At 34.9% G+C, this 72,089-nt stretch overlaps 3 protein-coding genes across 8 annotated transcripts; 2 read left to right on the plus strand and 1 right to left on the minus strand.

Annotated features, from left to right (window-relative positions):
- Nucleotides 1-21,690: 21,690 nt before the first annotated feature.
- LOC112294963 (temperature-induced lipocalin-1) lies at nucleotides 21,691-23,511 on the minus strand. 5 transcript variants are annotated; one of them, XM_024545989.3, is made up of 3 exons: nucleotides 23,186-23,511; nucleotides 22,206-22,682; nucleotides 21,691-21,987 (listed from the first exon to the last, which is right to left on the minus strand). In XM_024545989.3, exons 2-3 carry the CDS (start codon nucleotides 22,578-22,580, stop codon nucleotides 21,793-21,795), a joined length of 570 nt encoding a protein of 189 aa, XP_024401757.1. In that variant the 5' UTR covers nucleotides 22,581-22,682; nucleotides 23,186-23,511; the 3' UTR covers nucleotides 21,691-21,792. The 5 variants fall into 5 exon arrangements, with proteins under 5 accessions (XP_024401757.1, XP_024401761.1, XP_024401756.1 ...); XM_024545993.3 differs by having other exon boundaries at nucleotides 23,370-23,502; XM_024545988.3 differs by lacking the exon at nucleotides 23,186-23,511 and adding an exon at nucleotides 23,022-23,082.
- Nucleotides 23,512-27,103: 3,592 nt separating this feature from the next.
- Nucleotides 27,104-30,300, plus strand: LOC112295606 (senescence/dehydration-associated protein At3g51250). Of its 2 annotated transcripts, none has more exons than XM_024547404.3 (6): nucleotides 27,104-27,860; nucleotides 28,353-28,607; nucleotides 29,032-29,270; nucleotides 29,382-29,560; nucleotides 29,829-29,913; nucleotides 30,065-30,300. In XM_024547404.3, exons 1-6 carry the CDS (start codon nucleotides 27,408-27,410, stop codon nucleotides 30,234-30,236), a joined length of 1,383 nt encoding a protein of 460 aa, XP_024403172.1. In that variant the 5' UTR covers nucleotides 27,104-27,407; the 3' UTR covers nucleotides 30,237-30,300. The 2 variants fall into 2 exon arrangements, with proteins under 2 accessions (XP_024403172.1, XP_024403173.1); XM_024547405.3 differs by having other exon boundaries at nucleotides 29,394-29,560.
- A 5,227-nt stretch (nucleotides 30,301-35,527) lies between these two features.
- Nucleotides 35,528-37,723, plus strand: LOC112295546 (protein PHOSPHATE-INDUCED 1 homolog). The gene is made up of 2 exons (XM_024547303.3): nucleotides 35,528-35,603; nucleotides 35,917-37,723. Exon 2 carries the CDS (start codon nucleotides 36,084-36,086, stop codon nucleotides 37,350-37,352), a length of 1,269 nt encoding a protein of 422 aa, XP_024403071.1. The 5' UTR covers nucleotides 35,528-35,603; nucleotides 35,917-36,083; the 3' UTR covers nucleotides 37,353-37,723.
- Nucleotides 37,724-72,089: the final 34,366 nt, after the last annotated feature.

Below are 72,089 nucleotides of genomic sequence, written 5' to 3' on the forward strand. Positions count from 1 at the left end.
ATCACAAAAAAATTCATTTTCAAATTCATTATGAATCTTGAGAAATCACCAAAATCCTAACAATAGCTTTAAATCCTAGCTTACATACATCCACATACTATTTTCTTCATATCTCACAACATAAGTATTCAAATACTATGAAACTTTGATCTATAGCTTTTAAACCTAATAAAATACACTTATAGAAATTTTGAGCCAAAAATTCGTCCAGAATTCAAAATATGGCTCCAACCATTACTATCAAAAAAATGACTCACTTATTGTCCTTGAATTACTTGTGCTATCTTCAATACCCTATAACTTCTTCATTTAGATTTAGAATTTGTCAAATAATATATGTAAAGTGTAGCCAAGAAAGTTTTTTCTCTAATTCCAGTTTCCGATCTTTCATGTCTCTCCTTATGCATATGTTATGCTTCAAAGAGTGATAGTAGGTACAAAATTGACACCTTAACTTTGAGCACCAATAACTCCTTCATAAAAACTCCAAATCACATAAACTCTTCACCCATATTATACCCAAAATCTTGAACTTGATTACACTAGCCTCTAAAGCTCAAATGCCCTTGAAAGTGAAACCCTAATCCCTAATAAGGCCTCGGGCAGCCTCCTTGAAGCCCATTGGGCATGGTCTTCGACCAATAGAAAAGAAGTTTCTCATTCTTTGCCTTCATCCAACCATGCCTTGCTTTCATCCTTCCCATTAAACCTCCTATTAGTTAATATTTTCTTCTTTAGGCTCTAATCTCCTCTCAAGGCTTTATACTAAATATTTAGGTCTTACAATTTTTTAAAATGTTATAATCAAAAAAAGATAAAACTCAAAATAAAGTATCTTAAATCCACTCTCTTTAAATTAATCTATTAACCATTTTAACATACATTTAGATTTATTAACATATAATATATTTTAATTAATTTTTACATACTATAAGCTTTTACAATAAGATAACATGGAAGTGGATATGTATTTTTAACAGTCTATTTATTGACGACTCGATAGTCAATGCAAAGGTAAAGTCCAACGTCTTTCTTAAGTGCAAAGAATACAAGTGCTCTCCATAATGATGTGCTTTTTCGAATAAAGCCTTTTTCTAAGAGTTCATCTAATATCTTTTATAGCTCTTTAAGTTCTTTTGGTGCTTGGTAATAAATTAGTCAACTTGCTAGTTTGGCTCTACGCAATAGTTCTATTTACAAAGAGGCACCTTAATCAAGAGGTATGCCATTAGGTAGGTCAATTGAAAAGATATTCTTATATTTTTGTATAAATTGATCTGCCTGTTCTACTCTTTTGGCTATCTTTTCTACCAGTGATGCAAGATTTGAAACCACTATATATACCAATTGTTCATGTTGTATTTGCTCCTTCATGATGGTTGTCTCTACAAGTCTTTGGTTGTAGGTTGTCTTTTTTCTTCACTTGATGCAAAGATACAAAGAATTACCTTACGTCCTACATCTTCAAAAGAGATTGTCTTTATTATCTAATCAAGTTATATATTTTCCATCTCAAGCCATAGCATATCAAGGATAACATCATACCTTGGCTTTGCCACCTTGAATCTATCTCTTAAGACATAGGCATCTGTTAATCTCAAGGATTCTTCTTCAAAAGTTTCACTCAATACATTCTTTCCATCATTTGCGAGGTATTTATTTCATTCTTTCATTAATTTAGTTTCAATTCTAAGTCCGTTGGTAATTTCAAATGAGATATAATTTTTAATAGAGCCACGATCTATAAGCACTTGACATGGTTGTCCCTTTAGTAGTTCTATTAGATGCATCAATCAACTCTTTTCATGGTTGTCTGAGGCTATGCCATTTGTCTCTGAGAGATAGTAGCTATCTCCAGTATTAGTCCTCGACACCTTTATTAGAGAGCTCCATTATTTTGCTCTGACTCATTATTGACTTGATGAATTTTGAGATTCTGAACCCGCTTAGTCTTGCTAGTGCTTGAATTTTTACAATTTGAACAACCTCTAATTTGATGGCATGGCTCTCATTAATAGAAACACAATCCCTTTTGTATGGACTTCATAGTATCAATGATCCTTGTAGGGTATTAATCTCCATTGGTATGATTTGTTGTACCATAGTATTAGATAGAAGTATAAAATTCTGTGCTATAAGTTATGCTACATAATTTCTGAAGTCTATAGCATCGACCTCCTTTACAATCCGAATTATCTCTTCAAATATTTGTTGATTTCTCAGCTCCACTTCTTGCTAGATCCTAAGTTTCAAACCTCATAGGAATTGATCCATCATCTATGCCTACAAAACATAACCAGTTTGAAGTTGTAAGAATTTGAATTAGAAAACATAATCTAGCTTGTGTAAGACTTGTCAATTGATTGTGTGCTATCTTTTTTGCATTAATTTTCTTACATTGATCTTTTTTTTAAAGAGAATAGATTATCCCTCTTTGTAGAAATTTTTATTAGAGGATGCAGATTATCCTCCTCTAATTTAACTTTTTTGAATTTATTTGAGTTGCCTATGGAACGAAAGATTATGGACACTACACCTACTAGAAGTGAAAATAGATTTCTAACTATTTCAGGTCTTCATTAGCTTGTCATTACTCTAAGAGTAGAAATCTCACATATTTCTAACGTAAATCATGGAGGTACTATGCTTACACCTATAGAAAAAGTTCAGAGTTTGCAAGAAAAAGATGTGTAATTGTAGAGAGATAGTAGATCGACCTCACAACCAAATTTAGAAAGTTTTGCTTCTACAAGTATGATGGGGATATGGATTAATATGCCTAAGAAGTTTGATGGAACAAGATCAAAATTTCAAGGATTTTTGTAACAAGTCAACCTCTATTTAAGGTTGCACCTTTTCCAATATCCTAATGGATTTACTCAAGTTGGATTCATAGGTGCACTTCTATCAGACAATGCTCTCTTTTGGTTTGCACCTTTATTGAAAAAAGATTTACAACTCCTTTATGATTTAAATTCATTCCTAGAAGTGTTTATGGCCATATTTGGAAAAAGTGATCAAGAATAAGTACCAAAGACCAAACTCTTATCTTTACAACAAGAATCACGATCAGCCACCACATATGCTGCTGAATTCCAAAACCTTGCTTGTGATGTAGACTAGAATAACAAAGCACTCATCAATCAATTTTGATATGGATTAAATGATAGTATCAAAGATTTGTTATTAACAATGCCAAAAGCAAAATCATTGGAATAATTTATTGCTCAAGCCATTGCATGTAATAATCGATTATTTGAAAGGAGTCAAGAAGAAAGACTTGGCTAGAGAAAAACAAGTCAAGTAATGGCGGTAGCTTCCAAGTTTTTTGAAACATATTCATTAAGGCCAAAAGTAATGCAAATTGATACGATATATTTTAAAACTCTCACAAAGCAAGAAAAGACTTGACAACACCAAAAGGATTTGTATTTATACTATGAAGAAATTAAGCTCAATGCTCAATATTATCCAAAGAAGCAACCTAATTACCAAATAAAGAGCATAATTACCAAAGAAGATAATATATCGGATAATTAGTTGCTCTAGCTAGAATAGGAACCATGCGATTGATATCATGTGTAATACCTAATAAAGGTCCTATTCTCTCCTGAGGCCCCTCACTTTGTTTTAAAATAGATATATATTTAGGACCTAAAAATCACAAAGTCTTTGCCTTAATAGATTTAGAAGCCTTAGCTTGTTTTATAGACAAAGATGTTGTCAAAAATCAAAAAATATCTTTAATCAAGGAAACTAAATCTGTACATGTAGAAATCATAGATGGTTGTTCATTATCTTTTGGAAATGTTATCCATGAGACTGTTCTTTTAGATGTAACAATTAAAGATCATAACAATATAATAGTATTTAATATAATAAGATCTCCTTCCAATTTGGTTATTTTAGGCTTATCATGGCTAAAAAAATATAATCCATAAATAGATTAGATTTTTCATAATCTTAATCTTTTTAGTAGAGTAATTCAAGATTGAATTAACAAAGTAGAAGTATAAAAGTCTAGTACTTCCAAGTCTTTATGAGCAGATGCAAGAGCTTTCATGCATGCTACAAAAGAAAGATCATCTTTTGTTATATATGCTATATCCATTTCTAATGGTGAAAAAATGTTAAGTAGTATTCCTAGTCAATATGTAGAATTTTAAGACGTTTTTTAAAAGAAGAATATAGATATTCTTCCAAAGTATTGACCTTACTATTGTTCAATTGATTTGCAAAAAGGAGCTCAACCACCATTCGGACCAATCTATAGCTTATCATAGAATGAATTGGTTACATTAAAGGAGTATATTGATGAAAACTTGGCAAAGAATTTTATACATCATTCTAAATCTCTAGCCGAAGCTCTTATCTTACTTGAGAAGAAGAAAGATGGATCTCTACGGATGTGTATGGATTATCGAGGACTCAATAAGATCACCATTAAGAATAGATATCCTTTACCTTTCATTTTAGGACTGCTTGATCAACTCAATTAAGCAAAGATCTATACCAAAATAGATCTACAAAAAATATACAACTTAGTTTATATCAAAGAAGGAGATGAATGGAAGACTACTTTTTAAACTAGGTATGGACATTTTAAATATAATGTCATGCCTTTTGTATTCATGAATGTATTGACCACTTTTCAATATCTTAAGAATAATATTTTTTATGAATTTTTAGATGATTATATTGTTTGTTATTTAAACAACATTCTAATCTACTCTAAAAACACAGAAGAATAAGAATTTCATGATCATCATGTGTTACAGAAATTTAGAGATGCAAGATTATATACCTAGTTGAAAAAGTGTGTATTTCATACTACTCAAGTAAACTTTTTAGGGTACATCATTTCCAACGAAGGTCTTATGATAGATCCCAAGAAGGTCCAAACTATCATAGATTGAAAGATTCCAAGAACAGTATGAGATGTACAATATTTTTTAGGCTTTGTTAACTACTACCAAATCTTCATCAAGAACTTTTTTCAAGTTGTAGCTCTACTTACACGTTTGACTTATAAAGACAAACTTGAGTGGAATAAAGAAGTAAAAGCATCATTTGATACTCTAAAGAAGGAATTTACTTTTACACCAATCTTGGATTGCATTAACTTCACTAAAGTATTTTTTGTAGAAATAGACGGATCAAATTTTCCAATAGATGCCGTGTTGTCACAAATGGGAATAAATGACAAATTCTACCTAATAACTTTCTATTCTAAAAAAAATTCAGCAGCCAAGATTAATTATGAGATCCATGACAAAGAGCTCTTTGCAATTGTGGATTCATTTCAAGAATGGCATCATTATCTAAAAAGAGCTTCAAGTCCAATCATCGTATATACAAAATATAAGAATCTTGAGTACTTCTTGCTAGGACGTGTTTTGAATTGTCATCAAGTCCATTGGAGCATGTCTCTATCTAGATTCAATTTCAAGATCACTTATTGATTCAAAAAATAACAAGGTCTATTGGACACTCTTTTTAAATGTTCTTATCTTGTACCAAAAGAAGGAGATGCATCTTTTGATCAACAAAGAATGATCCTCTTAGAGCTCAAGCATTTTTATCTTTGAGCAATAAAATCAACATTGACTGTTGATGCAACTTTTGTCAAGCAAATTTAATCAAGTATATCCTATGATCTTCTTGTTCATGATATCAAGAATACTTCTTCTAATTCCTATGACACTTCAAAGTTTGAGTTCAAAAATAACCTACTTTATTTTAAAGATTGCCTATATATTCCAAAAGGTAATACATGATTACGTGTCCTTCAAGCTTATCATGATTTTTTAGCAGCTAGACATTTTGGATACAATAAGACTTTAGAATTAATATTAAGAGAATTTTGATAGCCTCAAATGTAGAAGGCAATCAAAGACTTTATATAATCATGCAATATTTTTTTGCCATCGACTTTATGGACTGCTTCAATAGTTACTTATTCCAGAACAACCAAGGACTTTTGTTTCTATAGATTTTATTACGGATCTTCAAATCTCAAGTTCATATGATTCCATATTTATATTTATAGATTATGTCACCAAAATGGCATATTTTATATCATGTACAAAATCTATTTTAGGTAAAGAAACAGATCAACTTTTTGTAGAGAATATCTATTACTATCATGGATTGTCAAAGGATATTATATTGGATAAGAGGACTCAATTTGTATCAAGATTTTAGAAAAACTTTTTCAAGATTCTAAGGGTGGATATAAAGCTTTCTTCAACTTTTTATATTCAAATTGATGGGCAAATGAAATGGGTGAATCAAATTTTAGAACAATATTTGAGGTATACTATCAACTATCATCAAGATGATCGGAAAATTCTTTTACCATTGGCAAAGTTTGTATTCAATAATTTAGTACATTCTTCTACACAATAAACACCTTTCTTTATTAATTATGGTTATCATCCACGAATTGATACTTTTGACTTTTCAAAAGTAAATAATCCTAGGATAGAAGATTTAGCAAATCATTTGTCAAAGCTAGAAGCAATAATAAAGATACAATTAAAAGAAGCTCGAGGTAGGCAAAAAATCAAGGTAGATGCCTATTGCAAGGAATAACCACAATTCAATATAGATGATAAGGTATGGTTACTTCATTGTAATATTAAGACTACTCGTCCTTATAATAAGTTGGATTATCATAGGTTGAGATCTTTTTCTATTTGTGAACATATCAATCTTGTTGCTTATCAATTATATCTATTGAAGTCTATGAAGATCTATCTTATATTTCACATATTCCTTCTTAAGCCTTATGAAATAGTGAATATTTTGGAAAGAAGATAAATACCACCTCTTCCTATAGAAGTAGTTAATAATCTAGAGTTTGAGGTGGAAGAAGTCTTAGATTCAAGTCAATGCCAAAATAAGACAAAATATCTTGTTCATTGGCACAAATATGATAATAGTGAACGTATATGGGAGCCATCAAAAAATCTTACAAATGCAACAAAGAAAGTTGAAACTTTTCATCAAAAAAATCTATCAAAATCAAGATAAAGAATAGCAAATCTTTGCTATAAAAGAAACAAGATCAAAAGAAGATAACATTCTATCTTCTATCTTTTTTTATAACATGTGTGTATTTATCATACTAAGGAGATGGAGAATCAATAACCAACAAATTCAACTCAAGAGCTTTCAATTGCGGACTTACTAAATGAGACATTACAATTGTCACAACCTTTAAGATAACAAAATCAAGATGAAGATCATCAAGAACGATATGTCTTTCTTTGAATAGATGGCGAGATATAATGTATTTGGTATCATGACCTTGGAAGAAACTCCCGTTGTTTGGTGATTTTATTATAGATAGAAACAATTCCAAACGATGTTTCAAATATTTTATTTGAAGGAAGTAATGATGTCATATCACGTGATTTTCTATTTGGGAATACACTGGGTATCTAGCTGTAGAGAGTTTAGCTTAAATTTTTATATGTATCTTATCTTAGCTTTCAAAACTCCTTTATTTTACATAAAATTCAAAATATAGTAAAATCCCTTCAAAAACATATTTTTTTCGGGAAGGATTTTTTCTTTTTAAATTTTAGAAATTCATAATTCTTGATCTAATCATTAAATTTGTCTCAAATTTATAAAATAATTCATCCTTAAGTTTTACCACAAAAAAATCCAACTACAAATTCACTTCCAATCTTTGGACATTTAAGAAATCCTAGCACATGCTCTAAATCCTAATTTACAAGCACCTAAGCACTATTTTCTTAATATCTCAAGAAACCAATACTCAATTCCCATTAAACTTATGTATAAAGTTTAGCAACATAAATATACACATTTTTTGAAATTTTGATCTAAAACCTTGTCAAATTTTTCAAGATATAGCTTAAGACACAACCACTAGTAAATCGATTCACTTACTACCCTTAGATTGCATGTGCTGACTTCAAAATCCAATATCTCCTTTACATCAACTTGGAATCCAGTAAATAGTATACAAAAAGTATAGCCATAAAAGTGCTCTCTCCAGTCACAGTCGCCAATCCTCAATTGCACTTTATATGCGTGCGTTATGTCAAAAAGAATGACAATAGCTCTTAAATCAATACCTTAATTTTGAGTACATATATCTCCTTCATATAAATTCCAAAGCATACAAGATTTGTACCAAAACCATAGCCAAAAAACTTGAGCTCTCTAATTCTAGTATTCAAAGTTTGAATGGCCCTGAAAAACTAACCCTAATCTCTAATATGGCCTCGAGCAGCCTCCTCGAAGTCCATTGGTCATGATTTTTGACCAATAAAAATGGAGATTTTTATCATCCATCTCCATTCATCTATATGGATGCCTTATACTCTTTTTTTATTACCAAAATTCCTCTCCAACTCTTTTCTTTATTAGATTTATTCAATTTATGTTCTAAAGATCAAATTAAAGAACCAAAATAAGACTTCAAGGATCACCAATTTTTAATAAAGGTGATTCTAAATATTTAAAATTACTACCAATAAAATCAATTTCAAAAGCCACTATCAAAAGAAAATAAAGTTATACAAATTCTAACAGTAATTTTTTTAAACATCTTTTTAAAGTAATAATTTAATCACATTCTACAACCAACTAAAATCCAGTGACATGGCTCTCACCATGTTGTTAAGTAAATTATATATTAAATATATAATCAAATTATTTTCACTTGGTAGCCAAACCATAACATGACAACGAATGCCTCAACAATGACCAAATAACATGGTGGTCTTCTTGTCCTAGTATAAGACACTATTGATGGCTGAGAAGGCCTATCATCTATCTTCAAAGAGAGCAAAGACCTAAGTATGTGGCAAATATAATTTGTCGCATCTTATACTTTTTCAACATATGAAGACCGCTCTTCATGGAACTCGTCCTTTGAAGAGGGAATAAAGTCATGGACATATATATTTACCTCAATAATTACTTATATGATTAGGTAGAAGTAATTAAATATAGATTAATTTCACAAAGTCTTTTAGTAAAGCTTCCTAGAAGCGTCATAGACGTGGTTTTGACTTTAGATGTGTTTGTAGGTTGGAAACTTGGCCAACAAGTTAACCACATATTGGTAGCTTAAGAAACAAGTTAATTCTACATAGTAACTTGTGAAATAAATTAACCTTGTGGCACATATATAAATAACTTACCTTATAAGTTAAGACATGTGGCTAGCAAAGTCAACATGTTTTGGAGGTCCTATAGCACATCGCCACATAGTTCCTAATTAAGAGTATATATGGAAGTAAGAGTGAAGCTTTCTTCACTCTAGTCAATGCTATTCTAGTCGTTAGTCTTGTTTCAAGAATTTCTACTCTTTTTATTTTTAGCAATAGCTATTCTAGTTAATATTATATTATCTTTTAAATGACTTTTTAATTTTTTTCAATGATACAAGAATGTATCAAGGATTTTCTTTTTTTAAGTTTCACATCCTTGACATTGCATCTTTCAAATAACTAGTTGCATATATAAATCTTTGAATGGCATTTATCACTGATAGTTGGAGGTATTATTGCATGTTGAAGAATCATTCATATATATATATATATATATATATATATATATATATATATCTTCTTGTCTTATAGTCCTAGAGTATGTAGTAGACTTATTCAATTTCAACTCAACAGATGTTGATTCTCTTATCTTCAAGGCTTCTATTAACACTTGCAAACTAACTATCTAGTCTAAGAGATATTGTATTTGAGCCTCTATTTGGATTTGCTCTATTATGTCTCCCATATTGTAATTTTTCTTTTGATCTCTACTATTGTAATGCCTTTTTTCTTCTCAATTGATTTTTTAAGAGTAGCTGTCACGGCCATAATCATGTAAGCTAATAATTACATATAGAAATAGGTAGAAGTAAGTAAAAGTAGATAAAAGTAAGTTAATTGTATAATATTTAATATAGAAGCTTCCTAGAAACTTCCTAGACGCTGCTTTGACTTCATAGGTGTCTTTAATTGACTTTTTGGATTAGAAACGTGGTCAACAAGTTGGCCATGTGCCACACATGTTGTTAGCTTGAAGATCAAGCTAACTATGTGGCCCACACGTAAAAAAACTTGCCTTGTAAGTCAAGGCATGTGTCCTACAAAGTCAACACATATTGGAGGTCCTATAGAACGTCGCCACGTAGCCCCTAGTTAGATAGTATATATAGAGACAAGAGTGAAGGCTTCTTCACTCTTGTCAACTCCTTTCTTGCTTCTAGTCTAGTTTTAAGGGTCTCTAGTTTTCTTGTATTTTGGCAATAGCCATTCAAGTTTCTTTCTTAATATACATATTTCTATTTTGTCCTATTTCTTCTTGAGAAAAGTCTCACTTACTCTTTAGCTTTCATCGAGTTCTTGTCCTTGACAGATTGACAAGAGTGCACTTACAATATCAGAGCTTTGTTTTTTCTTGAGTAAGAGTGGATTATCCCTTTCTCTTGACAAGACATAAGCGTATTAGAAGTTTGCGGATTACCCACTTCTAAACTGATATTGTTCTTAGTATCTTCTTTGTTATCAAGTCTTTCTTTTCTTTTGTCTTGAGCAATATCAAACAAATTTTTCTTCTTAGTGTCATTATGGCAGAGCTTGTTGAAATGAAGAGTGCAATGGCACAAATGCAAGAGCAAATGAGGGAGTTAATGCTTGCGATGCATCAACTCAATTCACCAACACAGGAAAGAACAAGAATAGCAAAAAGTCGAGATATAGAGATGATCGGAGCTGCTTCAACATCTACAACAAATCACGTTCCTTCTCCAATTGTACAACACCCTATAAGCACTAGAGAACCAAGAATTGCCTTACCTGAGAAATTTGATGGTACGAGATCAAAGTTTCGAGGGTTCATCAATCAAGTACAATTGGCAATTGAACTTCAACCGCAAAGCTATCCAACTCCAAGATCACAAGTCAAGTTTATTGGCACTCTACTTTCTGGTTCTGCATTATCGTGGTTTTCGTCTTTTCTTGAACAACAAAATCCAATATTGGACAATTTGGAAGCTTTTTTGGCGGAGTTTCGATCTATGTATGGTGAACACGATGCAACTCGTGTTGCAACAAATAAGATCCGAATTCTGCGACAAGCAAATCGCTCAGTAATAGTATATGCTTCACAATTTCGACAACTTGCAATTGACATCAAGTGGGATGATGCTGCACTCATCAGTCAATTTCTTTATGGATTGCAATACGAAGTAAAGAAATTGATGCTCAACTTACCTGATCCTCAAACTTTGAGTCAAGCAATCGATTTTGCGGTAAAATGTGATAATCGACTTTTTGAATTTCGATCTGAGAATCATTCACGGGAACCTCAACGTTATTACTCAATGGCAACATCAACATCTTTGCCAAACGTACATTCGGAAGTAGAAGACATGCGAATTCACGCGGTACGTTTTAAACCTCTAACTGAGCAAGAAAAGATTCGTCGTCGTCAAGAAGGATTATGTTTATATTGCGGAGAACCTAAGCACACTGCTCAACATTGTCCAAAGAAACGACGCAACTATAAAATGAAGGGTACGACGGTCAAAGAAGACAACATGTCAGAAAACGGATTCGTCCAGCTACAATAGGGACCGTGCAGCTGGAACCTTGTACAACTCCTAATGAAGGTCCTATCCTCTCCTCAGAACCCTCTCCTTGTTTTATAATAGACTTATATTTAGGACCTAAGAATTACAAAGCCTCTGCTTTATTAGATTCGGGAGCCTCAGCATGTTTTTTAGATGAACAATTTGTTAAAAGTCGTAAAATACCCTTTATACAGAAACCTAAACCAGTACATGTAGAAGTCATAGATGGTCGTCCCTTGTCTTCTGGAGATGTCACTCATGAAACTCATCCTATAAAAGTAACAATAGACGGTCATGATAGCTACATAGCTTTTAACATAATTAAATCCCCGTCCAATCTAGTTATTTTAGGTTTATCCTAGCTAGAAAAATATAACCCTCAAATAGATTGGAATTCGCGTAAACTTGACTTTTCCAAAAGCGTTATTAATAGTTCTACGAACCAAGTAAAAAATTATAAGTCTAGTACAGTAAAACCCGTACTGATAGGTGCAAAAGCATTTATACACGCAGCAAAAGAAGGATCAACTTTTGCTATTTATGCTACACCTATTTCTGAAAACGTAAAGACTTCAAGTGGCATTCCAAGTCAATATCAGGAGTATCAAGACGTTTTTGAGAAAAAGAATGCAGATATTCTTCTTGAGCATCGTCCATATGATTGTTCAATCGACCTCAAGGAAGGAACTCAGCCACCATTTGGACCAATTTACAGTTTATCGCAAGATGAGATGGCTGAACTCAAGACATATATTGACAAGAATTTAGCGAAGAATTTCATACGCCATTCAAAATCTCGAGCAGGAGCTCCAATTCTATTCGTAAAGAAAAAAGATGGATCTTTACGAATGTGTGTTGATTATCGAGGACTCAACAAGATCACAATCAAGAACAGGTATCCATTACCTTTGATATCAGGACTCCTTGACCAGTTGAATCAAGCTAAGATCTATACAAAAATAGATCTAAGAGGAGCATATAATCTAGTACGAATCAAAGAAGAAGATGAATGGAAGACTGCGTTTCGAACCAGGTATGGACATTTCGAATATAATGTCATGCCCTTTGGACTCACGAATGCACCAGCTGCTTTTCAACATCTCATGAATGATGTATTTCATGAATTCTTAGACAATTTTGTCATCTGCTATCTAGACGATATCCTGATCTATTCCAAGAACGTCGAAGAACATGAAATACATGTTCGTCAGGTATTACAAAAAATTTAGAGACGCAGGATTGTACGCCAAGATGAAAAAGTGTGTATTTCACACTACTCAAGTTGACTTTTTAGGATACATCATTTCAAATGATGGTCTCATGATGGATTCTAAGAAAGTCCAAACAATCGTGGATTGGAAGATTCCAAGGACGGTAAGAGATGTCCAATGTTTCTTGGGATTTGCCAATTACTATCGGATCTTCATCAAAGATTTCTCACGAGTTGCAGCTCCACTTACACGCTTGACTAGTAAAGATAAATTTCAATGGAATCAAGAAGCGGAAGCAGCATTTGAAGCCTTGAAGACATCGTTTGTCTCTGCACCAGTCTTATATCGTGTTGACTTTTCCAAGGTATTTTTTATGGAAACAGATGCATCAGATTTTGCCTTGGGTGCAGTTTTATCACAAATGGGAACAAATGACAAACTCCATCCGATAGCTTTTCATTCAAGAAAATTCTCAGCAGCCGAGATCAATAATGAGATCCACGATAAAGAACTTCTTGCGATCGTAGATTCCTTTCAAGAATGGCGTCATTATCTAGAAGGCGCTTCTAGTCCAGTCACTGTGTATACAGATCACAAGAACCTCGATTATTTCATGTCAGCACGCGTGTTGAATCGTCGTCAAGCTCGTTGGAGTATGTCTTTGTCAAGATTCGAGTTCATTATCACTTATCGGCCAGGAAAACAACAAGGTTTATCCGATGCCCTATCTAGACGTTCTTATTTTGCACCAAAAGAAGGAGATGCAGCTTTTGAGCAACAAAGAACGGTCCTCTTGAAACCGGAGCAATTTCATCTCCGAGCAATGAAATCAACATTGACTGTTGATTCAACTTTTCTCAAGCAAATCCAGTCCAGTATGTCCTCAGACCCTCTTGTTTATGATATCGAGAATAATTCTTCCAAGTCTCATGATCCTTCTAAGTTTGAGTTCAAGAATAATCTATTATATTTTGAAGGACGCCTATATGTTCTAGAAGGAGAAGTACGTTTACGTGTTCTTCAAGCACGTTATGACTTTCCAGCAGCAGGGCACTTTGGATATAATAAGACTTTGAAACTCATATCAAGAGATTTTTAGTGGCTACAAATGTGGAAGTCAGTCAAAGACTTTGTACAATCATGTGATATTTGTTCAAGATCAAAAATTCCTGGTCATCGACCTTACGGACTTCTTCAGCCATTACCTATACCAGAACAACCATGGTCTTCTGTTTCTATGGATTTCATCACAGATCTTTCAAGCTCAAGATCTTATGATTCTATATTTGTGATAGTAGATCGTTTCACCAAGATGGCACATTTTGTGCCATGTACAAAATCTATCACAGGTAAAGAAACAGCTAAGCTTTTCATTGATAATATCTATCGCTATCATGGATTACCTAAAGATATCATATCGGATAGGGGAACTCAATTTGTGTCAAGATTTTGGAGGACCCTTTTCAAGATTTTAAAAGTGGACATAAAGCTATCTTCGGCTTTCCATCCTCAAACTGATGGACAAACAGAGCGCGTAAACCAAGTCTTGGAGCAATATTTAAGGTGTACTATCAACTACCAACAAGATGATTGGACAACCCTTCTGCCATTGGCACAGTTTGCTTATAATAATACGGTACATTCCTCTACGCAACAAACACCTTTCTTTGCCAATTATGGCTATCATCCACGACTTGATACTTTTGATTTTTCAAAAGTTGATAATCCTGCAGCAGAAGATATGGCAAATCGGTTGTCAGAGTTACATGCAATAATGAAGACACAATTGAAGGAAGCTCAAGAACGACAAAAGATAAACGCAGATCTATATCGTAAGGAGCAACCACAAATCAACGTGGGTGATAAGGTATGGCTACTTCGTCGCAATATCAAGACTACTCGACCTTGTGACAAGTTGGACTATCGTAGGCTTGGCCCCTTTTCTGTTTCTGAACAGATCAACCCAGTTGCATATCGGTTACATCTACCGGAGTCAATGAAGATCCATCCTGTATTCCACGTGTCTCTTCTTGAACCATATAAGACAGTGGATATACAAGGAAGAAGACAAATGCCACCACCTCCTATAGAAGTAGATAATAATGAAGAATTTGAGGTGGAAGAGATATTAGACTCAAGGCGGCGCCGAAATAAGCTGGAATATCTTGTTCATTGGCGCGGATATGATATTAGTGAACGCACATGGGAGCCATCCAGGAATCTAGCAAATGCATCAGCTAAAGTCAAAGTTTTTCATCAACGACATCCATCAAAACCAAGATGAAAATCTCTCTTATAAAAGAGACAAGATTGAGGCAAGATAACATTCAATTCCCTATCCTTGTTTGTAACTTCTTTACATTTGTGACGCTAATTAGATGGAGAGCCAACAACCAGCGGATTCAACTCTAGAACCTTCGTTTGCTGACCTGCCGGACGAGACATTACGATTGTCACAACCTTCAAGACGACGCAATCGAGATGAAGATCTTCAAAAACGACATGTTCTTCCTCGAACAGATGGTGAGATACAACGCGTTTGGTATCACGATTTGGGAAGGGACTCTCGATGTTTGGTGATTTTGCTAGAGGTAGGAACAACTCCTGATGGTGTTCCGAATATTCTATTCGAAGGAAGTTATGAAGGCCTCAATAATGATCAAATAACTGGGTGGTCTTCCCGCCCTGATATGGGACACTACCGATGGTTGAGAGGCCTTATCAATCATCTTCGAAGAGAACAGAGATCAGAGTATGTGGCGAATATAATTCGTCGCATCATAGATTTCCTCAACATATGATGACCGCTCCTCGTGGAACTCGTCCCTAGAAGGGGGGGTAATGTCACGGCCATAATCATGTAAGCTAATAATTACATATAGAAATAGGTAGAAGTAAGTAAAAGTAGATAAAAGTAAGTTAATTGTATAATATTTAATATAGAAGCTTCCTAGAAACTTCCTAGACGCTGCTTTGACTTCATAGGTGTCTTTAATTGACTTTTTGGATTAGAAACGTGGTCAACAAGTTGGCCATGTGCCACACATGTTGTTAGCTTGAAGATCAAGCTAACTATGTGGCCCACACGTAAAAAAACTTGCCTTGTAAGTCAAGGCATGTGTCCTACAAAGTCAACACATATTGGAGGTCCTATAGAACGTCGCCACGTAGCCCCTAGTTAGATAGTATATATAGAGACAAGAGTGAAGGCTTCTTCACTCTTGTCAACTCCTTTCTTGCTTCTAGTCTAGTTTTAAGGGTCTCTAGTTTTCTTGTATTTTGGCAATAGCCATTCCAGTTTCTTTCTTAATATACATATTTCTATTTTGTCCTATTTCTTCTTGAGAAAAGTCTCACTTACTCTTTAGCTTTCATCGAGTTCTTGTCCTTGACAGTAGCTTATGGTAGCCTCAATACACTATCTAGTGTGACTATATCAATTGACCTTGGACTAGATGATGACTATTGACATGCTACCAAAAGTAAACAGTCTAATCCTCACTTTAATACCAGTGAAACATTTTTAGTAGCTCCAAATGTAGAAGGCAGTTAAAGATTTTATACAATCTTGTGATGTTTGCTTAAGTTCAAAAAATCTTCATCATTGACCTTATAGATTTCTTCAACCATTATCCATCTCAAAACAACTATGGTGTTTTCTTTTTATGGATTTTATCAAGAAATCTTTCAATCTCATATTCTTGACTTTATATATATAATAGTAGATTGTTTCACCAAGATGGCACATTTTATACCATGTACAAAATCTATCACAAGTAAAGAAATAGCCAAGCTTTTCCTTGACAACATCTATCACTATCATGGATTGTATAAGAATATTATATTGGATAGGAGAACTCAATTTTTATTAAGATTTTAGAGAATGTTTTTCAAGTTTCTAAAGGTGGATATAAAACTATCTACAACTTTTCATCCTCAAATTGATAGACAAATAGAATATATAAATCAAGTTTTGGAGCAAAATTTGAGCTGTACCATTAATTATCAATAAGATCATTGAATAACTCTTTAATCATTAGCAATGTTTGCTTATACTAACATGATATATTTTTCTATACAAAAAATACCTTTCTTTGCTAATTATTATTATTATCTATGACTTGATATTTTTAACTTTTTAAAAGTTGATAATCTTATAATAGAAGATTTGGTAAATCATTTATTTGAGTTATATGTAATAATAAAGGTACTATTAAAAGAGGCTCAAGAACAACAAAAGAGCAACATAAATGCCCATCACAATGAACAATTTTATTTCTACGTTGGTAATAAGGTATGGTTACTTTGTCGTAATATGAAAAATTATTTTTCTTTCTGACAAGTTGGATTGTTGTAGACTTAGACCATTTCCTATTTGTGAATAAGTCAATCCAATTGCTTACCAATTATATCTATTTAAATCTATGAAAATCCATTCCATATTTCACATTGTCATATTGTGGTTCAGCTATTATGTAAAAATAATGGATTTATATATTTAATACACAATATACTAGACAACATGATGAAAGCCATGTTAGTGGATTTTTGTTGATTATAGGATGTAGATAGATTACTACCTCAAAAAAAAGTTGTTTAAAAGAGCTTCTATTAGAATTTATATAACTTTATTATCTTTTGATAGTGACTTTTAAGTTGATCTTATTAATATTAACTTTTAAATATTTAGAGTCACCTTTGTTAGATATTGGTGATCCTTAAAGTCTTATTTTGTTTCTTTTATATAGTGTTTAGAACATATATTGTATAAATATTTTTAAAAAAAGAATTAGAGAAGGATTTTGGTAGCAAAAAAAGATAGTTAGGACATCCATATGAATGAATGGAGATGGATGATATAAAATTCTATTCTTATTGGTCAAAAATCATAACCAATGGGCTTCAAGGAGGCTACCCAAGGCCATGTTATGGATTAGGGTTATACTTTCGAGGATTCGAGCTTTTAGAGATTATAATCAATAATTTTAGGTTTTTGGCTATAGTTTTGGTACAAATTTTGAGTCAATTGGAGTTTTTATGAAGGAGATATAGGCGCTTAAAGTCGAGATATCAATTTTGTACCTATTGTCATTCTTTTGGGTATAACGCACCCGTACAAAAAACAATAGAGGGTCGGCAACTGAGATTGGAGAAAGCACTTTCTTGACTACAATTTTGTTATAAAATTTGATAGATTAAAAGTTGAAATGCAAGAGATATTGGAGGTTGAAATCAGTGCTTACAAATCTAAAGGTAGTAAGTAATCCAATTCACTAGTGGTTGTATTTTGAGCTATATATTGAGCAATTTGATAAGCTTTTGGCTCAAAATTTCTAAAAATGTGTATAATCATGTTAATAAATTTTATGTATAAACTTTGTAGCATTTAAATTTTGGGTTTGTGAGATATGAAAAAAATAGTACTCAAGTGCTTGTAAATTAGGGTTTGAAGCACCTTCTAGGATTTTTAAGATGCCAAACAATCAGTTACAAATTTACAATTGAATTTTATTTTAATAAAGCTCAAGGATGAATTCTAAATTATTTGTAAATTTAAAAAAAATTGAACAGTTGGATCGAGAGATATAAATTTCTAAAGTTCAAGAAGAAAAAAATCTTTGCGGAAAAAGTATATTTTGAAGGGATTTTATTATAAATTAAGCATTTTATACAAAGTAAAGGGGTTTTTTGGAAGTCAAGACTTTATATATTTGTTGAAGATGGATATATGGAGCTATGATTAAATTTTGATATAAGGATGTGTTTTTGAAGGAGATTATGGATTTTCTTTGGAATTATTGAAAATCTAACTTACCAGCAAATAGTTAGTTATGATTTGGTATAATCAAGAATGTTAGAAAATTTCTAGATATTTAAGAAAGTCTTATGTACAAACCTTCTTAAATGTAAAAAATTTTACTACTAAAATATCTTTTTGATATTGTAATATTTAATTATCTTCTACTTTAAAGGTTAAATAACTTATTAGAGCTTGGCTAATAAGTTAAAACTAAACTTTCTACACCTAGGTACCCAATGTATTCCCAAATAGAAAACCACTCAATATGACAATGTGTCTCTTTTGGAGCCATATAACACAATGAATATCTTGAAAAGAAGACAAATACCACTATCTTATGTAAAAGTGGATAATGATGAAGAATTTTAAATAGAAGAAGTCTAAGATTGAAGGCAACGCTAACTTAAGTTGGAATACCTTATTCATTGGCACAAATAAGATATTAGCAAATACACATGACAACCAATAAAAAATCTTACAAATATAACAAAGAAGGTCAAATCTTTTCTTCAACAACATCCATTAAAATCAAAATAAAGGATAGCAAATCTTTGGTTAAAAAAAAACACAATTTAGAAAAGATTGCATCCTATCTTCTATCATTGTTTGTAGTTTCTATGTAATTGTGGCATTAAAGTGATAGAGAATCAATAACCAGCAAATTTAACTCAAAGCCATCATTTGCTGACTTATTGGACAAGATATTGCAATTATCATAGCCTTCAAGATGATGTAATAAAGATGACGACCTTCAAAGATGATATATTCTTCTTCAAATAGATGGCAAGATATTATACATTTGGTATCACAACTTGAAAAGAGAGTCTTAATGTTTGGTGATTTTATTGAAGATGGAAACAATTCTTGATGGTGTTACCAATTTTTTGTTTGAAAGAAGTTACAAAGTCTCGACAATGATTAAATAACAGGGTAATCTTTCTACATTTGAATGAAATATTATCAATAGCTAAGAAGTCCTATGAACTATCTTTGAAGGGATCAAAGATCAGAACACATAGCAAATATAATTTGCCACATCTTAGACTTCTTTAATATGTGATTACCTCTCCTCATGGAACTCATCTCTAAAAAGGGGGATAATGTCAAGGACATACATTTATTATAATTCTTACATAGATAATATGAATAGGTAGAGATACTTAAAAGTACATTAATTTCATAATATCTTCTAAAAAAGCTTCTTAGAAGCTTCATAAACATTGTTTTCACTTTACATGTTTTTATAATTGATTGGTAGATAACAAATTTGGTCAATAAGCTAACTATGTGCCACACATGTTGATAGCTTGTGGAACAAGCTAATTATAAGGCTTCATATAGAAAACTTGCCTTGTAAATTAAGATATATATCATGCAAAGTCAACATGTTTTTGGAAGTCCTATAGAACGTCGCTATATAGATCTTAGGTAAATAGTATATATAAAGGCAAGAATGAAGCTTTCTTCATTGTTGTCAACTCTTTTCTTGTTTCTAATCTAATTTCAAGAGTCTTTAGTTTTTTTGTCTTTTAGCAATAGCCATTCTAGTTTCTTTTTAAAATATATACTTCTTTATTTTTATTTTGTCATATTTCTTTAAGAAATTCTCTTATTGATTTTCTTTCATCTAGTTCTTGTTTTTGACACTTAACCAACAAATTAGCCATGTATTACATGTATTAATAGCTTGTGGTATAAGCTAATAATGTAGTACACATATAAGAAACTTATCTTCCAAGTTAAGACATGTATCTCACAAATTGGACACATATTAAAGGTCTTATAAAACATTGTTATATAGCTTCTAATTAGATAGTATTTATGGAGACAAAAGTAAAACCTTCTTTACTCTTATCAATGCCTTTTTAGTCTTTAGTCTTGTTACAAGACTTTCTAATCTTCTTGTTTTTGACAAAAGCTATTTTAGTTTAATATTATACTATCTTTGAGTGATTTTTTAGTCTTTTTGAATAATACAAGAATGTTTTGATTTTTTAGTTCTTTGAGATTCATATTGTTAATAATTTGAAAAAAATCAAATTTACAAGTCAAATTTGTTTAAGTTGTATATGGAAGGAAAAATTATGAATACTACTCTTGACAAAAGAGTGAATAGATTTACAACCATTACAAATCTTTATGAGTTTGTCAACACTTAGTATGAAAATTTCACGTATTTCTAATATCAACTATAAATGTATTATTTTGATGCCTATCAAAGAGATCAACAATGAAGTTTAAAGTCTATTCCAAAAAGTTGTGTCATTGAGAGAAGCAAGCAGATTAAGTTCATAACTAAATCAAATAATCTTGCTATTGCAAATATGTGGGAGGCAAAGATAAGTATGCTAGAGAAGTTCAATGGAACAAGATCAAAGTTTTGAGGATTTTTATAATAAGTAAAGCTTTATTTAAGATTGCATCTTTCTCAATATCCTAATAGATTTACTCAAGTTGGATTTATAAATACACTTATAAGTACACTTCTTATTTTGTAAGAATATATTAAAGATGAAATATTTTTTGTTCATATACATATCCATACTTGGATAATGTTTTTTGTTGGTATGGTAGTTGGTTGTATCTACAATTATTGTGAAATTACTGTGAATTGTGCACAAAGATTATTTTCTCTTTAAATAAAGAGAAAATGGTGGAATAGCAATCTTTCTTATAGCTAGTTTTATACTTTTATAGTATTAGAACAGAATTGAGAAGGAAAAATTGTATTTTTGTGTTTTTTGATCTACATTTGACATTATAGTCTTCTTACAAGAAGACATTTTTGTTTTTACCTGAAGACCTTAATATCAGCATTGAATAGACATGGATTGGTCTAGTTACCTCATCAGTGGAGAACATCACTTTGGAAACATACGCATGAAATAGATATTATCAAAACATTTCGTTGACACTTGGCTATCAGTGTATCATGGTGCTAGTATTTAGCAAATTGTTATCGCCAGTTGCGTGTATACTGTCTAGATAAGCTAGAAGAATCTGCTCTGTTTTTTCCTTGTCTTTCATACCGCATATTCAAACAATTCATAGATGTTGAAGAAGGGCAAAACTCACGAAAGACACTGTAGATAAATATTTAGAAAGGGAAATTACAAATTGAAATCAATGAATGACATGTATGCCATGTGCATCATTGGTTTTTACTTTCCGAAGAGGGATTTTAACCACCACACTCCAGCGCGATCTGTGTTCTCCGAATTCGAGGTTCCTTCTTCCCCTATTTCTGGAATTTGCTGCGTTTTATGTAACTTGCTAACATCGTAACCTTCGTTAGTTGCATGCTCCAGAAGTTGATTGTAAATTTCGTCGCTGAGCTCTGGCGTCCGAGATAAAACCTGAAGATCCATCAGCGCATAAGTTGCGTTAGGAAAGGGAAGGAATTCGGGGGTAGCAACATGAATTCTGGTATGCTTAGGATCAGACCGAGGTACACATGCTCTAAAATAACACTTCTGCGTAAATCATTGACCTATTTTTTCCTAAAGAACAATTCACAGCATTTGATGTCCTGAGGAGAAGGGTGTGAAAAAATAAGGAATCGCGATTAACGTACCCAGAGATATCTTCTGGAGGGTTGGCCTATTAGGGCCCACTGATAATTCTCATCAAGCTTCATTACCCAGTAATCTCCCGTAACAGGAAATATTGGGAAGAAAGGTGGCACTAGGAAGCGCACTTTGAGTTTAGCGTCAGGGCTGGCAGCATCTGCCTTCCACGCTTTACCCTCGATGTAGCTGCGCTTGCCGCTTACCCAAGTTTCATTGAGAACGTGAATAGTTTGGTCTTCTTTCAGGGCATACGTCGCACGAGAATTGGTTCCCGTTGAAGGTTGGAACCGCGAGGGAATTGACGCAATCTCATACCATCGCCCTTGATAGCGCTTAAGGTCGACATTCTGCACCACGTTTAAGTCCTTTTCGCCTCCCATCTTTGTAAGAAAACTGGAGCTATCCTTCTACTTAAAATCTGTCGCAGCTACGCAGTTAACAAGAGAGGATACTGCAACTTCTCAGGCAATAAAGTTTGAATCCTGCACAGTAAACGTTCAGCGTTCAGCATTCAGCAAGTCCATGGCTTCACCCAAGTCTACTGACAAAACATTTAAGATTGGCAAACCCCATTACTTAATAACTGCAAGCCAGACGAGGGTATCAACGACTCGTTAGCACCATTCAATTCTGAATAATATCTACAAGTTCAAAACTCCAGAAATTCGGGAGAACCTTATCCACGGGCGAAAATTATCTACGAGAGAACATGCGGCAGTGCGACTCCTCACAAACTAAATAAACCCACGATGACTCAAAAAAGAATATAAAAGCAAACACAGGTGGCAAACCACGTCAAGCACATACACATCTTCACTCACAATTGAACATTCACCGGTCAGAACCCAACTCGCAAATCGAACGTGCCTCGACGAGTGACAAATTGTGAAGATTGCAGAAATACGCTGAAGAGGAGAGGGGGTTAATAGAAGCGATGGAGTAGCAAGCAAGGGAGAGGTCGGCGCATGAAGGGTCTAGTAGTTACTGGAAGGTGGTGGAGCACAGGTCACGTCTTGAGGCCCCTTTTCCAATGCAGCTTTTGCTAATTCTGTCGCTCTTTCTAATTTTTTCTGCTGAATCGTAGTGTGATGCTATGATATCTGCCTCTCCATCTTTCTCTCTCGCTCCCTCACACGCATACACACACTCTCCACCTCTCTGTGCCCCACCTTCGCTGGTTTGAAGAGCTCCCTGTGCTGTCCTTCTTCTTCTGCATGTCTGTCACAGTCCACCTCCTGCAAAACCACGATAAGCCTGTACACTTGGACACCTACCCACTGTGTGACTAAAGGGAAAGGATCCATGAAGGTGGCAAAACTAAGCCAGACTATTCCTCACCACTTTTTTGCTTGGTGTGTAGATATCCTAAAATATAGGAATGTCCATTCCCATTGTTTCAAAGTTTCCATTTCCATAAGGGAGACGAGAGTCTAACCAACCAAGAAGACAATGACTATGATGGCAGCTCAATTTTTATTTTATTTTATTTTGGTATGATAGGATGGAGGGGTGGCAATGCTCTTCACTTCTAGTGATAAAAACACAAGCTCTGGATGTGAAGATGTGTGCAAAGGCTGCCCCTCAGATTTGTCAATATGTTGTTGCTGATTCTTGATTCATACCACCTTCTTTGCAACTACAGAAAAATGGCCTTTTGCTGCTGTCTCTTTGCCCTCTCATCATTAGATGTTTTCCTTTTTTTCTTTACTTTTTACCTTTTTACATTTCTTTCAGTTTTTGTGCACATCAAGATCACATTAGAGGGCATAAGACAAGGTGAAAAAGAATGAGGAATCAGAGGTTGTCATTGTGAACACAAAATTGTCCTCCACATGGCAAATGGGCAATACCCTGTTGCCTGCAAACTGGCAAAGCAAGCCAGCAGAAAAATCACTCTTGACCCTGAGAGAGAGACAACACATGTTGTAAGTTCCAAAGAACTGTATCATGCCCTCCTCACCTCCTTGTGAACCCAAGCTCCTTCACCTTTCTCCTCACCTCATTCCAACTCATCTTGTGCACCCTCTTATTGTGTCATGGTAGCAAATGCTAAGAGTGCAAGCAATGTGTGCTGATTGATGCACTGCTCTGGCAACATTGGTTCTATCATGAACCTAATGGAACATGAGTTTGAAGGAGAGCAAGAGATGGATTGGTTCTCTTGGATGAGTCCTTTCTTTGCATTCCCTGTGGTAGCCCTGAGTATGTGTGCATGTGTGTGTAAGTGTGTCTTGGGAAATTAGAGGAGTTCTCTTCTTGACATATATGCTTCTTTTTTTCTCTCTCTCTCTCTCTCTCTCTCTCTTAAGACAAGCAAGTAGTAGTGATTCCAGTCTGAGTTCTGATTGGGAGGAGCTATGAGCATTTCTCTGCATTGATCACAATTATGGGAGTTTTCACATTGTGGGGCTTTCCTGAGATTTACCAATGCACCACAGTATATTTTTGTTCTGCTCTTTGAAATAATCTGTGCCTTGACATGTGGATTCCATTGCTAGAATGAAAAAATCTTGCCAACAACAATGACAACAACAATGCCATTAGCAGGTATACGGATAACTTTACTTGTATATCCATCTGTTAAAGATTTATATGGGTATGCAAATAAACTTTATTTGTATATCCATTGGATGTTATTGGTATGTGGAAAGATGTGAAAAAAATTATTAAAAAAAAAATCAAAAGTGGGAGGATGCAATATATTGTTAATGTTGAAATAGGAAAATTGAAGTTTTTAAGAAAAGAGCGTTCTTTAATTATTTATATATATATATATATATATATATATAGTGTGTGTGTGTGTGTGTGTGAGAATAGAAGACATGATTATTCTCTTGACGAATTTTTCAAAATTAGAATTTTTAAAATACATAATTAGAAATATATTTAAAATATCAATGTTAAAAGATGATAGTGACTTTAGGCTTTAAAAATGTAAAAGATATAAATGTGCAATTTTTATTTCAAGAGCATGAAAAAGATGCATTGGAAAGTAAAAGCCAAACCATAGGTACATAGTTAACTTAGTCTATGGAGTGTTAGAAAAAAAAAGTTTTTCTTTTGATAAAAGTAAGTCAATGTTGTTAATAGATTGTCAAACCAGTCATATGTGACACTCATTGTAAAGTTTTTTGAAGGAGATACATGAGAACTTAATTCTTTTACCTATGGGAAACCAAAGAGCTTAAAGAAAAATAAAGAATTGCCCTCGTAATCATCAAAATCAACTTTTCAAATTTCAGATCAAAAATTTTAACTTAAAATATTTCTTTGAAGAATTTTACTTCTTGATAGAAAAGAATTGTGATACAGAAATACATATAAGTTTAAAAATTACATGAAGAACAGTAGAACCAAAGATTCAACTGTGGTCATAAAAAGTGTAAATATATAAATATTTAACATTATGTTTATAATTATATGTCTAAAATTTGAAGAGAATTTTAACCAAAAACGTATATGAATGAAGTTGTAAAAAGAACATAGAATAGTAAATCTTCATGATGATAGGACCTGAGATAGAAATGCTGGAAAATTTGAATGAGGGTGTTCAAAACAAATGTATTTTAATTGCACACTCAAAGTTATAAGTAAGATATATCTTAAACTATAAAGTATGACTACAAGAAATTTTATGTTTTATTTGGTTTTTCTAATACATTTCTTGATAAGTAATAATTTAACATTCATGCTATTATTTATATGAAATTTTATATAAATAGATTAGACCATGACTTCCTCATGGTCTAATCAATCAATTCTAGTGAAATCCTAAATCCCATATTTCAAGATGGCGGGTCCACCAACTCATAAGTACACAACATCCTGTGAGAAGATGTATTGAAATGAAGGCTATTGCAAATGAATGTTACAGAGATTGTGTTCCTATGAACAAATATTCAATGACATGATTTTCTCACATGTTTTGTACTATAATGCACTAGATACAAGAAGGGATAAATCAATAAGATACTTTTTATAATGAATTTATTTTCCAAGAAAACGGATATATTTAGAAAAGAAGAAACAGGCCAGAAAAAAAAAAAAGGAAAAAAAAAACTACATTCCACCAAATAAAGAATGAAGATGCATTATTTTAATCAAATTTAGATTTCTCCTCAAAAAATCATTATCAGCAACAATTTGAAGATAACCCATAAATTTTTAATGCCGTTTCATTTTATTTTATTTTTCAGATGTTAAGAAAGTAGTGTTTTTGTATCTGATGTACACTAATGGAGAATGACAATAACAGCGTATTTGATTATCTACTTTGCTGCAAGATATTAAAAATAGTAATAACGGGAGGATACTTTGAATGAAGTGCAGTAGGAATGTTGGAGGAGGGGAAGAAGGAGAATACACATCTTGGATATTTGGGGTACAAAAAGTGTGTATGCTATCACTGAAAGCAGTCCGCCTTCAATTCAAACAAACACACCAACACACCAACTCAGAGCGACACAGAGACATGGAGAGTGAGAGTGAGCGCGCGAGAGAGAGGAAGGTTCAACAGCATCCAAGAAAATGCGTTCAGAATATGATGAGTTCAGAAGGGCACAAGTGTGAACGGAGTCGGGCAGGTTACGCTGCCAATGAGACGGATTTGGCACCGACGTGTAAGTTCTTGGCGGCGACAGCACACACCGCGACTCGTTCATATCTACGTGGCACCGACGGTGCATTGTCCAGGTGGCAGCATAAGGGTGCGCCACAATCGGGGAGGAAGAGCCCCGAACGAACCGAACTTCTTGATGGATGGATGAGAGAGATGGAGGTGCAGGAGTTTACGGAAACAAACAAGGGCAACAACAACAACAATGGCATCAGCAGCAGCAGTGTAGGAAAAAGACGAATGAATGAATGGGGCTGAAGAGGAGGAGGAGGAGCATTAGGTTTTCAGGATCTTGCTTCCTGCGGTTTCGACCATGTCGGTACTTGCACACGTTAGGAGCCACCTGTCTCCGAGTTCTCCTGATTCCTCCTAACTACTACTACTTTATATGATCACAGGGACTATTAATCCGAGTGCGGTACCTTTATTATGCCCTCTCCTCTTTTGTGTTCTTATATACAGTTGGGTTGGATTCCGAACCGCTGCAAATTTCCAAAAAGGCTCTTGTAACTTGTTGGCATTCGTTCAACTGCCAAGGCGTTTTCCTAGATAATTGTACTCGTTGCGTGTAGAACACAAGTGATTCCTCGCTATGGGGGGTCAAGAAACAAGTCCTTACTTAGTCAGCTCTTCAAGCTTGAAAATTCGGCCTCAAAGCCCCTTCCCATCCAACGCCAGTTCTTCTCTGTACCCAAAAATTCAAAGCGAGGGACGTCCTCCAGCAGCAGCAGCAGCAGCAGACATGGCCAGTGGTTCGGCCAATTCTCCGGTCGGTGCGTTCGAGGAGCTCCTGGTGACCATTCCAGGTGCCTTAGTTCATCTTGTGGACGATCAGGAGAGTGTTCTTCTAGCCAGTGGCGATTTCTCTATTGTAAGGATCAATCAACAGAATCAGAGGATTGTGGTGCTCGTGCGTGCTGGAGACAGTTTGCAATGGCCTTTGGTGAGTGATGAGCAGGTGGTGAAGCTTGACTCCATTCACTACGTCTTCTCGCTTCCCATGGCACCCACTTTGGATGAAGCCGTTGACGGGACTGCTTCTGAGGTATATTCCATTATCCTACTGCCCTCTAACTCGCAAATGCTGCTGCATATTAAATTCTCGGTGCACTTGTTTTGTTTCTGTTGAAGTCATCGTGTTGACGTGTTCATCAAGCTATGGCGGTGTGCTCAGGAAGGAGTGCGTGAATTCTTGTTACCTTCGTGTTGTTTGGGGTTTACCGCTCTTCTTGTATCACCGATTGGCAGGTCTCGAATTTTTGGCAAGGGGTCTGAACTTGCTTTAAAATGACTTCGATTTTTAGCGGTTTTATGTCACAATGATTGATGACGGAAATTGTGGACTGGAGATAGCCTCGGCTGAAAATGGAAAATCAATTTAAAAAATCGTTTTAGAGAAGAAGGTTTCATTGTGGGGTTATAATACTATTCTTCACGTTCAGGGAAAATTTTGATGTTCTGATGACTGCTTTGTGTCGTGATGACCCAATCCTTTCTCATGAACGTTAACTTAATTATGCTCAATGCTTGGGCACAGGCTGTGTCGAGGGCCCAGGGAGGAGAGAAAGTTCATTATGGAGTTACCTTCGCAGCACAGGGACAGGAGGAAGATTTGAGATTGCTGGATGATTTGCTGGAGTCTTACAGCTTTTTCTCTTCTCCATCGCTTGTCCACGGTGACAATCAGAAAGAAACCGTTGAAAGACATCTTGCTTCCAAAGATGACCTTGTGGTCGATACAAGGGGTGCCACGGTTGTTCCAGCATCGGTGGTTACTGGAAATGGCAAGCAGGTGCACAAATATTTGTCTTCTCAGGCTTGCACTAAGTTATGGGATTTGAACAATTTCTAAATGAAAACTTGTTAAGATTATTTTTGTTGGCTTAAACACCAAAGCTTGCTGAACTGGGAGTAATACAAGTGTGTAGAAGCCAACAAAAAATGAAAACCCACTCAAGGAGCGTGATACTATCCACCAATCAACAGTTTAAAAGTTGTCGTGCGACTTTAGTATCTGCAATAGCGCAATGCTAGGTTTATCGCAATTTTAGGAGACTTGGAATTGAATGAAATTGCTTGTTAAGATCCCTTTCTTTGTGTAGCTAACTATGAGAGTTGATTGTAACAACCAGTTGTTAATCAATTTTGTTGAAGTACCTTAGAGATTTTGATCTCTTGTAAACAGTTGAAGCTAACATTCTACTCTTTCTTTTCAGATCACAGAGGAAAACCAGAGAATATTCTGGACAGCGATGGCACCTAATGTGGATGACTACGGTAACAGTCTGGCGAAGGCGATTGCATCTGGTACAGGCCAGATAATTCGGGGCATCTTTTGGGTTCGGGATTCAACTGTCAAGACGCTGGAGAGTGGTTCTATAAATGTGACTAGAAATTCTAAACCTACCGACCATCCTAGTGATATTAGACCGTCAACATTGCGCAACCTGCAAAGGTAGATTTCTTAATTTTGGCCTTCTGATTGCAGTTATTCGAGGTTTTCGTAGATTCCTTGGCGTTCTTTACAGTGACGTCTCTGTGTTTATTTGTGAACAATGATTTTTAGTCTTACTTGCAGAGTCAATTATCTATCGAAAGCTACGGACGATTTTGCCAAGAGTGTGTTATCAGGAGTGATATCGACTGTGGGAATTATTCCAAATGCCATCATCAGGTCTAGTGTTGGAAGAGCAATTCTCAAGACTGCTCCTGGAGAAGTGGCATTGGCTTCTATGATATCATTTTGTGAGTGCCTCTACTTCTATTACTTTAAATGCCATTTCTGATGGCATGCTTTGGAATTTTGAGTTTCTCTCCTTCCTGATGCACCATTCCTCCATGATGTCGGTCAGATTGAATGGTTAATACTTCCCTATCTTTGAGAAGAACAATGTTCGAGAATGTATATGTCGTTGGACAGCTTTACCCGTCAGATTAAAATTTGGGTATGAATGGAAGAGTGAGCCTGCAGTAATTACACGAGAATTAATGATAATTGACAAAAAAATTTCAGGGAAATTGTTCGATGCTGTGGAGCAAGCCTCTAGAGATGTTTTAAAAACTGGTACAGCAGCTGCAGCTACTGTAGTGACACATAAGTAAGCGTTTATAACCTTCTAGCTCAATCCTCTTTCATTTGTGCACCAAAGCATGTGTGTGCCTCAAGTTTGTCCATCTTATTCCACTATTCAGTATATACATACACACATAAACATGTAAACATAAATATTTATTCTGTTTTGGTGACAGGTATGGAGAACCTGCAGGAACAGCAACAGGACAAACCTTGGGGACTGCCGGTCACATGGTGGGAACAGCATGGAGTGTAGCCAAGATTCCTAAAGCTTTTAATCCTACAGCAGCATTGAAGCCCTCTAAAGCAACTGTCATGGCACTGAACTCACCAAAATTAACGAAATAGAAAATTTCCAACTTTTCACCAATTGTATCATGAGATTCAATTAAAAAGTTATATACTTATATCATATTGAGTGTTTGATATCTGATGCAAGACTGTCCAGAGCAGATTACATTGTTTGACCCACATTCTTGTGTTCAAAAAAAGAAAAAAAAAAAAAAAAAAAAAAAAAGAAAGAAGAAGAAGAAGAAGAAGAAGACATCAGATTAAAGCAGGTGGTAATTATAAAACACAGAAAAAGCTGGAGGAAATCATCAACAATTTCTTGGTAGAATGAACGAATGAATGCATGAATCAGCAATGTCAGAGGATTGAGGTGATGTGTTTTAGTACACTTTTCATATCACTGATCACTAGAAAGGAGGAAAACTCAGATTCCGAGTTTGGCAGCATCCCAGACAACATGGCCACATGGGAGTGGACTCCCTTGCATGGCATTGGACCTTGGCTGGGGTGCCCCTGCTCCATGTGCATGTGTATTGCATTGGTCACCCACCTCCTGCCCTTTAGTGTTTGGAAATCATAATAAAAACAGAAACAACACAGAAGAGAATAGAAAAGAGAAACTCTCATCACTTACCCAATGCCCAATACACAGCTCCTGCTTACTTTGCACCCACTCAGTTGACATTCCTACTACCTCAATGCTAACATTGTATGGCTCTACCTGCTCATCACCCTCAAATCAAACTTTAATTTTTAATTTTTTTAATGTTAATAAACATTTACAAGTCCTGTCTGAGTAAAATATTTATCTACTTAAGTGCTTAAAATTATAAAGAAATCAAATTGAAATTATGATTCCATTTTTAATATCATAAAAATCTAATTTTCTAATACTTTTAAAACTTTCAGAATATATTTTTTAATTGTAGTATTTAATTTGGAACTTAAAAGTGTTACAAATAGAAATTTACAAACTTAGTTCAGATTTTCATGAAAAGTAATAACAGCAGTTCCTATTTTACAGAAAGAGTTGTTGTTTACTATTAACTCTCATTAAAAAAATTATGAATTTAAAATTGAGGTCAAAATCTTTATTTATAAAATCTTTATTTATATATTTACATACACACATATTATAAGTGTCATAACTTATGTTTTTGTACTTAAACTAAAACACTTCAAAACATTTTTCTAAATAAAAGGTATGTTGTCGTATGAATTTAATGGTTGATAGTAATAATTTAAAAAAAATTATATAATCCTCACTTGACTTGGTATTAATCTTTAGTACTAAATTTTAATAAAATTCAATATATTCCACAATGTTTTAAACATATTTTTTCTTTATTCTCTAAGAACAATATATATATATATATATATATATATATTTATATTTATTTATTTATTTAATTTCTTAGTACTTGAAAGCACAGACTATTTTTTAAAAAAAAGATTTATGATATTCTTTACTTTACTTGTATTATAAGAATTCAAAATTATAATCATATAAATAACATACTTAATAAGTATAGATTAAACTTAATTTTGATGCAATTAATTTTTAAATACTTAAATTAGTATATATTATAAAATGCATCATCAAACACACATGATAATATAAAAAATCTAAGTACAAAAGTCATTAACAATGTGATAAGTTTGATGTTTAGATGTGTTTGACTGCGTTTTATTATGTAAAATTTATATTTTTTCATGAAGTATGAGTTTAAGAATATATTAAGTTACATAACTTTTGTATTTACTAAATGATAGACAAACTTATTGAAAAAAATTCTATGGTTTTGTACTTTCATAATTTTTGAAATTAATATAAAAAATAATTTATTTCAATTATAATTATAAATAATTTTTATTTTAATACATGAATATTATATCATATTATATTATAATTTTAAAAACATATTAGCATCTTTTTTATGATTCAATTATGAATTTATTTCAACGTGGATATTCTACAATAATGAAAAAAAAGATTATTTTTCAATAAATCAATCACTAAAAAAAATATTGGTATAAAATCTAATATGACTAAAATTTCAGGAAAAATTAAAAACCAATTTTTTTAAAAAAAATCAGCATTAAATATCAAGAAAGAAACAATTTAATAAAAATAAAAATAACTTGTGATATTTTTTTAGCTTTAATAAATTCTATATACAAAAATGATAATGGTTAAGATTTTTAATTCGAATTTTTTCAAAAAATAGTAGTATAAAAAATCTTTCAAATAAAAAATTAGAAAAACATTTCTATATATATATATAATCATTTTGATTAGAACAAAAATTTATGTATAGACCTATTATGTATTCATTTTCTTTTATGATCATGTCTAAGTTCCTATATTTTTAAAGTTTAAGAATTTTTATATTTTTTCTATGTAATAAAAAAAATTGAAGGAATAATAACATTATATTAATTATTTTATAGAATATTCCAACATCATCACCTCTTTTAAATGGTTTGTAAGTCCACAATGACATAGTCTTTATAGTGACACTATTTCAATTCAACACACATTTTCAAAATCACATCCATTGTGTCTTAAGTATATATAATTTTTTAAAATTTTCATTTCAATTTACATTAAATCTTATGCATGACTACAGAAAAAATTATAGGTTTCGATTTTCTTTTATACACAGTAAAGAAAGATGGATTTCATGAATCAGCACTTTCATGTGCACATGAAGTTGGCTTACACAAATTGGTTCAAGCAATACTGATATCTGGTGATAGGAGGGGGGGGGGGATGTGCACCAGTTGCCAACCAGGGAAAGGGTAGGTGTGTGAGAACCCACAGATCCAATAAGGGCAAATGTACAGGCAGCACATTTTGGATATAACAAACAAAATGGAACCACCCAACTTGAATCTGAACTGAGATCAACCCTGTAAGCATGGACAGCAGCCCTTGGAAGCTGTTTAGTTGACTAATGCTACACCAACAGAATCCTCACACAACTCTCTGACAATATAATCACTGGCCAACAGACTTTAAAGGTATTCACAGACATGCCACCTTGTGCCAAAACTTCTATTTAATTACCCAATTCAACCCAGCATAGCCTCTGACACAGGTGATTGAGCAGCATCTATCTTACCCAATCCACAGCCCATGATGCATCCAGCCAAAACCAGCCTTCAACATTTCTTGCAAAGTTGTTAAAAAGCCTCCAGCAATGCACACATCAAACACATCAGATTTGTTGGCTACTGGTGCACAACTAGCAAAAGATGGAGCATGATTAGGCTCAAGTTTCCAACCAAAATTTACAACCAAATGGAAATAGAACCACAATCATGTTTCTAAATGTTATAATAATTCTAAAATTAGCATGCCACGATTGGAGACCTTACAGCATCACCACACTTACATAGCCCCAAGTGAATTCAGCACAGTGAGACTCAAGAAACTAGTTATGTTCTTGACTGTGAATCACAATGTGTCATTTGGAATTCCTTAGGTTAGACCTCATGGCTGAATAAATTTGCATGTAGGGACCAGGTGCTAGGTGTTGACAGGTAATTACTGGTTCTAAGATTAGTATTAGTCCCACTGTACCCCATTTCAAAGATGTAAGACATGCCCCCAGTACATTTTGCAATGTGGCTGATTCCTTTTTTCTCTCTAATATCCTGATGTTTTTGACAAGTGATAATGTTTTGATCGTGTAATGTGGACATTTAAATAGGCTGACTTAGCAATAGCAGCTGGTTGCCTTGCCCATCAAACACCAGCAACATAGCTGTAAGTGCACTGGCATTGTGAATGCAATTCTGTTCCATCCCAATCATTCACAACAGAGACAAACCAGCAGAGCATACAGTGTCCCCTCAGTGTTTAAGTTTAGTGCTGAACCTAGAAAGGTCAACTGGAGCAAAGAAGCCTTGGTCTCCTTTGCCACACCACCTGCCCAATAAGATAGAATGGATTGTTGAATTATGATAACATTGAGAGGTGTGTACTACAAAGCCCACATTCTAATGAGATGTATAAGTGCAACCAGACTTCATCTCATCCATGCAATTTATTGAGATGGTACATACTTACCACAAACCTGTAACCACAAGAATTAGAAATGTCATTGTTAACTGACATTACACTGCAATCATGTATGTAAGCAAATCTGAGAGCATTCTAATGTATACAAGAACACAAGTTCTGAGATTCTACACAACTTACTGTTTTCAATGATTTAAAATTCAAATAATTATTGTAGATCATTTGGTAACACTTGAGACCTTTATTGTCTTATCCTTCTATTTTACATTGCACTTGTATATGTTCACACTCTCAAATCAAGAATTAGAACACTCACAACAGTCCAAAACTAAGGAAACCACCATTTTCTAGAGAGAATTTGATATGTATCATAGGAAATCTTATTCAGAATACTATTTCGATATAGAAATGAAAAACAATAGAATGCAATGAAATAATCTCTAGAACAAAGCAAACATTAGAAAAGCTGCAAATAAATACAATCTTACAGCATGGATTTGGAATTAGTGGTTAATTTTTGTTAGTATTCAGTATTCTACCCTTGGACGCTTCATCATGACATTGAGATAAGTTAATTCCAACTTTTGGATGTGCAAGCGTGTACATAACTTCACAAGATTAAAAATGAGAGGAAACATTGTCCGGCACTACATTCATCCAGGTACAAGGTAGGATGCCCATTGTAAATTCAATTTATGCAAAACTTACACAGGCCAGCCTGGTGGGGAGCAGTTACCGTGAAGGAGGTTTGTCACATCACATCCTAAATCAGGCCGAAATCTTCAAAGGAACAATAGTCCATGAGTGTAGAACAGTCAACGACATGGACAAGGATGGAACTGCATCTCCGGATTTTAGGGCCGAACCTTGACTTCGACTTCATTCAAGTTCGTAGCATCCAAGGTCAACAAGTTGACGCCTTCACGACGAACGGTACAAGCTATTTCATACTAATTTCGGCTCTGCCTGCACCGCTTTTCCCATTGAAATCACCCTTCACATCAGGGCATTCCTTGGTCGCTTTCCCATCATTCCTAGCCTAAATTTTCAATTTTCCATCATCTCCCGCTTCTGAGAAGACCGAACTTTCCTGTCCTGAGGCCGAGTTCATCCTTTCGGCCGGACCTAGCAACGACCCTACTGACAAGCCGGAGTGCCACAACTTACCTCGCCGTTCAGCAAAACCATGGCGCCGTTCACTCACATTTCCTACTATTGTGGCGACCACTGCGCTGGGACTGAAGCTCCACCCCCGCAATCAGTCACCTCGGCGGTCTCTACACCCCGATCCAATACATACCCGCCCTCCACCAATTATCGTTATCGGGTTAATCACCGGGGACAAACCTTGCGGCACAGTTCCGCACCGGGTCCACCGATCCAGTCTGCTGCTACAGGTAAATCTTTTCCTCAGCCAATCCACCCAATCGCCTCTATATAATATCTTCTCCTCTAATCTCTTCACAAGCTACTTATGAACTGGACTTTTTCTACATTTTGGGCTTGCAACAACACAGGCACTGCCCACAGGTATTCAAGTTATAGCAATAGCTTAGTACATAATCCATGAGCGCAACTAAAGCAGCTCTGTTATGCCTTGGGGAGTGACATTGTGTTAGGACATTAACTGCGCCGAAGACCACCTATCGTTATATCGAGAGGCTTGTCGGATCTAGACATATGGCTAAACAGCATGCTTGTTTTCTTTAGGTCGTTGCGCCCCACCTCGCACCATTGATCTGATCGTCAGATATTCAATTTCGCATTTGCGAATTTTCATCAAACGCTCGCACAGATTTTAAAGGGTTTCACTGCCAACGACCTTGTAGTGGCACGTCCATCTGTAGGTCGGAACTGCACGCGTCTTGGCGCGTTGCATGGCCCCTCAGCTGGAGAGGAGCGCTTCGACTGTGCGGGAGAGCATGGCGGCTTTTCAGCGGTCGGCCTCTTCCGTGAAGCTGGATTGTAGCAGCAATCCCATTTTGCAGCGGACGAATTCCATGCTATCCTCGGAGACGAAGCTGAAGGCTGCCCCGAGCACATTGGTGAAGGATCAGGTCGCCAACCCTGCCATCAGGAACCGGAACGTCGTGATCGGATTGCTGTCGTGTTTGCTGATTCTGGCTGTGTCGTGGCATTCCATGTCGCCCGAAGGCGTCCCGGCGGATTCGTTCGATGCCGGGAGTGGTCAGTCGGCGTGGTCTCACGGGGGCAGGGCGATGCCATACAAGGAGTTCGTGCAGAAGAGCCTTGTAGGGGGCATGAAGTTTTTGGTGCAGGACCCGCAGATCAAGATGACGTATCACAACGGGCCTCTTCTGACCGGAACGGGTGGCGTGTTGAAGGTGAATGTGATATTCTACGGGGGGTGGAGCGAGAAGCAGAAGGCCATATTGACAGACTTTGTGAGGTCTTTCTCGAGTCCGAAACCCCGGACGCTTTTCCCGACGGTGGCGGGGTGGTGGGCGATCTTGAAGAACTACAAGGACAGCAAGAAGGTGCCCGTGGCAGCCACCGTAACATTGGGGAAGGTGTACACGGACTCCAAGTACAGCTTGAAGAAGTCTCTGGCGGAGTCGGATATCGAGAAGCTGGTGGTGGCGTCGCTGAATTCGACGGGGGTGGATCCGAACGCAGTGTACCTGGTGTTGACCTCTGCGGATGTGGGCGTGCAAGGGTTCTGCAGCTCTCTGTGCGGAACCCACAGCTGGACTCGGTCGCCGGCCACGCAACACAAGGTGCTGCCATTCGTGTGGGTTGGGAACCCGGCGACCCAGTGTCCGGGGCACTGCGCGTGGCCGTATGCGAAGGCGGAGTACGGTGCGGGCCCAAACACGGCTCCGTTGAAGGCTCCGAACGGGGACGTGGGCGTGGACGGGATGTGCATCAGCATCGCCGGCTTGTTGGCCGGGGCGGCGACGAACCCTCGGAACAACGGGTACTACCAGGGAGGAGCGCTGGACCCGCTGGAGGTTGCGACGGTGTGCGGAGGGATCTACGGCGAGGGCGCGTACCCAGGGTATGCGGGGAAGATTCTGAAGGACAGGAACGGGGCGAGCTACAACGTGAACGGAGTGAACGGGCGGAAGTATTTGGTGCCGTTCGTGTTCGACCTCAGGACGAAGAAGTGTGGGCTGCAGGGGTGATTTGAGGCACGTCGACGACGACGTGGAGATGGCGGTGGCGAAGAGTGTGCGAGGAGAATGTGATGGCCTTGGTTGGCATCTGTGCGGCTGACTGCCCCGAAGAGGAGGCGTCCGGGGCCGCCGATGGAACGAAGGGATTGACAGAAGGGTGATGAGTATTGTTGTGAAGTGAGCATGATTTATGGACCCCGGATTCGTTGAGGACGGGGCGACATGGTTTTGTAGGTTGTTGATGCAATAAGTAGCTGAGCAGTGTCACACGCGAATGCAGCGGGTGGATTGCCAGCGGTTCCTCTGGCATTGTGACCTCCACGGATCGGTTTGACCACCGCCCGTCGTTAATGCAATTGGGAATATATTTTGGCTTTGCATTCTCGAGTTGTTATGTTTTAGGAGGGATGACGTCAGGATGTTTAGCAGTTTGGCGTTATCATTGTAGATTGCATGAGATAGCTGTGAGACTGATTCGATCGTTGTTTAGAAGTTTGATTGAACTTCGTGTTTTGTGTTTTGCGACAACTTCCGCTAGAAAGCTTTGAAAAGAGCGTGAAGTCTTAGTGATGAGTATTGCTGTTGTATGCACTGGATCATGTTTGTTCGATTCGTTGTGTTGTCCGGGAGAGGCTCAGGGACGGCACTTTTTTCTCGGAATTTGTCCAGTTTCTCACCATTGTTGTGGAATTGGAACAGTGCAAATGTCAATTGTGGGAAAGTATGATGAAATGAATAAGCATATCGAGTACATCATAAAATGAGGATACAATTGGTAGGAAAAGAAAAGCTAGTGTATAATACGCAACTACTAAAAATTTCCGCAACAGAAATAGTATTATACCACACAATTGATCATGCTAAACAATCAATCATCTGCAGCTGGAATATTTATTAAAATATTGAATCTATAAAATGATAAAATAATTCATGGAGTAACTATTAAAGTGTAGAAAATATTTAATCAAAATCGAAATTTCTAAAAGTTCTACTTTAGAGCACAAACAAAAATTAAAAAAATAAAAAATCATCATACTGAGCATCTAAGAAATATTACAAATAAAATTAAATCAAAGTAAAGAAAAATGAATTATTACAGAAGAAGTAAGCTTTGCAATAAGTTTTAAAGTAAAAACAACTTTTATATTTTAGAAGACAATCAGGGAATGATTTGACTTCCTTGCAAACATTTAAAAAAAGAATGCAATTTATACCCAAATACTTTGTAAATATAACAAGATTAAAGATAAGAAATTCAAAATTACAATAGGAATTTTAACAAAATTATTACATTTTAAAGCGAAATTTCGAAGCACTATTTATGCAACAAGAAGTTAAACAACACAAAGAATAAAAAATATATATATCTATTATTAAAAGAATATGTAGATGAATCAAGAAAGATCTTATGTAGGATTGAAATTTGCTGAAAAGAAACTAGAGCATAAACCAATTCAACCTTTAGTATTTAGTATATAATACATTAATTTTTTGTATAAAAAATTAAAATATAACCTCAATTTTAATCTTAAAATATTTTAAAAATATTTTAGACATTTCTAAATAAAAACTTGATTGCATAATTAAAATATATTTTTAAATAGATACTACTTAGACACCAATTAAGAAGATGTTTGTTTGTCAAGGACATGAATTAAAAACAATCAAAGAACCAACTTATTCTTTTGTTACTAGAAAAGAATAAAAATTCACTTAAAATAGTTATAATATTAAAATTGAATTACTATTGCTAAAGACAAGAAGACTAGACGCTCTTGAAATAAAGCTAAATACAAGAAAGACATTAAAAAGAATGAAAAAAGGCCTCATTTTTGCATTGATATATATTATCTAACTAAAGAAGTATGTAGCAACATTCTATAGGTCATTTAATACGTGTTCAACTTACAAGACACTTGTTTAATTTATGAAGTGCATTTCCAATATATGCACTACATGGCCAATTTATATTTCAAGTGGTCAAAATGTGCAACATGGGGCCCAACTTTTACTTACTTTAATGTAACTCCTCTTATCTTAATAAATATTAATTTTGATATATATGTCTATGATACAGTCACAAAAACAAGTTAAAAGAAGAAAGATAAAGAAAAAAACTTTAACCTTGATATTAGATAAAGTTTCTAATAAATTCAAATAATGATCAAATTAGTTAATAACTGAAAAATTTAAATAAAATAGAACTTAAGAATAATATATATATATATAATAAATTAATATGAATAATTTAATTGATTAGATTTAATCAAATTAAGTAATATATAAATCTATTTTTATCTAATAAATAATATTTAGATAGATATTAATCTACCTAATTAACCAAAGATAATTTAGAAGAAGAAATCTTAAAACAAAACTTGTATAAAAAAGATCTAGATAATAGAAAGTAAGTTCAAGGTGTTCTTTTTAAATAAGAATTAGATATTCTAAAGTTTGAATTAAAATAAATTAGGTTATGAGATTATATAATAGCTAACAAAAAGAAAAAGAAAAAGAAAAATACTTATAATTAATTAAATTACTATAAGTAATAAAAAAAAAGACCAACAGTTACAACTACACAAAGAGAGAAGTAAATTAAATAGTACAAAGTATCAAGTATAAAAAAAAATTCTATTATTTTAATTTTCATTATATAAGATTTTTTTGACTAAATCATACATATTGAATACTTTCTTAGTTAATACTTTGTCTCTTTTTGATATATTTATAATCTAAGTTTAATCATTATAAAATTTATTAAAATTGAGTTACATGCAATCTAATTAAAATTAGTAGTTGGTACAGAATATCTCTTGATGTGAATTTTGGCTATGACTTATTAACTCTGTCACATGGAAATTAGTTTGAATGGGTATTTGACAATCAAAATCAACATCTATTGATGATTTAAAATGTTTACACTTCATCTTAATATCTGATGTTTAGACTTCATATTTATTAGATTCATCACACTTTAGACTTGCTTACATTCCAACTACCACAACTCAAACTTTAGCTTTATTGAATAGTAAATTTATTTACCTTTGTGACATATAGTTCCAATCTAGATAGTTTTGCTAACTAATTTGATATCCAATCATTCTGAAATTCAAGGATGATATCTATCAATCAAATTTTAAGTTCAAACTTTTAAGTTAACCTTTAAACGACAATAAGATGGTGATACGTATTGTGGCGCTGCTTGTGGAAGCTCGAAAGCTGGTTGTGGACTGCATGTGTACTTGTAAGGTTGGAGTTCGTTGGGAGTGTTGAATACCTCATTGCATGTCAAGAGCTGTGCATGGAGTTCAATTTTTCCCTTCGTCGGTGACAACTAGTTATTGCTGGTTCTATTGGAGTGCGGCAATATTGCTTGGTTTATCTTGCTGGTGTTTTCCACTAGCCTTGTCCCTGCGGTGTGGCGGGAGGTTCTGCATTGTTTGCTTTAGGCTCTACTTCAAGCTTCCAATCTTGATCTTGTCATTGTGTGGTTCCTGGTTTTGATGATCCAACCACCATCGTGATTTTTTTCATTCTTCTACTACTTCCATCATGTCTGTGGTCATCATCTTTGCGCCCTTGCTGTTATTTGCTACTACCTTCCACAAGGAATAAATCAAAGAATTGTGATAATTCTATCTTTCATCGCGTTACTGTTCAGCCCAGCTAGTGTCGTCTTCGACAGTGTGCTTACGTTGTAGCACCAGCGACAATTTTCCTCCCATTTGTTGTTCAATGTGGCTGATTGAAGCTGGATCTTACGTCGACAATATTCCCTTATGCAATTCACTTCTATTTTGTGCTTGTGGTTTCTCTTTCTTGCGGTTTTATAATTGGAGCGGTTAGACTTTACTGTGTGAGAGGGTGGCGAGGCTGTGGAGACTTGAAGCGGATCTAGGCTGGAGACTGAGCGTCGAAGAAGCCTTCGTTGGTTGAAGTCTAGGAACATCAAACTAGCAAAACTAACGAATGGACTTTTGAGGTCCAAATTCCCAGTGAAGGTGGGGGTCTGGTCAAGGGGAAGCAGTCATCCTGGAACCGGTGCAGCACTGGTTGTCGATGGCAGCAGGGAAGAGGACATCCAAGCATTCATGCGTATATGTATGTATTGGATGATTGTGCAACTGTACACCAAATTTCAAGATCGAAGAATTATTCTCTGTGGAGGCGTATTCATCTTTCCGGTGAAGCTCAAGGTGCACAAGTGGGCTGCAGGGCGCTTCCTTATAGCAACTTGATTGTTAGACATTAGAAATGTAGATACTATCGACAACAGTCGTCTTGCTCGAGGTTATTGCTCTTCATTTTGAAGCTAAGATTTAGGAGAAGGGCTGGAATTAGGAAGGCATGCTCATCATGTATAGTCCACCAATTTAGAGCCACTATCTTCTCCCACATGATCCCCGAAGTTTCATTGTGGTGCTCCAGAGCATCCTTCTGAAGGCTTCATCACCATGCATTGACATCAAGTGGAAATTCAGCAGAGGGTCATCAGGAGGAGTTCAAGATTATCAACAAGGGCATTGAAATTCACAGGTTGTGAGTTGTACATCTCAATTGTGTTAGTTTATTTTAAAAAAAAGAAAATCCCACGTGTTAATTAGACTCCATTTATTCAATTAAAGTGTGGCCAAAAATTGTGAATGATAAAATATTAAAGAAGTGGATGAAGCTAGGTCAAATTGGATGAATTTTAATGGATGAAAATTAACTAAGTAGATGAATTCTTATTTGTGTATTTGAAATCTTTCTTGGATGAAAACTCATTTATGGATGAAAATTTATTCTTAGATGAGAATTTAAATTAGATAAGAATTAATACTAGAAAAAAATCAAATGAAAATATTTTAAAACATTAAAATACAATCATAAAAAATCTTTCTTTTAAGTTTGTGGTTCTTTAAATTATTAAAGTTTCTTGTGTTATGGATTAAGGTTATTTAAATGTGAATTTGATTAGTAAGAGAGGTTAATTTCTCCTAACAATAAGTAGGAAGAATTTTTAATTAACCACTTAATAAGTTAGATAGTAGTATGAATTAGAATAAATCACCTACTAGAAGATTTTTTTTTAGCTCACACTTAGAATGTTATAGGACTTCTTGAATACCAATCAAATGCTAATAGAAACTCATTACAATTTCTAAATAATTAATTTTTTTGTGAATTAGAATAGACTTCTAGTTAGTATGGATTTATTTTACAATACAGCTACTTCTAAACTATAGTAGCCTCTTTGTTATTAGGAGTTCTAACCAACTCTTAATCCTTGAACTTCTTTTTTGTTTTAATTTTTGTATAAAGAATTTACCTTTGACTATGATATTTTTTTTTTCCTTTGTATTTTTTTAAGAATGTATGGCTGAAGATTGCAATTCATTCCATTACAGTGCTATAAAAATGTATCTTTTTTTTGTTTTCCTATGATCAGTGTGATGAACTCCTGATCAAGCAAAGAATTGGTATAGTGTTTTGTGGAAGATATTGTGTCAAGGACAAGAACTCGATGAAAAAGCAATTTAGACAAGTGAGCCTTCACTCAAAGAAAGGTAAAAAAATATAAATAAATAAGTATGTATATTGAAAGAGAAACTAGAATGGCTATTGTCAAAAGACAAAGAAACTAGAGACCCTTGAAACTAGATTGGAAGCAAGAAAGGAGTTGATAAGAGTGAAGAAGACTTCACTCTTGTCTCTATATATACTATCTAATTAGGGGCTACATGGCGACATTCTATAGGACCTCTAATATGTGTTGACTTTGTAGGACACATGCTTTGACTTACAAGGCAAGTTTTTCTATGTGTGGGCTACATAGTAAGCTTGGTCTTCAAGCTAACAACATGTGTGGCACATGGCGAACTTGTTGACCACGTTTCTAATCCAAAAAGTCAATTAAAGATACCTATGAAGTCAAAGTAGCGTCTATTAAGCTTTTAGAAAGCTTCCATATCAAATATTATAGAATTAACTTACTTTTATTTACTTCTACATATTTGTATATGTAATTATGAGTATGTCTGTGACATTAACCCACCTTCTAAAGACGAGTTCTACAAGGAGCGGTCATCATATGTTGAAAAAATCTATGATGCGATGAATTGTATTTGCCACATACTCTAATCTTTGTTCTCTTCGAAGATGATTGATAGGGCCTCTCAATCATCGGTAGTGTCCTACACCAGGGCGGAAAGACCACCCAGTTATTTGATCATTGTTGAGGCCTTCATAACTTCCTTCAAATAGAACATTTGCAACACCATGAGGAATTGTTCCTACCTCTAGCAAAATCACCAAACATCGGGAGTCCCTTCTCAAGTTGTGATATCGAACGCGTTGTATCTCGCCATCTATTCGAGGAAGAACATGTCGTTCTTAAAGATCTTCATCACGATTGTGCCATCTTGAAGGTTGTCACAATTGTAATGTCTCATCTGGTAGGTCAGCAAATAAAGGCTCTTCAGTCGAATCCACTGGTTGTTGTTTCTCTATCTTATGAGCATCACAACTACAAAGAAGCTACAAATGAGGATTAAGAGTAGAATGCTATCTTGCCTAGATGTTGTTTCTTTTATAAAGAAGATTTTTATCTTAATTTTGATAGATGTCATCGATGAAAAGCCTCCACCACCTTTGTTGCATTTACAAGATTCTTTACTGGCTCCTATGTGCATTCACTAATATCATATCCATGCTAATGGACAAGATATTCCAATTTATTTTGACGTCGCCTTGAATCTAAAACTTGTTCTACTTCAAATTCTTCATTATTGTCCACTTCTATAGGAGGAGGTGGAGCTTGTCATCTTCTTGGTATATCCTCTATCTTGTATGGTTCAAGAAGAGACACATAGAATATTCGATGGATTTTCATTGACTCTAGTAGATGTAAACGATATAAAATTGGATTGATTTGTACAGAAATAGAAAATAGTCGTAGCCTTTGATAGTCCAACTTGTCACAAGGACGAGTGGTCTTGATATTGCGATGAAGTAGCCATACCTTATCACCTAAGTGGAATGGTGGTTGTTCCTTTCAATAGACATCCGCATTGATCTTTTGTTGTTCTAAAGTCTCTTTTAACTGCGCCTTCATTGTTGCATATAGCTTTGACAAATGAATCGCCAAATCTTTTGCACCAAGATTATCAACTTTTAAAAAATCAAAAGTATCAAGTCATGGATGATAACCATAATTGACAAAGAAAGGTGTTTATTTTGTAGAAGAATGTACTGTCTTATTGTAAGCAAACTTTGCCAATGGCAAAAGAATTATCCAATCATCTTGTTGGTAGTTGATGGTACATCTTAAATATTGTTCCAAAACTTGATTAACACGCTCCATTTGTCCATCACTTTCAAGATAGAATGTTGAAGATAGTTTTATATCCACTTTTAGAATCTTGAAAAGAGTCCGCCAAAATCTTAATACAAATTGAATTTCCCTATCTGATATAATATCCTTGGATAATCCATGATAGCGATAGATATAGTCAAGAAAGAGCTTAGTTGTTTCTTCACCTGTGATAGATTTTATACATGGTACAAAATGTGCCATCTTGGTAAAACGATCTACTATCATGAATATAGAGTCATAAGAATCTGAGATTGGAAGATCTATGATGAAGTCCATAGAAATAGAAGACCATGGTTGTTCTAGAATGGATAATGGCTGAAGAAGTCCAAAAGGTCGATGACGAGGAGTTTTTCATCTTGAGCAAACATTACATGATTGTACAAAAACTTTGACTGCCTTCCACATTTGACGCCACCAAAAATCCCTCAAATGTGGCCTCAAATCCTAAACCTAAACCCTAAACCTAAACCCTAAACCCTAAACCTAGAGCAAAGTTTGATGCATCTGTTTCCATAAAGAACACTTTGAAAAAATCAACACGATACAAGATTGGTACAGAAACAAATGTTGTTTTCAAAGATTCAAAAGCAACTTTTGCTTCTTGATTCCATTAGAGTTTGTCTTTACAAGTCAAACATATAAGTGGAGCTGCAACTCGAGAGAAGTCTTTGATGAAAATCTGATAGTAGTTGGCAAATCCCAAAAAGCATTAGACATTTCTTATCGTTTTTGGGATCTTCCAATCTATAATAGTTTGAACTTTCTTAGGATCCATCATAAGTCCATCATTTGAAATGATGAAACCTAAGAAATCCACTTAAGTAGTATGGAATATATACTATTTTATCTTAGCATAGAGTCCTGCATCTCTTAATTTTTGTAATACACGACAAACATGAAGTTTATGTTCTTCTGGATTCTTAGAATAGATCAAGATGTCATCTAGATAACAGACCACAAAATCATCCAAAAACTCTCAAAAAATATCATTCATTAAATGTTGAAAAGTTACTAGTGCATTTGTAAATCCAAAAGGTATGACATTGTATTCAAAATGTCCATACCTAGTTCGAAATGCAGACTTCCATTCATCTCCTTCTTTGATGCGTATTAGATTGTATGCTCCAGGGAAATCTATTTTTGTATAGATCTTAGCTTGATTCAGATGATCAAGAAGTCCAGATATTAAAGGTAGTAGATACCTATTCTTGATGGTAATCTTGTTGAGTCCTTGATAATCAACACATATCCGCAATGATCCATCTTTTTTCTTCACAAATAGAATTGGAGCTCCTGTCGGAGATTTAGAATGGCGTATGAAATTCTTGGCTAGATTTTCTTCAATATATTCTTTGAGTTTAGTCAACTCATTTTGTGATAAACTGTAGATTGGTCCAAATGGAGGTTGTGCTGCTTCTTAAAGGTCAATTGAACAATCATAGGGACAATGTTCTAGGAGTGTATCTACATTCTTTTTTTCAAATACATCTTGAAATTCTTGATATTGGCTTGGAATGCCACGTGAAGTCTTTGCACCATTAGAAACGGATGTGGCATAAATAATATATGGTGATTCTTTCATAGCAGCATGTAAGAAAGCTTTTGCACCTATAAACACGAGTTTAATTGAACTGGACTTATGACTCTCTACTTGATTAACTACACTGTTAGTTATACTTTTAAAAAAAGTAAGAGTTTGGAAAATCCAATCTATTTGAGGGTTGTATTTTTTTAACGACAATAAACCTAAAATGACTGGATTAGAAGGAGATCTAATGATATTAAATACTACAAAGCTATTATGACCATTGATTATTACTTCTATAGAAAGGATTTCTTGAGTAATATCTCGAGAAGATAATGAACGACCATCTATGACTTCTACATGAACAGGTTTAATTTTCTTTACTAAAGATATGCTATGTCTTTTAGTAAATTCTTCATCAAAAAAACACGCTGAGGCTCCTGAATTTAGCAAGGCACAGGCTTTGTAATATTTAGGTCCTAAAATAACATTTAATGTAAAACAAAGAGAGGGCTCTGAGGAGAGAATAGGACCTTTACTAGATGTTGTGCAAGGTTCGAATCGCACGATCTCTATTGGAGCTGGACAAACTCATTTTTTGATATATTGTCTTCTTTCATAGCCATATTTCTCATTTTGTGGTTGCATCATTTCTTTGGACAATGTTGAGCAGAGTGTTCTGATTCTCCATAATATAAACATAATTCTTCTTGAAGACGACGAGTCTGTTCTTGCTCACTAAGAGGTTTGAAACGTACTGCATCAATTTGCATATCCTCTACTTCCAAATGTATGTGTTGAAGAAGTGTTGGTGTTGCCATTGAATTATAATGTCAAGGACAAAGACTCGATGAGGGAAAATATACACAAAAAGGCTATCTCGATATAATAAGTCAAAATATAAACAAGTAGGTATATTAAAAAGAAACTGGAATGGCTATTGCCACAAGACAAGAAACTAAAGATTCTTGAACTTGGACTAGAAGCAAGAAATGAGTTGACAAGAGTGAAGAAGCCTTCACTCTTGTTTCTATATATACTATCTAACTGAGAGCTACGTGGCGACGTTCTATAGGACCTCCAATAGGTGTTGACTTTGTAAGGCACATGCCTTGACTTACAAGGCAAGTTTTTTCTTTGTGTAGGCTACATAGTTAGCTTGATCTTCAAGCTAACAACATGTGTGGTACATGGCCAACTTGTTGACCACGTTTCTAATCCAAAAAGTCAATTAAAGACACCTATGAAGTTAAAGCAGTATCTAGGAAGTTTCTAGGAAGCTTTTATATTAAATATTATAGAATTAACTTACTTTTACTTACTTTTACTTACTTCTACCTATTTCTATATGTAATTATTAGCTTACATGATTATGGCCGTGATATTACCTCCCCTTCTAGGGACGAGTTCCACGAGGAGCGGTCATCATATGTTGAGAAAATCTATGATGCGATGAATTGTATTTGCCACATACTCTGATCTCTGTTCTCTTCGAAGATGATTGATAGGGCCTCTCAACCATCAGTAGTGTCCCATATCAGGGCGGGAAGACCACCCAGTTATTTGATCATTGTTGAGGCCTTCGTAACTTCCTTTGAATAGAATATTTGGAACACCATCAGGAGTTGTTCCTACCTCTAGCAAAATCACCAAACATCGGGAGTCCCTTCCCAAATCGTGATACCAAACGCGTTGTATCTCACCATCTATTCGAGGAAGAACATGTAGTTCTTGAAGATCTTCATCTCGATTGCGTCGTCTTGAAGGTTGTCACAATCGTAATGTCTCGTCGGGCAGGTCAACAAACGAAGGTTCTTGAGTTGAATCCGCTGGTTGTTGGCTCTCCATCTAATTAGCGTCACAAATGCAAAGAAGTTACAAACAAGAATAGGAAATTGAATGTTATCTTGCCTCAATCTTCTCTCCTATATAAGAGGGATTTTCATCTTGGTTTTGATGGATATCGTTGATGAAAAACTTTGACTTTAGCTGATGCATTTGCTAGATTCATGGATGGCTCCCATGTGCGTTCACTAATATCATATCCGCACCAATGAACAAGATATTCCAGCTTATTTTGGCGCCGCCTTGAGTCTAATATCTCTTCCACCTAGAATTCTTCATTATTGTCCACTTCTATAGGAGGAGGTGGAGCTTGTCGTCTTCTTGGTATGTCCACTATCTTGTATGGTTCAAGAAGAGACACGTGGAATACAGGATGGATTTTCATTGTCTTCGATAGATGCAAACGATATGCAACTGGATTGATTTGTGTAGAAATAGAAAATGGTCCCAGCCTTCCATAGTCCAACTTGTCGCAAGGACGAGTGGTCTTGATATTACGACGAAGTAGCCATACCTTATCACCCACGTTGAGTTGTGGTTGCTCCTTACGATATACATCTGCGTTTATCTTTTGTCGTTCTTGAGCTTCCTTCAATTACACCTTCATTATTGCATGTAACTTTGACAACCAATTTGCCATATCTTCTGCTGCAGGATTATCAACTTTTGAAAAATCAAAAGCATCAAGTCGTGGATGATAGCCATAATTGGCAAAGAAAGGTGTTTGTTGCGTGGAGGAATGTACCGTATTATTATAAGCAAACTTTGTCAATGGCAGAAGGATTGTCCAATCATCTTGTTGGTAGTTGATGGTACACCTTAAATACTCCTCCAAGACTTGGTTTACGCGCTCTGTTTGTCCATCAATTTGAGGATGGAAAGCCGAAGATAGCTTTATGTCCACTTTAAAAATCTTGAAAAGGGTCCTCCAAAATCTCGACACAAATTGAGTTCCCCTATCCGATATGATATCTTTAGGTAATCCATGATAGCGATAGATATTATCAATGAAAAGCTTAGCTGTTTCTTCACCTATGATAGATTTTGTACATGGCACAAAATGTGCCATCTTGGTAAAACGATCTACTATCACAAATATAGAATCATAAGATCTTGAGCTTGGAAGATCTGTGATGAAATCCATAGAAACAGAAGACCATGGTTGTTCTGGTATAGGTAATGGCTGAAGAAGTCCGTAAGGTCGATGACGAGGAGTTTTTGATTTTGAACAAATATTACATGATTGTACAAAGTCTTTGACTGACTTCCACATTTGTGGCCACCAAAAATCTCTTGATATGAGTTTCAAAGTCTTATTATATCCAAAGTGCCCTGTTGCTGGAAAGTCATGACGTGCTTGAAGAACACGTAAACGTGCTTCTTCTTCTGGAACATATAGGCATCTTTCAAAATATAATAGATTATTCTTGAACTCGAACTTAGAAGGATCATGAGACTTGGAAGAATTATTCTCGATATCATGAACAAGAGGGTCTGAGGACATACTGGACTGGATTTGCTTGAGAAAAGTTGAATCAACAGTCAATGTTGATTTCATTGCTCGGAGATGAAATTGCTCTGGTTTCAAGAGGACCGTTCTTTGTTGCTCAAAAGCTGCATCTCCTTCTTTTGGTGCAAAATAAGAACGTCTAGACAATGCATTGGACAAACCTTGTTGTTTTTCTGGCCGATAAGTGATAATGAACTTGAATCTTGACGAAGACATACTCCAACGAGCTTGACAACGATTCAACACGCGTGCTGACATGAAATACTCGAGGTTCTTGTGATCTATATACACAGTGACTGGACTAGAAGCGCCTTCTAGATAATGACGCCATTCTTGAAAGGAATCTACGATCGCAAGAAGTTCTTTATCGTGGATCTCATAATTAATCTCGGTTGTTGAGAATTTTCTTAAATGAAAAGCTATTGGATGAAGTTTGTCATCTGATCCCATTTGTGATAAAACTGCACCCAAGGCAAAATCTGATACATTTGTTTCCATAAAAAATACCTTGGAAAAGTCAACACGATATAAGACTGGTGCAGAGACAAACGATATCTTTAAGGCTTCAAATGCTGCTTCTGCTTCTTGATTCCATTGGAATTTATCTTTACTAGTCAAGCGTGTAAGTGGAGCTGCAACTCGTAAGAAATCTTTGATGAAGATCCGATACTAGTTGGCAAATCCCAAGAAACATTGGACATCTCTTACTGTCCTTGGAATCTTCCAATCCATGATTGTTTGGACTTTCTTAGAATCCATCATGAGACCATCATTTGAAATGATGTATCCTAAAAAGTCAACTTGAGTAGTGTGAAATACACACTTTTCTATCTTGGCATACAATCTTGCATCTCTAAGTTTTTGTAATACTTGACGAACATGTATTTCATGTTCTTCGACGTTCTTAGAATAGATCAGGATATCGTCTAGATAGCAGATGACAAAATTGTCTAAGAATTCATGAAATACATCATTCATGAGATGTTGAAAAGCAGTTGGTGCATTCGTGAGTCCAAAAGGCATGACATTATATTCAAAATGTCCGTACCTGGTTCGAAACGCAGTCTTCCATTCATCTTCTTCTTTGATCCGTACTAGATTATATGCTCCTCTTAGATCTATTTTTGTATAGATCTTAGTTTGATTCAACTGGTCAAGGAGTCCTGATATCAAAGGTAATGGATACATGTTCTTGATTGTGATCTTGTTGAGTCCTCGATAATCAACACACATTCGTAAAGATCCATCTTTTTTCTTTACGAATAGAATTGGAGCTCCTGTTGGAGATTTTGAATGGCGTATGAAATTCTTCGCTAAATTCTCGTCAATGTATGTCTTGAGTTCAACCAACTCATCTTGTGATAAACTGTAAATTGGTCCAAATGGTGGCTGAGTTCCTTCCTTGAGGTCGATTGAACAATCATATGGACGATGCTCAAGAAGAATATCTACATTTTTTTTCTCAAAAACGTCTTGATACTCCTGATATTGACTTCGAATGCCACTTGAAGTCTTTACGTTTTCAGAAATAGGTGCAACATAAATAGCAAAAGTTGATCCTTCTTTTGCTGCGTGTATAAATGCTTTTGCACCTATCAGTACGGGTTTTACTATACTAGACTTATAATTTTTTACTTGGTTGGTAGAACTATTAATAACGCTCTAGAAAAAGTCAAGTTTATGCGAATTCCAATCTATTCGAGGGTTATATTTTTTTAGCCAGAATAAACCTAAAATAACTAGATTAGACGGGAATTTAATTATATTAAAAGCTATGTAGCTATCATGACCGTCTATTGTTACTTTTATAGGATGAGTTTCATGAGTGACATCTCCAGTAGACAAGGGACGACCATCTATGACTTCTACATGTACTGGTTTAGGTTTCTGTACAAAAGATATTTTACGACTTTTAACAAATTGTTCATCTAAAAAACATGCTGAGGCTCCCGAATCTAATAAAACAGAGGCTTTGTAATTCTTAGATCCTAAATATAAGTCTATAATAAAATAAGGAGAGGGTTCTGAGGAGAGGATAGGACCTTCATTAGGAATTGTACAAGGTTCCAGCTGCATGGTCCCTATTGTAGCTGGACGAATCCGTTTTCTGACATGTTGTCTTCTTTGACCGTCGTACCCCTCATTTTATAGTTGCATTGTTTCTTTGGACAATGTTGAGCAGTGTGCTTAGGTTCTCCGCAATATAAACATAATCCTTCTTGACGACGACGAATCTTTTCTTGCTCAGTTAGGGATTCAAAACGTACCGCATCAATTTGCATGTCTTCTACTTCTGAATGTACGTTTGGTGAAGATGCTGATGTTGCCATTGAGTAATAATGTTGAGGTTCCTGTGTACGACTCTCGAATCAAAATTCAAAAAGTCGATTGTTATATTTTACCGCAAAATTGATTGCTTGACTCAAAGTTTGAGGATCAGGTAAGTTGAGCATCAATTTCTTTACTTTGTATTGCAATCCATAAAAAAATTGACTGATGAGTGCAGCATCATCCCACTTGATGTCAATTGCAAGTTGTCAAAATTGTGAAGCATACATTGTTACTGAGCGGTTTCCTTGTCGCAGAATTCAGATCTAGTTTGTTGCGACATGAATTGCATCGTGTTCACCATACATAGATCGAAACTCCGCCAAAAAAACTTCCAAATTGTCCAATATTGGATTTTGTTGTTCAAGAAAAGACAAAAACCACGATAATGCAGAACCAGAAAGTAGAGTGCCAATAAACTTGACTTGTGATCTTGGAGTTGGATAGCTTTGCGGTTGAAGTTCAATTGCCAATTGTACTTGATTGATGAACCCTCGAAACTTTGATCTTGTACCATCAAATTTCTCGGGTAAAGCAATTCTTAGTTCTCTAGTGCTTATAGGGTGTTGTACAATTGGAGAAGGAATGTGATTTGGTGCAGATGTTGAAGCAGCTCCGATCATCTCTATATCTCCACTTTCTGCTATTCTTGTTCTTTCTTGTGTTGGTGAATTGAGTTGATGCATCGCAAGCATTAACTCCCTCATTTGCTCTTGCATTTGTTCTATTGGACTCTTCATTTCAACAAGCTCTGCTATAATGACACTAAGAAGAAAAATTTGTTTGATACTACTCAAGACAAAAGAAAAGAAAGACTTGATAACAAAGAAGATACTAAGAACAATATCAGTTTAGAAGTGGATTATCCGCAAACTTCTAATATGCTTATGTCTTGTCAAGAGAAAGGAGTAATCCACTCTTACTCAAGAAAAACAAAGCTCTGATATTGTAAGTGCAGTCTTGTCAATCTGTCAAGGACAAAGACTCGATGAGGGAAAATATACACAAAAAGGCTATTACGATATAATAAATCAAAATATAAACAAGTAGGTATATTAAAAGGAAATTGGAATGGCTATTGCCACAAGACAAGAAACTAAAGATTCTTGAACCTGGACTAGAAGCAAGAAAGGAGTTGACAAGAATGAAGAAGCCTTCACTCTTGTCTCTATATATACTATCTAACTAAGAGCTACATGGCGACGTTCTATAGGACCTCCAATAGGTGTTGACTTTGTAGGGCACATGCCTTGACTTACAAGGCAAGTTTTTCTACGTGTGGGCGACATAGTTAGCTTGATCTTTAAGCTAACAACATGTGTGGCACATGGCCAACTTGTTGACCACGTTTCTAATCCAAAAAGTCAATTAAAGACACCTATGAAGTCAAAGCAACGTCTAGGAAGTTTCTAGGAAGCTTCTATATTAAATATTATAGAATTAATTTACTTTTACTTACTTTTACTTACTTCTACCTATTTCTATATGTATTTATTAGCTTTCATGATTTTAGCCGTGACATATAGTAACGTTCAGGTCGACTTGTACGATTCTCACATCAAAATTCAAAAAGGTGATTGTCGCACTTCAGAGCAAAGTCAATTGCTTGACTCAATGTTTGAGGATTAGGTAAGTTGAGCATAAATTTTTTTACTTCATATTGTAATCCGTAGAGAAATTGGCTAATAAGTGCAGCATCATCCTACTTAATATCAATTACAAGTTATCGAAATTGTGAAGCATATAACGTTACTGATCGATTGCTTTGTCATAAAATACGGATCTTATTGGTTGCAACACGAATTGCATCATGTTCTCCATACATGGATCAAAACTCGGCCAAAAAAGCCTCTAGATTATCCAATATTGGATCTTGTCATTCAAAAAAAAATGAAAACGATGATAGTACTAAACTTAAAAGAAGCGTACTAATGAATCTAACTTGCGATCTTGGAGTTGGATAGCTTTGAGGTTGAAGTTCAATCACAAGTTGCACTTGATTGATAAATCCTCAAAACTTGGATCTGGTGCCATCAAACTTCTCAGGTAGGACAATTCTTGGTTCTCTAAGATTGGAAGGGCGTTCCACCATAGGAAAAAGGACATGGTTTGGTGCAGATGTTGAAGCAGCTCCAACCATTTCTATATCTTCACTTCTTGCCAATCTTGTTGCTCCTTGTAGTGGTAAATTGAGTTGATGCATCGCAAGCATTAACTCCTTCAATTATTCTTGCATTTGTGTCATTGCACTCTTCATTTCAACAAGTTCTGCTATGATAACACTTAGAAAAGAGAAGATGTCTAATATTGCTCAAGACAAATAGAAGAGAGGACTTGAGAACAAAGAAAATACGAAAGAGAATATCAATTCAGAAGAGGATAATCCGCAACTTCTAATATGCTTATATCTTATCAAGAAAAAAGGATAATCTACTCTTAATCAAGATTAGACAAAGCTCTGATATTGTAGGTGTAGTCTTGTCAATCTGTCAAAGACAAGAACTTGATGAAAAAGCAATTCAGACAAGTGAGCCTTTACTCAAAGAAAATTAATAAAATATAAATAAACAAATATGTATATTGAAAGAAAAATTGGAATGGCTATTACCAAAAGACAAAGAAATTAGAGACCCTTGAAACTAGACAAGAAGCAATAAAGGAATTGACAAGAGTGAAGAAGACTTCACTCTTGTCTCTATATATATTATCTAACTAGGGGCTACGTGGTGACATTCTATAGGACCTCCAATATGTGTTGACTTTATAGAATATATGCCTTGACTTATAAGGTAAGTTTTTCTATATGTAGACCACATAGTTAGCTTGGTCTTCAAGCTAACAAAATGTTTGGCACATGGCTAACTTTTTGATCACGTTTCTAATCCAAAAAGTCAATTAAAGACAACTATGAAGTCAAAGCAATGTCTATGAAGCTTCTAGAAAGCTTTCATATCAAATATTATAGAATTAACTTACTTTTACTTACTTCTATATATTTGTATATGTAATTATGAGTATATTTGTGACATATTGTCATTGATATCTGATCAGTAGCTTGGTATCAAGGACATGAATCTCGAAGAAAGAAAATCCTTATCACACTCATGTATCACTGAAAAGAGCTAAAAAATCACTTAAAGATGATATAATATTGAATTAGAATGGCTATTGCCAAAAATAAGAAGACTAAAAAGTCTTGGAATAAGACTAAAGACTAGAAAGGCATTGATAAGAGTGAAGAAGGCTTTGTAGTGATATTCTATAGGACTTTCAACATGTATTGACTTTGCTAGCTATATATCTTAATTTGTAAGGTAAGTTATCTATATATGCACTAATAGTTAGCTTATTTCATAAGCTATTATATAAAATTAACTTGTTCCACAAGCTACCAACACGTGATTAACTTGTTGGCCAAGTTTCTAACCTACACACACATCTAAAGTCAGAACCGTGTCTATAAAGCTTCTAGGAAGCTTTTCTAGAAGACTTTATGAAATTAATTTATATTTACCTACTTCTATTTAAACATATAAGTAACTATTGGATAAATGTATATATCCATGATATTACCTCTCTTTCTAAGGACGAATTTGATGAGGAGCGGTCATCATTTTTCATGGATCTTTGTAATTCTTCATCTTAGTTTTAATGGATGTCGTTGATGAAAGGCTTCAACCTTCCTTATTACATTTGTAAGATTCTTTGCTAACTCCCATGTATATTTATTAATATCATATTTATGCCAATGAATAAGATATTCTAATCTATTTTGGCGTCACTTTGAGTCTAAGACTTCTTGGACCTCAAATTCTTGATTATTATCCACATCTGTAGGAGGACGTGGTATTTGTCTTCTTTTCAAGATATTTACTATCTTATATAGCTCAAGAAGAGACACGTGAAATACAAGGTAGATATTCACAGACTTTGGTATTGTGATGTTAACACATTCATGTATGAAAACCTTGTTTGACTTACTTTTCTTTGAACTTTTATTAAGTTATTTTTTCTTCTTACCAATCTAGTTTTTTTATAGATTTGGAAAAAAATTTCCACTTTTTTTTTTTTTTTTTTTTTTCTAAAATTTTGGCTAAATTTTATTTAATCTTTAATCTTAACTTTATTTTTATTTTAGCCTTAAAAACTTCTTTTATTCCTTTTAATTTCTTTCTAATCTTTAGTTTCAGTAGATTTAAAATTATATTTGTAGATGTAAGAAGAACTTTGACTTTGAGATTATATTTAGGTTTTTATTAAGGATAAATAGGAGTTTGGATAGCATTAGTTAGCTGCCATTAATAATGTTGACTTCAAGAATTAAATTTGGTATTTATTTAACTTTAAACTATTAGTTTTTGACTTGGACTTTGAAGACTTTGGCTATGACTTCTTTGGTGAGCTCAAAAGCAAAGAAGAGGGATTTTTTTTGCAAGTTGAGAAGAGATATTTAAAAAGAAGAGCTTCTTGGTATAATTTTAGATAGAAAAAATGCATGAATTAGAGCTCAAATGAGAGAGAGAAATATGCTTGTTTAAACTTAGGCTACTAGTTTGATATCTACTATCACATTTCTATGTATATTAGGAGTTTTAAGATATTAACAAGAAATCAAAGAGCTAGATTAGAAACTAGACTTCAAATTAAATATTTTATGTCTAAAGATTGATAGAATTGAGTCCAAAATAAGTGATATATGGCTAGTTAAAACTAGTAAACTAAAACTAGGATTTTGAAGAAATTAGAGAAATAGAAGGATTTGGTTTTAAGCAAGAACTTGAGCTTCAAGATAAATTTGAAGTTCTTTTTTTTGTATATATATATTACTTATAATATAAAGAGCCTATATCTAAAATCTCGTGTCAATTGAAACTTTGACTTAGGATAAATGGAAAAATTTATTCTCAAGTATCTAGGATTTTAACTTTTAAAAGTGTCTGATAAAGTTTTAGTGATATTAGTCGATTGGCAATGAATTTGCAACTGAAAATTTGTATAATGATGTTCAAAGGTATAAGTTCCATATTTCCAAATTTTGAGCTTATTTAAACAATTAGATCTTAGAATATGAATTTTAAAGTTTCTAGTTTGGTTTTGACTTTCAAAAGCACTTGTTAAGGATTTAGTGATATTAGAAGATTGGTAATGAATTTATAGCTAAAAATTTGTGTGATAGTGATCAAAGTTGTAAGTTTTGTATTTTCAAATTTTAAGCTTATTTTAATGGCTAGATCTTGAGATATGAATTTTAAACTTTAAGTTTATTGATTTATTATAAACATAATTTTGTAAATACTCAAAGAAGAATTTAAGAAGGTTTTGTGCATATTGGATGCAACTTAAATGCAAAGAAGTACCATATATCCATCCAAAGTGGATTCTTGCTACAACACTAGTAGATATAATCAATAAGCAACATGATTGATTTGTTCACAAATAGAAATAGGTCTCAGCCTACAATAGTCCAACTTATCACAAGGACAAGTAGTCTTGATATTACAACAAAGTAACCATACCTTATTACCTACATTGAATTGTGATTTCTCCTTGTAATAGGCATTTGTATTAGTCCTTTGTTATTCTTGAACTTCCTTTAATTATATCTTCATTGTTGCATGTAACCCTGACAAACGATTTGCTAAATCTTCTACTATAAGAATATCAATTTTTGAAAATTCAAAAGTATTAAATCATAGATGATAACCATAATTGGCAAAGAAAGATATTTTTTGAGTAGAAGAATGTACCAAATTATTCTATGCAAACTTTGTTAATGGAAAAAAAATTATCCAATCATCTTGATGATAGTTGATGGTATATCTCAAATACTGCTCCAAAACTTGATTAACTCATTCTGTTTGTCTATTAGTTTGAGGATGAAAAGCCAAAGAGAGCTTTATATCCACCTTTAAAATCTTGAATAGGGTTCTCTAGAATCTTGATATAAATTGAGACCCCCTAATTAATATAATATCTTTTGGTAATCTTTAATAGCGATAGATTTTATCAATGAAAAGCTTAGTTATTTTTTCACCTAAAATAGATTTTGTATATGATATAAAATATGCCATTTTAGTGAACTGATTTATAATTATAAATATAGAGTCATATGAACTTGAACTTGGAAGATCTATAATAAAATCCGTAGAAATAGAAGACCATGGTTGTTCGAATATAAGCAATAGTTAGAGAAGTCCATAAGATCAATGACGAGGAATTTTTGATCTTCAATAAACGTCATGAATAAAAATATAATAGGACATATTTAATTGAATTTATTTGACAAAGGTCAAATCTATAGTCAATGTTGATTTCATTGCTCAAAGATGAAAATGCTCTGGCTTTAAGAGGATTGTTCTTTGTTGATCAAAAGATACATCTCTTTTTTTTGGTGCAAGATAAAAGTGTCTAGAAAGAGCATGTGATAAATTTTGTTATTTTTTAGGTCGATATGTGATCTTGAAATCAAATCTTAATAATGGTGTGTTCCAACAAGCTTGGCGACAATTCAAAACACATGCGAAGATGAAATATTTGAGATTCTTGTGATCTATATATACTATGGCTAGACTTAAAGCGCCTTGTAGATAATGACGCCATTCTTGAAATGAATCCATAATTGTAAGAAGTTCTTTGTCTTTTATAAAAAGCTACTGGATGAAATTTGTCATTTTTTTCCATTTATGATAATAGTGCACCCAAGACAAAGTCTGGTGCATTTGTTTCCATAAAGAATGCCTTAGAAAAGTCGATGCAATATAAACTTAGTGTAAAAGTAAATTCCTTCTTCAACACAACAAATGATGCTTTAGCTTCTTTATTCCATTGAAGTTTGTCTTTACAAGTCAAATGTGTCAGTCGAGTTGCAACTTGAAAAAAGTTTTTAATAAAGATTTGGTAATAATTGGCAAAGTCCAAAAAGCATTGCATATCTCTTATTATTCTTGGAATCTTTCAATCTATGATAGTTTGGACCTTCTTTGGATCCATTATAAGACCTTCATTGGAAATGATGTATCTCAAAAAGTCAACTTGAGTAGTATGGAATATATACTTTTCTATCTTTGTGTATAATCCTAGATCTCTTAGTTTTTGTAATACACAACAAGTATGAACTTCATGCTCTCTTGTGTTTCTTAGAGTGGATTAAAATATTGTCCAAATAATAGACAAAAAAATCATGAAGAAATCCATGAAATAAATTATTCATTAGATGTTGAAAAGCAACTAGTACATTCGTGAGTCCAAAAGGTATGACATTATATTTAAAATATCTATACCTAGTTCAAACTACAGACTTCTATTCATCTCTTTCTTTGATATGGACCAAGTTATATGCTCCTTGTAGATCTATTTTTGTATAACTCTTTGCTTGATTTAGTTGATCAAAAAGTCCTAAAAGCAAGAATAGAAGATTCTTATTTTTCATGGTTATCTTATTAAGTCCTTGATAATCCATGCCCATCTACAAAGATCCATCTTTTTTTTTCACAACTAAGAAATAGGAGCATTGGCTAGAGATTTAGAATGGCGTATATAGTTTTTAGTCAAGTTTTCATTAATGTTCTCTTTGAGTGCAACAAACTCATTTTGTAACACACTATAGATTTGTCCAAATGGTGGTTGAGTTCTTTCTTGAAGATTAATGGTACAATCTTAAGAGCTATGATCCAAAAGAATATCTACATTTTTTTAAAAAAACATCCTGGGAATCTTGATATTGGCTAAGAATACCACTTAATATCTTCTCACCATGAACAATGGACATGGCATATATAGCAAAAGATGGCCTTTTATTTGGGACATGCATGAAAGCTCTCACACTTATCAATAAGAATTTGAATATATTAGACTTATGGGTTTTTACTTGCCTAATAGGACCTTAAGCTAAACTATGGCAAAAATCAAGATTGCAAGAAATCTACTCTATCTAAAGGTTATATCTTTTTAATATATATAATTACCTATATGAATAGATATACATATAATTACCTATATGAATAGGGACATACATATAATTACCTATATGAATAGATAAAAGTATGTAAAAGTAGGTTAATTGTGTAATATCTTCTAGAGAAGCTTCTTAGAAGCTTCATAGACGCTGCTTTGACTTTATAGGAGTCTATAGTTGACTTTTAGGTTAGAAACTTGGTCAACAAGTTAGCCATGTTCCACACATGTTGGAAGCTTAAAGAACAAGCTAACTACGTGGTCCATCCATAGAAAACTTGCCTTGCAAGCAAAGGCATGTGGCCTAGAAAGTCAACATATATTGGAGGTCTTATAGAACATCGCCACATGGCTTCTAGTTAGATAGTATATATAGAGGCAAGAGTGAAGCCCTCTTCACTCTTGTCAACTCCTTTCTTGCTTCTAGTCTAGTTTCAAGGGTCTCTAGTTTTCTTGTATTTTGGCAATAGCCATTCCAGTTTCTTTCTTAATATACATATTTCTATTTTGTCCTATTTCTTTTTGAGAAAAGTCTCACTTACTCTTTAGCTTTCATCGAGTTCTTGTCCTTGACAGATTGACAAGAGTACACTTACAATATCAGAGCTTTGTCTTTTCTTGATTAAGAGTGGATTACCCCTTTTTCTTGATAAGACATAAGCGCATTAGAAGTTGCGGATTACCTTCTTTTAAACTGATATTGTTCTTAGTATTTTCTTTGTTATCAATTCCTCTCTTCTATTTGATTTGAGCGTTGTTAGACATCTTCTCTTTTCTAAGTGCTACTATGGCAGAGCTTGTTGAAATGAAGAGTGCAATGGCACAGATGCAAGAACAATTGAGGGAGTTAATGCTTGCGATGCATCAACTCAATTTACCACCACAAGGAATAACAAGAATGGTAGGAAGTGAAGATATAGAGATGATTGGGGCTGCTTCAACATCTGCACCAAACCATGTCCCTTCTCCCAGAATGGAACACCCTTCGAGTGTTAGAGAACCGAGAGTTGCCTTGCCCGAGAAGTTTGATGGTACCAGATCCAAGTTTCGAGGATTCATCAATCAGGTCCAACTAGTGATTGAACTTCAACCCCAGAGCTATCCAACTCCAGGGTCACAAGTTAGATTCATTGGTACACTTCTTTCAGGTTCAGCATTGTCATGGTTTTCATCTTTTCTTGAACGACGAGATCCAATATTGGATAATTTGGAGGCTTTTTTGGCGGAGTTTCGATCCATGTTTGGAGAACATGATGCAATTCGTGTTGCAACCAAGAAGATCCGTATTTTGCGACAAGGCAATCGATCAGTAACATTATATGCTTCGCAATTTCGACAACTTGCAACTGATATCAAGTGGGATGATGCCGCACTTGTGAGTCAATTTCTCTACGGATTACAATATGAGGTAAAGAAATTGATGCTTAATTTACCTGATCCTCAAACATTGAGTCAAGCAATTGACTTTGCTGTGAAGTGCGACAATCGACTTTTTGAATTTCGATCCGAGAGTCGCACAAGTCGGCCTCAACGTTACTACAATTCAATGGCAACACCGACGTCTCTTCAACACATACCTTCAGAAGTAGAGGATATGCAAATTGATGCGGTACGTTTCAAACCTCTTACTGAGCAAGAAAAGTCTCGTCGTCGATAAGAAGGATTGTGCTTATATTGTGGAGAACCTAAGCACACTGCTCAACATTGTCCAAAGAAGCGACGTAACTACAAAATGAGGAGTACGGCTGTCAAAGAAGACAGTATGTCGGAAAACGAGTACGTCCAGCTACAATAGGGACCGTGCGGCTGGAATCTTATACAACTTCTAATAAAGGTCCTATCCTCTCCTCAGAACCATCTCCTTGTCTTATAATAGATGTGCGTTTAGGACCTAATAATTACAAAGCCTCTGCCTTGGTAGATTCAGGAGCCTCATCTTGTTTTTTAGATGAAGAATTTGCTAGATGTCATAGAATATCATTAATACAAAAAACTAAACCTGTATACGTAGAAGTCATAGATGGTCGTCCGTTGTCTTCTCGAAATGTAACTCACGAAACACTTCCTGTAGATGTAGTAATAAATGGTCATAGTAGTTGCGTAATTTTTAATATAATTAGATCTCCCTCTAATCCAGTAATTTTAGGCTTATCATGGTTAGAAAAGTATAATCCTCGAATAGATTGGATTTCTCGTAAACTTGATTTTCCTCAGAGCATTAGTAACAGTTCTATTAACCAAGTAAAAAACCATGAGTCTAGTATAGTAAAACTCGCACCTATAGGTGCAAAAGCATTTATACACGCAGCAAAAGAAGGATCAACTTTTGCTATTTATGCTGCACCTATTTCTGAAAGCGTAAAGAATTCAAGTGGCATTCCAAGTCAATACCAGGATTATCAAGACGTTTTTGAGAAAAAGAATGCAGATATTCTTCCTAAGCATCGCCCATACGATTGTTCAATCGATCTCAAGGAAGGAACTCAGCCACCATTTGGACCAATTTACAGTTTATCGCAAGATGAGTTGGCTGAACTCAAGACATACATTGACGAGAATTTAGCGAAGAATTTCATACGCCATTCAAAATCTCCAACAGGAGCTCCAATTTTATTCGTAAAGGAAAAAGATGGATCTTTACGAATGTGTGTTGACTATCGAGGACTCAACAAGATCACAATCAAGAACAGGTATCCATTACCTTTGATATCAGGACTCCTTGACCAGTTAAATCAAGCTAAGATCTATACAAAAATAGATCTAAGAGGAGCATATAATCTAGTACGGATCAAAGAAGGAGATGAATGGAAGACTGCGTTTTGAACCAGGTACGGGCATTTTGAATATAATGTCATGCCTTTTGGACTCACGAATGCACCAGCTGCTTTTCAACATCTCATGAATGATGTATTTCATGAATTCTTAGACAATTTTGTCGTCTGCTACCTAGACGATATCCTGATTTATTCTAAGAATGTTGAAGAACATGAAATACATGTTCGTCAAGTATAACAAAAACTCAGAGATGCAAGATTGTACGCCAAGATGGAAAAGTGTGTATTTCACAATACTCAAGTTGACTTTTTAGGATACATCATTTCAAATGATGGTCTTATGATGGATTCTAAGAAAGTCCAAACAATCATGGATTGGAAGATTCCAAAGACTGTAAGAGATGTCCAATGTTTCTTGGGATTTGCCAATTACTATCGGATCTTCATCAAAGACTTCTCACGAGTTGCAGCTCCACTTACACGCTTAACTAGTAAAGATAAATTCCAATGGAATCAAGAAGCGGAAGCAGCATTTGAAGCCTTGAAGACATCGTTTGTCTCTGCACCAGTCTTATATCGTGTTGACTTTTCCAAGGCATTTTTTATGGAAACAGATGCATCGGATTTTGCCTTGGGTGCAGTTTTATCACAAATGGGAACAGATGACAAACTTCATCCGATAGCTTTTCATTCAAGAAAATTCTCAGCAGCCGAGATCAATTATGAGATCCACGATAAAGAACTTCTTGCAATCGTGGATTCCTTTCAAGAATGGCGTCATTATCTAGAAGGCGCTTTTAGTCCAGTCACTGTGTATACAGATCACAAGAACCTCGAGTATTTCATGTCAGCACGCGTGTTGAATCGTCGTCAAGCTCGTTGGAGTATGTCTTTGTCAAGATTCGACTTCATTATCACTTATCGGCCAGGAAAACAACAAGGTTTGTCTGATGCCCTGTCTAGACGTTCTTATTTTGCACCAAAAGAAGGAGATGCAGCTTTTGAGCAACAAAGAACGGTCCTCTTGAAACCGGAGCAATTTCATCTCCGAGCAGTGAAATCAACATTGACTGTTGATTCAACTTTTCTCAAGCAAATCCAGTCCAGTATGTCCTCAGACCCTCTTGTTCATGATATCGAGAATAATTCTTCCAAGTCTCATGATTCTTCTAAGTTTGAATTCAAGAATAATCTATTATATTTTGAAGGACGCCTATATGTTCCAGAAGGAAAAGCACGTTTGCGTGTTCTTCAAGCACGTCATGACTTTCCAGCAGCAGGGCACTTTGGATATAATAAGACTTTGGAACTCATATCAAGAGATTTTTGGTGGCCACAAATGTGGAAGTCAGTCAAAGACTTTGTACAATCATGTGATATTTGTTCAAGATCAAAAATTCCTCGACATCGACCTTACGGACTTCTTCAGCCATTACCTATACCAGAACAACCATGGTCTTCTGTTTCTATGGATTTCATCACAGATCTTCCAAACTCAAGATCTTATGATTCTATATTTGTGATAGTAGATCGTTTCACCAAGATGGCACATTTTATGCCATGTACAAAATCTATCACAAGTGAAGAAACAGCTAAGCTTTTCATTGATAATATCTATCGCTATCATGGATTACCTAAAGATATCATATCGGATAGGGAAACTCAATTTGTGTCGAGATTCTGGAGGACTCTTTTCAAGATTTTAAAAGTGGACATAAAGCTATCTTCAGCTTTCCATCCTCAAACTGATGGACAAACAGAGCGCGTAAACCAAGTCTTAGAACAGTATTTAAGGTGTACTATCAACTACCAACAAGATGATTGGACAAACCTTCTGCCATTGGCAGAGTTTGCTTATAATAATACGGTACATTCCTCTACGCAACAAACACCTTTCTTTGCCAATTATGGCTATCATCCACGACTTGATACTTTTGATTTTTCAAAAGTTGATAATCCTGCAGCAGAAGATATGGCAAATTGATTGTCAGAGTTACATGCAATAATGAAGGCGCAGTTGAAGAAAGCTCAAGAACGACAAAAGATAAATGCAGATGTATATCGTAAAGAGCAACCACAACTCAACGTGGGTGATAAGGTATGGCTACTTCGTCGCAATATCAAGACCACTCGACCTTGTGACAAATTGGACTATCGTAGGCTTGGCCCCTTTTCTATTTCTGAACAGATCAACCCAGTTGCATATCGGTTACATCTACCGGAGTCAATGAAGATCCATCCTATATTCCACGTGTCTCTTCTTGAACCATATAAGACAGTGGATATACAAGGAAGAAGACAAATGCCACCGCCTCCTATAGAAGTAGATAATAATGAAGAATTTGAGGTGGAAGAGATATTAGACTCAAGGCGGCGCCGAAATAAGCTGGAATATCTTGTTCATTGGTGCGGATATGATATTAGTGAGCGCACATGGGAGCCATCCAGGAATCTAGCAAATGCATCAGCTAAAGTCAAAGTTTTTCATCAACGACATCCATCAAAACCAAGATGAAAACCTCTCTTATAAAAGAGACAAGATTGAGGCAAGATAACATTCAATTTCCTATCCTTGTTTGTAACTTCTTTGCATTTTGTGACGCTAATTAGATGGAGAGCCAACAACCAGCGGATTCAACTCAAGAACCTTTGTTTGCTGACTTACCGGATGAGACATTGTGATTGTCACAACCTTTAAGACGACGCAACAGAGATGAAGACCCTCAAGAACGACATGTTCTTCCTCGAATAGATGGTGAGATACAACGCGTTTGGTATCACGACCTTGGAAGAGATTCTCGATGTTTGGTGATATTATTGGAGATAGGAACGACTCCTGATGGTGTTTCAAATGTATTATTTGAAGGAAGTTATGAAGGCCTCAACAGTGATCAAATAACAGGGTGGTCTTCTCGCCCTGGAATGGGACACTATCGATGGCTAAGAGGACCCATCAATTATCTTCGAAGAGAACAAAGATCAGAGTATGTAGCAAATACAATTCGCCGCATATTAGATTTTCTCAATATATAATCACCGCTCCTCGTGGAACTCGTCCCTAGAAGGAGGGGTAATGTCACGGACATACATATAATTACCTATATGAATAGATAAAAGTATGTAAAAGTAGGTTAATTATGTAATATCTTCTAGAGAAGCTTCTTAGAAGCTTCATAGACGCTGCTTTGACTTTATAGGAGTCTATAGTTGACTTTTAGGTTAGAAACTTGGTCAACAAGTTAGCCATGTTCCACACATGTTGGAAGCTTAAAGAACAAGCTAACTACGTGGTCCATCCATAGAAAACTTGCCTTGCAAGCAAAAGCATGTGGCCTAGAAAGTCAACATATATTGGAGGTCTTATAGAACATCGCCACGTGGCTTCTAGTTAGATAGTATATATAGAGGCAAGAGTGAAGCCCTCTTCACTCTTGTCAACTCCTTTCTTGCTTCTAGTCTAGTTTCAAGGGTCTCTAGTTTTCTTGTATTTTGGCAATAGCCATTCCAGTTTCTTTCTTAATATACATATTTCTATTTTGTCCTATTTCTTTTTGAGAAAAGTCTCACTTACTCTTTAGCTTTCATCGAGTTCTTGTCCTTGACACATTCCTAGAAGACAATGAACGTCCATATATTACTTCTACATGCACATGTTTGATTTTCTTAACTAAGGATATATCTTATTTTTTGACAAAGTCTTCATCTATAAAACAAGCTGAAACTCTTGAATCCAATAAGGCTAAGACTTTGTAATTTTTCAATCGTAAACAAACTTCTAATATAAAACAAGGTGAGGGATTACATGAGAGAATAAGACCTTTACTAGATGTTGCCCATGATTCTAGCCGCATAGTCCCTATTATAGCTGGAGCAACTCATTTTTTGATATATTATCTTTTTTGGCAATTGTGCTTCTCATTTTGTAATTGTATTGTTTCTTTGGACAATGTTAAGTACTATGTTTAGCTTCTCTATAATATAAGCATAAGTCCTCTTGACATCGTCGACTTTATGAAGGATTCAAAATATATCCTATCAATTTGTATTAGTTCTGGCTCTAATAAATAAGTTTTTGAAAATTTCGGAGTTGTCAGCATTATTTGATTTGTTCATTTCTAGTCATATCTTTGTTCTTGATATCTTCCAAATAATTTTTTGTCACATACAATGGCTTGAGCAATAAATAGTTCTAAAGGTTTTGCCATTAGCATTGTCAATAATAAGTCTTTAATATTATCCTTCAATCCATATGTCAAGGACAAGAACTCGATGAAAAAACAATTCAAACAAGTGAGCATTCACTCAAAGAGAGGTAACAAAATATATATAAATAAGTATATATATTGAAAGAAAAACAGGAATGGCTATTGCCAAAAGACAAGAAAACTAGAGACCCTTGAAACAGACTAGAAGTAAGAAAGGAGTTGACAAGAGTGAAGAAGCCTTCACTCTTGTCTCTATATATATTATCTAACTAAGAGCTACGTGGCGACATTCTATAGGACTTCCAATATGTGTTGACTTTGTAGGGCACATGCCTTGACTTACAAGACAAGTTTTTCTACTTGTGGGCCACATAGTTAGCTTGATCTTTAAGCTAACAACATGTGTGGCACATGGCCAACTTGTTGACCACGTTTCTAATCCAAAAAGTCAATTAAAGACACCTATGAAGTCAAAGCAGTGTCTAGGAAGTTTCTAGGAAGCTTCCATATTAAATATTATAGAATTAACTTACTTTTACCTACTTTTATTTACTTCTACCTATTTCTATATGTAATTATTAGCTTACATGATTATGGCCATGACATTATCCCCCCTTCTAGAGACGAGTTCCACGAGGAGCGGTCATCATATGTTGAGAAAATCTATGATGCGACGAATTGTATTCGCCACATATTCTGATCTCTGTTTTCTTCGAAGATGATTGATAGGGCCTCTCAACCATCAGTAGTGTCCCATATCAGGGCGGGAAGACCACCCAGTTATTTGATCATTGTTGAGGCCTTCGTAACTTCCTTCGAATAGAATATTTGGAACACCATCAAGAGTTGTTCCTACCTCTAGCAAAATCACCAAACATCGGGAGTCCCTTCCCAAATCATGATACCAAACACGTTGTATCTCACCATCTATTCGAGGAAGAACATGTCATTTTTGAAGATCTTCATCTCGATTATGTCGTCTTGAAGGTTGTGACAATCGTAATGTCTCGTCGGGCAGGTCAGCAAATGAAGGCTCTTGAGTCGAATTCGTTGATTGTTGGTTTTCCATCTCCAGAGCGCCACTACTACAATGAAGCTACGAACAAGAATTGAAAGTAAAATGTTATCTTGCCTAGATGTTGTTTCTTTTATAAAGAAGGTTTTCATCTTGATTTTGATGGATGTCGTCGATGAAAAGCCTCCATCGCCTTTGCTGCATTTGCAAGATTCTTCATTGGCTTTGATGTGCGATCACTAATATCATATCCACGCCAATGGACAAGATATTCTACTTTATTTCGACGCCGCCTAAAATCTAAAACTTCTTCTACTTCAAACTCTTCATTATTGTCAACTTCTATAGGAGGAGGTGGAGCTTGTCGTCTTCTTGGTATGTCCACTATCTTGTATGGTTCAAGAAGAGACACGTGGAATACAGGATGGATTTTCATTGTCTTCGATAGATGTAAACGATATGCAACTGGATTGATTTGTGCAGAAATAGAAAATGGTCCCAGCCTTCCATAGTCCAACTTGTCGCAAGGACGAGTGGTCTTGATATTACGACGAAGTAGCCATACCTTATCACCCACGTTGAGTTGTGGTTGCTCCTTACGATATACATCTGCGTTTATCTTTTGTCGTTCTTGAGCTTCCTTCAATTACACCTTCATTATTGCATGTAACTTTGACAACCAATTTGCCATATCTTCTGCTGCAGGATTATCAACTTTTGAAAAATCAAAAGCATCAAGTCGTGGATGATAGCCATAATTGGCAAAGAAAGGTGTTTGTTGCGTGGAGGAATGTACCGTATTATTATAAGCAAACTTTGTCAATGGCAGAAGGATTGTCCAATCATCTTGTTGGTAGTTGATGGTACACCTTAAATACTCCTCCAAGACTTGGTTTACGCGCTCTGTTTGTCCATCAATTTGAGGATGGAAAGCCGAAGATAGCTTTATGTCCACTTTAAAAATCTTGAAAAGGGTCCTCCAAAATCTCGACACAAATTGAGTTCCCCTATCCGATATGATATCTTTAGGTAATCCATGATAGCGATAGATATTATCAATGAAAAGCTTAGCTGTTTCTTCACCTATGATAGATTTTGTACATGGCACAAAATGTGCCATCTTGGTAAAACGATCTACTATCACAAATATAGAATCATAAGATCTTGAGCTTGGAAGATCTGTGATGAAATCCATAGAAACAGAAGACCATGGTTGTTCTGGTATAGGTAATGGCTGAAGAAGTCCGTAAGGTCGATGACGAGGAGTTTTTGATTTTGAACAAATATTACATGATTGTACAAAGTCTTTGACTGACTTCCACATTTGTGGCCACCAAAAATCTCTTGATATGAGTTTCAAAGTCTTATTATATCCAAAGTGCCTTGTTGCTGGAAAGTCATGACGTGCTTGAAGAACACGTAAACGTGCTTCTTCTTCTGGAACATATAGGCATCTTTCAAAATATAATAGATTATTCTTGAACTCGAACTTAGAAGGATCATGAGACTTGGAAGAATTATTCTCGATATCATGAACAAGAGGGTCTGAGGACATACTGGACTGGATTTGCTTGAGAAAAGTTGAATCAACAGTCAATGTTGATTTCATTGCTCGGAGATGAAATTGCTCTGGTTTCAAGAGGACCGTTCTTTGTTGCTCAAAAGCTGCATCTCCTTCTTTTGGTGCAAAATAAGAACGTCTAGACAATGCATTGGACAAACCTTGTTGTTTTTCTGGCCGATAAGTGATAATGAACTTGAATCTTGACGAAGACATACTCCAACGAGCTTGACAACGATTCAACACGCGTGCTGACATGAAATACTCGAGGTTCTTGTGATCTATATACACAGTGACTGGACTAGAAGCGCCTTCTAGATAATGACGCCATTCTTGAAAGGAATCTACGATCGCAAGAAGTTCTTTATCGTGGATCTCATAATTAATCTCGGTTGTTGAGAATTTTCTTAAATGAAAAGCTATTGGATGAAGTTTGTCATCTGATCCCATTTGTGATAAAACTGCACCCAAGGCAAAATCTGATACATTTGTTTCCATAAAAAATACCTTGGAAAAGTCAACACGATATAAGACTGGTGCAGAGACAAACGATATCTTTAAGGCTTCAAATGCTGCTTCTGCTTCTTGATTCCATTGGAATTTATCTTTACTAGTCAAGCGTGTAAGTGGAGCTGCAACTCGTAAGAAATCTTTGATGAAGATCCGATACTAGTTGGCAAATCCCAAGAAACATTGGACATCTCTTACTGTCCTTGGAATCTTCCAATCCATGATTGTTTGGACTTTCTTAGAATCCATCATGAGACCATCATTTGAAATGATGTATCCTAAAAAGTCAACTTGAGTAGTGTGAAATACACACTTTTCTATCTTGGCATACAATCTTGCATCTCTAAGTTTTTGTAATACTTGACGAACATGTATTTCATGTTCTTCGACGTTCTTAGAATAGATCAGGATATCGTCTAGATAGCAGATGACAAAATTGTCTAAGAATTCATGAAATACATCATTCATGAGATGTTGAAAAGCAGTTGGTGCATTCGTGAGTCCAAAAGGCATGACATTATATTCAAAATGTCCGTACCTGGTTCGAAACGCAGTCTTCCATTCATCTTCTTCTTTGATCCGTACTAGATTATATGCTCCTCTTAGATCTATTTTTGTATAGATCTTAGTTTGATTCAACTGGTCAAGGAGTCCTGATATCAAAGGTAATGGATACATGTTCTTGATTGTGATCTTGTTGAGTCCTCGATAATCAACACACATTCGTAAAGATCCATCTTTTTTCTTTACGAATAGAATTGGAGCTCCTGTTGGAGATTTTGAATGGCGTATGAAATTCTTCGCTAAATTCTCGTCAATGTATGTCTTGAGTTCAACCAACTCATCTTGTGATAAACTGTAAATTGGTCCAAATGGTGGCTGAGTTCCTTCCTTGAGGTCGATTGAACAATCATATGGACGATGCTCAAGAAGAATATCTACATTTTTTTTCTCAAAAACGTCTTGATACTCCTGATATTGACTTCGAATGCCACTTGAAGTCTTTACGTTTTCAGAAATAGGTGCAACATAAATAGCAAAAGTTGATCCTTCTTTTGCTGCGTGTATAAATGCTTTTGCACCTATCAGTACGGGTTTTACTATACTAGACTTATAATTTTTTACTTGGTTGGTAGAACTATTAATAACGCTCTAGAAAAAGTCAAGTTTATGCGAATTCCAATCTATTCGAGGGTTATATTTTTTTAGCCAGAATAAACCTAAAATAACTAGATTAGACGGGAATTTAATTATATTAAAAGCTATGTAGCTATCATGACCGTCTATTGTTACTTTTATAGGATGAGTTTCATGAGTGACATCTCCAGTAGACAAGGGACGACCATCTATGACTTCTACATGTACTGGTTTAGGTTTCTGTACAAAAGATATTTTACGACTTTTAACAAATTGTTCATCTAAAAAACATGCTGAGGCTCCCGAATCTAATAAAACAGAGGCTTTGTAATTCTTAGATCCTAAATATAAGTCTATAATAAAATAAGGAGAGGGTTCTGAGGAGAGGATAGGACCTTCATTAGGAATTGTACAAGGTTCCAGCTGCATGGTCCCTATTGTAGCTGGACGAATCCGTTTTCTGACATGTTGTCTTCTTTGACCGTCGTACCCCTCATTTTATAGTTGCATTGTTTCTTTGGACAATGTTGAGCAGTGTGCTTAGGTTCTCCGCAATATAAACATAATCCTTCTTGACGACGACGAATCTTTTCTTGCTCAGTTAGGGATTCAAAACGTACCGCATCAATTTGCATGTCTTCTACTTCTGAATGTACGTTTGGTGAAGATGCTGATGTTGCCATTGAGTAATAATGTTGAGGTTCCTGTGTACGACTCTCGAATCAAAATTCAAAAAGTCGATTGTTATATTTTACCGCAAAATTGATTGCTTGACTCAAAGTTTGAGGATCAGGTAAGTTGAGCATCAATTTCTTTACTTTGTATTGCAATCCATAAAAAAATTGACTGATGAGTGCAGCATCATCCCACTTGATGTCAATTGCAAGTTGTCAAAATTGTGAAGCATACATTGTTACTGAGCGGTTTCCTTGTCGCAGAATTCAGATCTAGTTTGTTGCGACATGAATTGCATCGTGTTCACCATACATAGATCGAAACTCCGCCAAAAAAACTTCCAAATTG

The sequence above is a fragment of the Physcomitrium patens genome, chromosome 18, assembly GCF_059467195.1.
Source record: "Physcomitrium patens ecotype Gransden chromosome 18, ASM5946719v1, whole genome shotgun sequence".
In the NCBI taxonomy this organism is placed as follows: Eukaryota; Viridiplantae; Streptophyta; class Bryopsida; order Funariales; family Funariaceae; genus Physcomitrium; species Physcomitrium patens.

Coding starts and splice junctions, on each gene's coding strand:
- LOC112294963 (XM_024545989.3), bottom strand. CDS start 22,580: ATGGGAGGCGAAAAGGACTTAAACGTGGTGCAGAATGTCGACCTTAAG. Junction 21,988..22,205: donor CCTCCAGAAGATATCTCTGG/GTACGTTAATCG, acceptor ATGGATCTTCAG/GTTTTATCTCGGACGCCAGA.
- LOC112295606 (XM_024547404.3), top strand. CDS start 27,408: ATGGGGGGTCAAGAAACAAGTCCTTACTTAGTCAGCTCTTCAAGCTTG. Junction 27,861..28,352: donor TTGACGGGACTGCTTCTGAG/GTATATTCCATT, acceptor GCTTGGGCACAG/GCTGTGTCGAGGGCCCAGGG. Junction 28,608..29,031: donor TTACTGGAAATGGCAAGCAG/GTGCACAAATAT, acceptor CTTTCTTTTCAG/ATCACAGAGGAAAACCAGAG.
- LOC112295546 (XM_024547303.3), top strand. CDS start 36,084: ATGGCCCCTCAGCTGGAGAGGAGCGCTTCGACTGTGCGGGAGAGCATG.